We start from the raw sequence: 72,089 nt of genomic DNA, 5'->3' as shown, positions 1-72,089 counted from the left end.
ACCCCGCTTCTACAGTGGATGTATTCTACCCCAGTATACTCATGTATACCCCGCTTCTACAGTGGATGTATTCTACCCCAGTATACTCAAGTATACCCCGCTTCTAAAATGTACATAATTCTACCCCAGTATACTCATATATACTCGATTCTACAGTGGATGTATTCTACCCCAGTATACTCATGTATACCCCGCTTCTACAGTGGACATAATTCTACCCGAGTATACTCATGTAGACCCGGTTCTACAGTGGATGTATTCTACCCCAGTATACTCAAGTATACCCCGCTTCTACAATGTACATAATTCTACCCGAGTATACTCATATATACCCGATTCTACAGTGGATGTATTCTACCCCAGTATACTCATGTATACCCCGCTTCTACAGTGGATGTATTCTACCCCAGTATACTCAAGTATACCCCGCTTCTACAGTGGATGTATTCTACCCCAGTATACTCATGTAGACCCGGTTCTACAGTGGATGTATTCTACCCCAGTATACTCATGTAGACCCGGTTCTACAGTGGACATAATTCTACCCGAGTATACTCATGTAGACCCGGCTCTACAGTGGATGTATTCTACCCCAGTATACTCATGTATACCCCGCTTCTACAGTGGACATAATTCTACCCGAGTATACTCATGTAGACCCAATTCTACTGTGGACATAATTCTACCCCAGTATACTCATGTATACCCCGCTTCTACAGTGGACATAATCCCCCCGAGTATACTCATGTAGACCCGGCTCTACAGTGGATGTATTCTACCCCAGTATATACATGTATACCCGATTCTACAGTGGACATAATTCTACCCGAGTATACTCATGTATACCCGATTCTACAGTGGACATAATTCTACCCCAGTATACCCATGTAAACCCGGTTCTACAGTGGACATAATTCTACCCGAGTAAACTCATGTAGACCCGACTCTACAGTGGATGCATTCTACCCAAGTATAATCATGTATACCTTATTCTACAGTGGACGTATTCTACCCTAGTATATTCATGTATACCCGATTCTACAGTGGATCTATTCTACCCCAGTATACTCATATTTACCCCGTTCTACAATGGATCTATTCGACACCAGTATACTCATATATACCCACTTCTTCAGTGGATCTACTCTACCCCAGTATACTCATATATGCCCGGTTCTACAGTGGATTTATTCTACCTCGGTATACAATGGTTCACAATATACAGCGTGATATCTCCAATATATTTGGCTAAAGGGTTCACTAAATCTCCAACCACCTGTATCAGGAATGTACTGACAACTGGTATGCTTCAGTAGTTGACTTGTGCAATGTTGTTAAACGGAATATGGGATTGTAAGCACCCCGTGTCTTTCCTTTGTTGGGTTTTAAAGAGTTATATGAAAGATCTTTTTGACTATTTAAGTGTGTGTGGGAGGAACGCAGCCTGTCGGAACGCGGAACTTTGCCACGTGTCTGATTAAGTTTAGGTTATGGTTGAAATGTGTTCTATATTATATTTAGAATATTAAATTATGTAGAAAACATAATGTCTTGTCTGAATGATAATAAAATGAAGTGTTGAATATGCAATGAATTTAATGAGACTGCCCAACACATTGTCAGCGGATGCGCAGCTTTGGCACAAACATAATATCTTAAGCGACATGATGGCGTGGCTCGATCATTTTATTAGTACCGTCTTCGCCATGCTTGTGGTTTTGACACAGGTCCATCCATCGTACGACCCAGAATATGTAGGAGGCGTCATGGGAAATGATAAATACAAAATTAACCAGGCCAACAATCCTGATATTTTCCATTTTGATAAATCCAATGAAATCATTTATATCATTGAATTTTCTGACCCTTTTGGGTGGGTTTGACTAGGCAGCGCTTCCTGGGAGAAGTCCCATTCGCTGTCTGGGCTGCGTGAAGAGGGGGCAAGGGCCCTGAACTAATGATGAGCCTAACCAGCCTGACTGTGCCAGGATCACACAAACCCTCTCTGCTGCATGTTATAATTTAATCTGTACATCATCATCATCATCATCATCATCATCATAACTACCCCGGTCAATGGATCAATGTTCTCGATTTTCATTCTCGGCTCCCTTGGGAGTATACAACCCAAGCTGCCTGTGAGGCGCTAGAAGGTTGACATTCACATCAGTGACATTGCCATGTTATCCTACCGGGTATCTAGAAAATGTCTGTCGTAGTACAGTGGAATTTCCATTGCTCGCATCCTACATTTGCATGTAATACCCCTGTGACAAAACTCGGTTGAGGCTCCAGATACGAATATACCCCCGGCAATTGCTGCCGTAGGAACCGACCAAATTAAGGTCTGGATCAGATCGTCACCTTTATTTCCAGGCCCCGCCCACGGATCCATGTAGTCTTTGCGTCGCCATATACAACACCACTCAATCACTGACTCAACGTCAAACCCCCTGATCTGTTTATTCAAATAAAAAATGACTACCGGTATGTTTAGTTATCCCTCATTGAGCTCTTTGCTGTAAGGGGGAACGGGGGCCCTGTGGTCTAAGGTGCTGCAACTGGGATGCTGCCTTTAGCAACCAACATCGTGGGTTCGAATCCAGTATCTGTCTTGATAATGATCCTTGGTTTGGCAGCTCCATGACTATGTGCTTGGGTTTCTCGCACTCGACCTGTTATATTGTAGACTTAAGTCATAACTTGTTAAACTGTATGTACTAGGTTTAGGGTATCCATTCTAAAACTGACTACATTCATCATGTCGACGTGTTTCCGATTTGTATTGTTCCGGAACAATGGAATATCTCTGTTGTAAGAAAAGAACTGTTAGTAATACGTTAATTCATAATCACACCCTTCAGAGCTAAAGGAGTTTATTCACTTTACGACTCCCAACTTCGAGTATTTCCGTCTTTTCCGTAGGCCTCTTCAGAAACCGAAGGCAAACGAAGCCCTGCGTACGAACTACACACGGTGTTTTCACCAATTTGCGCTAAACCTGACATCTCCAGTGTCGTGGTCCCAAAACGCACTTTTCTAAGGCCCGACACATCACCGCCCAAAGCCACCCAGGCGTGTCATCTTCCTTATAAGGCAAACATGCTCACCACAAATGTATAATTTTATTTTTTATGCAGTACACCTACCTTCCCGAGGAATGTGAAACTTGAACTATTTCGCCTTAGATATATGACGCAATTAAATCTGCCTGGGTTATATTTCCCCCATCGCGGACAAAGAACGTGTGTCAACGGTTTCGCTTTCTCGACGGTGATGGTTAAGGCAAATAAATTGATGATTTTCTTGTCGGATTTCTTTTGTCAAAAGTGAGCACCTATCAATCAATGTTAACTGCCTCACAATGACAAATTCGTGATTAAAATGATAAAAGATGTCTACCATCTGGTGTGTGCATCTTGTGTTCGGTTCTCCTTCCCTTCTGAATATTGCACGACTGGGTGTATTTATTAGGCCCTGTGCTTTTCTCCCCGGGTATACTCTCTCAGACAGTTGAATCATAGACCCCTCTCTGGTTACTCACTGTCTGAAGAACTTTCACTTGCAACTATTTCAACAACATCCCATCCCTGCTCCTCATATGTTTGAAGGATATATTCAGGTAAAAAAAGTAAGGGCCACTTGTACTTTCCTGGTGTATGAACAACATAACATTGACCACTAACTTTTGTGTTGGGAAAATAAGTATAATATAGTATACAGTGGTTTAAACTTTACTGTTCGAGATATTTAGAATCCTGTTCGAGATATTTAGAATCCTGTTCGAGATATTTAGAATCCTGTTCGTAGTATGTACTGTCCCCTTTCGTTTTATTTGGGGCGGTGGGGTAGCCTTGTGGTTAAAGCGTTCACTCCTCACGTCGAAGGCCCGGGTTCGATTCCCCACATAGGTACAATTTGTAAACCCCAATTTATGGTGTCCCCTGCCGTGATATGGCTTGAATATTTCTAAAAGCGGCGTAAATCCATACTCACTCACATTCCTGTCCTGTTCTTGATATATATTATTCCGTTCGTGATATATACTGTCCATTTCGAGACATTTAGACTCCTGCTCGGGATATTGAGACTCCTGCTCGGGATATTTAGACTCCTGCTCGGGATATTTAGAATCCTGTTCGTGATATTTAGAATACCGTTCGTGATACTAGTATTTAGAATCCTGTTCGTGATATTTAAAACCCTGTTCGTGATATTTAGAAACCTGTGCGTGATATTAAGAATCCCGGTCGTGATATTTAGAATCCTGTTCGTGATATATGTTCCGTTCATGATATATATTGTCCTGTTCGTGATATATGTTGTCCTGTTCGTGGTATACATGTTCCGTTCGTGATATATATTGTCCCGTTCGTGATATATATTGTCCCGTTTGTGACATATACTGCCCTGTTCCCGGTGGTCGTGGGAGAATGTTTTTTTCCTTGGCTACGAATTCGGTCATTCCTAATTTTTTCTCATTTTAGATTTTAGGCTTCTATCAGAGTTATCATAAGTGTCCTTTCGTGAAGATCCGGGGTAGAATAGGTCTTCAGCAACCCATGCTTGACGTTTAAGGCGACTATGCTTGTCGCAAGAGGCGACTAACGGCATCGGGTGGTCAGGCTCGCTGACTTGGTTGATTCATGTCATCGATCCCAATTGCGTGGATCGATGCTCATGATAAATCACTGGATTGTCTGGTCCAGACTCGATTATTTACAGACCGCCGTCACATAGCTGGAATATTGCTGACTGCGGGGTTAAGCAACAAACAAACAAACATTAGTGGCCTTTACTGTGGGACCGCTATGTTGTATTCGTACACGATAGCCCAGGGATATATATTGAAAACATATGGTCATATTCGTGACAATGTTTGTTAGCTAATTATTCGACTATTTGGGTCTTGTTGATGCATTACTTCAGTTTGAAATATTGTCGGAATTATAATCAAGTGTTCTCGCGACAGGGGACCCCTTCATCCCACCAACAGATGTATGAGATCCCGATGTTCGTAACGAGGTCGGCCCTTGCATGTCACGATCATTTGTGACCGTAAACATTTCAATAAAACTGTCAAATATTTTGAATTTGGAAAGTATAATTGTTTTGGATTGTTATACAAGGGATGCCGTACTCAGTTTCTCACTGAGTGAGTGAGTGATGAGTGAGTGAGTGGTGAGTGAGTGAGTGAGTGAGTGAGTGAGTGGGGTTTAACGCCGCTTTGAACAATATTCCAGTTATATCACAGCCTATAACAGGCATACACGGATTTGATAGTTTTAAATATCAAGGTTCCTTTAGTATAGTCTTCAGGCGGGGCTTTACTGGCGGTCTGTAAATAATCGAGTGTGGACTAGACAATCCAGTGATTAATATCATGAGCATCGATCCAAGCAATTGGGATCGATGACATGTATCAACCAAGTCAGCGAGCCTGACCACCTGATCTCGTTAATCGCCTCTTACGACAAGCATAGTCACCTTTTACGGCAAGAATGGGTTGCTGAAGACCTATTCTACCCCGCATCTTCACAGATCCAGTGGGTAATGAGGGCCCACAGCCACTGACCACCGGCTCATCGCCTCTCCTACTCCTGTCCATCTAACATGGTATATAACAGCTTACCTACTCATCAATCATCGAATCAATATGTTTATAAATTGTAGATCACTATTTTCATAAAGTAAACAAATTGTCACCACTTGGAATAAACAGATATTAAAACGCTGTCAAAGGGAGGCAATCACAATTTAGGCGCTGATTGATCAAATCGTTCACGGGTGTTGAGAGGTGTTTAGAACGGAACATTTTACATATTTTATGACTGCTTCTAATGCTATGGTTACAGTTTCGTTAAGAATGGATTGTTGATGTGGTATGTCTGTATTTACCGCCCTACCTTGCGATCTTGGTAAGAGAATGGTGCTTAAGGCTGCAATGTTCCAACTAAATCACGGCGGTCTGTGATCAAAACTATGTCAGCCAAACCAAACACCGCACTCAGCAATATTCCAATATATGACGGCAGCATGTAAATAATTGTGTCTGGACCAGACAATCCAGTGATTACACACAAGTCACAGTGCCCGGCCCCCTGATCTAAGGTTTGCTTGTTTGTTGGTTTATTGTTTAACGCCGCACTCAGCAATATCCCAGCTATATGACGGCGGTCTGTAAATAATCGAGTCTGGACTAGACAATCCTCTGATTGACATCATGAGCATCGATCTACGCATTTGGATGCGATGATATGTATCAACCAAGTCAGCGAGTCTGACCAAAAGATCCCGTTAGTCGCCTTTTACGACAAGCACAGTCGCCTTTTACGGCAAGCATGGGTTGATGAAAACCTATTCTACCCCGGATCTTCACGGGTGACCTGCATGATCTATTGAGTCCCCCCTTACCACCTACTGGTGACCAACTCTAACCCCGAATCCTACATGATCTATAACCACTAAGCTTCTAGGGGTGGGGAAGGCTCATCGAGCGCCGAGTTGCCATGGTTCATTTCACTTTGATCACCCTGGGGTGTAGAGACAGTGCGTGAGTGAGTGTATTTTGTTTAAACAGTATTTCAGTATATTAAGCTAATCTTGTTGGGGTAGACGTGATACGTTTAGCCTTTGGTGAAACCAACGTCCTGACCAAGTACCATACGGATACCATGCTGAAAGACCAAGGTTAAAATTTAGGTTGAAAACTCAATCATCACATCCGGGAACGACAAAGCAGTGCAACCCGGTATCTTACCAAAACGTAGACTTGCCAAAACGCAGACCCGTTAAAACAACACTCGTTATGGCTGGTTGCATCAGTAATTAGTACCCTGTACCCTTGATTAAGTAAAATGGTATCACCCTGTAACAAGAAAGAAAGCTGGGTATATTTTTTTCAATTTTTCACATTCTTCGTCCTGTTCTTAGTCTGGTAGAACTTGTGGGGCACCTTTCTGGGACAAGACATACTCAACTTTCGTAAGTCCGGCCACAGCTTAATTGGACGAGGTTGAAGCTCATGTTCAAATATATTTATATGTTATACCATACGCAAGAGAAGGAAGTATTAGTGATTGAGAACATTTGGTATATTCTTACACAAATCCCACAACTTGTTTAAAGGTAATGTTTGAATAAGATTTGTGATGTACCGGGAGCAGATTAAAGAAAGGAGGAGGGTTTTTTAAGACAATGTTGTTGTCCACTCTGCTCATTGTCTCAACATATTGATAATTCCTCATAGCAGGGGAGTGAACCAGTCCATTCATTAATTAGGTGTGACCAGCATGGCCCAATTAATTAGTGGGCTAATTTTAACTGCTTTTTGGGAGGTCTGCATTTTGGAGGTCTACGTTATGGGAGGGAACTCGCAACCCAAGATCAGCACAGCGAAGTGCAGCGACTGGGGCACCCGGTTTGGAAACAATATGGAATATACTTGTACCTGCTACCATAACAGCCGGGGCGGTGGGGTAGCCTAGTGGTTGAAGCGTTCGCTCGTCACGCCGGGTCCGATTCCCGACATGGGTACAATATGTGAATCCCAGTTCTGGTGTCCCCCGTGATATTGCCGGAATATTGCTAAAAGCGGCGTAAAACCATACTCACTCACTCATAACACCCGCTGCACATATTCCGTTTAATGAAAAAAACAACTTTTTGTCTAACATTGTCATGTTAAGAATTGTGGGATAGCCTAGTGGTTTTAGTGTTCGCTCGTTATGCGGGATGTCCGGGTTCGATTCCCCACATGCGTACATGTGTTCATTCTTGGTGTCCGCTTACAAGATGTTGCTGGCATGTTTTTAAAGGCGGGGCAAACTCTCGGTTTCCCATTTAGCCGTGGTGTTGGTATGTGTAACACTTGTAGATTATATAGGTCTGAAAAAGGTAGGAATACTCATGTGTGCGTATGTTTGTTATAATAATGGGCATGGTGGGGGTAGATCTAGGTTAAAACAGCCCGTGTATTTTTTTAAAATATCGGAAAAATATGAAATATGGAACGCTGATAGAGAACATGAGTTAAGAATGTTTGATCATTTTGTAAGGGTCGTGTACACGGATAGACTTAAACAGTCTCTATGTTATTATACTATCATGTAAACAATGTGTCTTATACAACCAAACGAACAAAATGATAAAAAAAATACTCACAAAATTAGAAAGAAAACAAATGCATTCATGCATTCGGAACACACCAGCAGGGAGACAGAAATGTGGCTCGGATTATTTAATATTATGTTTGAAATGCATATGTGAAGTAGAGACTGGTACCAGTCTAGTGCGGGGTCTAATGATATCTTGGGAACAGGAGCTATTTGTTGTACAGAAATGCTCTATGGCAATGTTGCAGTGGAAACTGGAGCAACACTATTCTTATAAACTATGTGTAGCCTTAATACATTATAGTTGAAGATGAAGGTTCCTCACATTTGTGTATTTATTTCAAAGTGTCTAGGCGTGGTTGGTAGGTAAAAAAACCAGATAAAAACTTTAGATTTGTTTTTGTTCTTCAAAAGGCTATATGAATATTTCGCCATATGCGCAGTGCTAGTTGAACCTGGCTCGTCAGACTTGAAGATTGACCTACCACATGCACATCCTTTGTGGTAAACACGTGTGTTTGCATATGGCGTTTCAGACTTGATCCTTTTCCATCTTTCACCGTCTTAGGGTGGGTGAATCCATGAAGCAATGAGAACAGCCCCGCCCTGTCCCTTCGGCCAGTGTAAGGGGAGACTGTGATCGTCCATCGGGGTAATGAATACACAATGCCATTTAGAAAGTGGTCATATGTAAAAAATGTTAGATTTGGGATAACCCTATCTAAGTAAATTACAGATTCTTGAACTTTTTTCGAACCGTCACTAAACCTAATCACCAGCTCACAAAGTCAGCAATCTAACCCACTCAGACCACTGGGCCTTCTACAAAAATGAATTCCGACACCTGGAAGTCTTGATAACGATTAGGTGCTTTACTCTTGCAGTGTTGGTTCGAGTCCCAGATAGTACTAGAATTCCGCCCTCACTCTCTCCCTCCCACAACCCACCCCCACCCACTCCCGTACGTACACCAGCACAACCCCTTAATTAGCTTCCCTGTATATTTTGGAGTTGACACCACGACGTAGTAATGTTCATCGTTACAAAATCAATATTTTTTGTGTGCTTAAAAGAGAAGATAATACAAATCTATGCAATAATCACAAATCACACAGTTGCCTCCCTTGAATCACCAGCCGATGTCAGGAAAACTTGCATCTGTCCCCTGCGATATACAAGAAGGTAAATGAACAACTCTATGGTATTAATGAACATGATTTATTTGCAAACAACGTGGCATCAAAACACACCACAGACTCAACAGTCGCTGACATAATCACAAACGGTATGTCAGCAAAGCCTTGTGATTGCCCCCTGGGTACTGCCCCGGGTAAACTGACGCCACACCCACGGTGAAGCTGGGGGAAGGGATTTCACGAAAAAGAATAAACTATCCCACCCTTGAAAAGGAAAGAAAACGCTTCATCCTTGGACGAGACAAAAACAAGGAAAGCCACGTTCAAAAGTTAACTCGTTATAATACTAGCAAGTAATTATTATTTTGACACATAAATCTTGTAAGGTAAAATCAAATTTGGTGTTTACAAACGTCTGTCTGTCGAAGATGTGGGTATTCAGTCCGTGACGTATTACAATTATGACATTACGAAAAAAAATAAAAAAAATAACAGCAATGTTTTAATTCCGTTTTGACGTTCTTTATCCTCGTATCTTTGCCCCAGCAATCATACTTCCGCCTACGAGTGCAGGAAATGACGCGGGTGTACATTATCAAGGCCACAACAAGTTGAACAAATGTTTGTCATAATCGTGTGGTTCATTATAAAAAAATGACGTGTTAACAATTGCGACCAGTTGTTCAAGATTTTTTTTCCAATTCTTTATTCATGTACATGTGTAGGCCAGCGGCCCATGGTATATTTGGTCCATCATTGACAATTATAGGCTTAGTGTTTGCAGTCTAACAGTCATAGCATGGCATATAAAAGTTGAAACATTTCTAATAACAGTTTCATTGTTTACCACCATAAGCGTATTGAATTTAGCAAGAGTAGGATGTACAAAATACTTCTGTGGTAAATACTGAAGACGAAGTTCATCATAAGCGTTCCAAATTTATAAAAAATGATATTCATTCTCGACATATCTTTGGTTGCAACTAAATCTCTGCTCTCGTGGAGTATTAACGTATCTACCAGTCTCAATGTAGAAAGTGTGGGAGCTACAGCGAAACTGGGCTAGTGCAACACGAAATTTGTTGATAGTGATAGCAGACAAATACAACTCTAGACAAAATGAATTTTTGAAAAGTGTATAATGGAACATTTTAGAACTGTTTGCTAAAGACCAATGCCAATCCTGTTCGTAAGCAAATTTAAACCGATCAAGAGATCAAGAGTTGCTGATACTCTTTGTTCCTGCACTGGAGGCCTGGGTACAAATACAGGGGGTAATTATCACAGTGGGCAAGCAAATTGGTGACAAATTTTCATTTGACATTGACGATGTTGATAATCGTATAATAGTGTGGGCTATGTCGGTAGGGTTTGTATCGACTTTAAAGTCTGTCTTCCTATTAACAATGCAATCAGGAAGCAAGAAATCCTGGTGACTTAGTCATTTCGAAACTATTATGAATAATACAAGTAGTTTGTCATGACCTTTTGTACTCGGCTATAGATTGTATTTTAACTAACAGCGTTTCAGTACCGGAAACTCATTCCTCAACAAACTAGAGAATATTAACGAATAATTAATTTTTTTTGAAAGATCATTTCTTCTCGAGAATTTTTTTTGTCTCACATATACAGTAATCAACATTGTAGCGAATGCTTCATGCCGAACCTAGTTTGATGAGTTGTCCTCCACACATATAGATGGCGCTTTAGGCAGAGGCTGTATTTTCTCGGTAATGGATGATGTTTAAAACCGTGCTGACAAGGGTCCTGTCTGTTCGATGGAAGAAAATGGTAGAGGCCCTCTAAAGCCAGATTGTCGTGGAAGCTCTCTGTATAGAACTTAACAAGATAAATACCACTAGCCTGGTTCGGTGAATGGTAGATGTACAATAATAGCGGTAAATTAACCCCGTTAATCCAGACAAAACCATTCCCAGTATATTTGGATTAAAGGATCTTGGGAACGTAACTATCCATTTGTGTCTGTATAAATGTTACCGACACTGGAGGTCAGGCGTAAGGTTGTCCAGATAAACAGAGTCTGGATTAACTGGGTTTCACTATACATGGCTGCTGTCAAAGGCTATTAGTTTAAACGAAGCGAGGATATGGTCTGTACATAATGTTCCCTGCCAGCAGTCATATCCTTTGATGCTGAGAAGTGTCCGTACGACACGTGATGGAATGGCCCACAACATCCTGGTCCTATGAAGAAACTAAAATGGAACGTTGAGCGTCATCGATGTGCAGAGATACTGTTCCCGAATCACAAACAGGTTTGTAAAACCACATTCCTGTCATACATAGAGAATCTCACCCTCATATATTTTGATATCAAATATATCCACACGAGTTGATAAAAGTGGAAAAATTCCGAGGCTTGTGATGTCACAATGGTCTGCAAAGCATTGTGATGTAATTTCATTGCAGCGATATCTACAGTGTAGATATCGCTTGATCTACTCCAAGCGATATCTCCTGTGGGAGCCAGTTTTGGATGATAAAGTAGAATCTCCACCTTGCGCCGGCGGATGGTGGGACTCTAGGTCCGTACGGTCACAGACGTACATAACACAACCATGACATGGTCAACCAGTCAATAAACAAATACATTAACCCTAAGTAGCATGGGGTGATATTGGTGGAACATTTACCAAGAATTTGTAACCGTTACCACATAACATTCACAAACCGTGCAGGCATAATAAATAAAACAAAGCAAGGATATCAGCCTTTGCTACCACCGATTGATATACTCAGTTGTGCCCGGCTATACAACGACTCCCACGGGGACCGAACTTCTTGCTATGTGAAACGGTATGTGAATCAATGTCCGTATAGCCTGCTATGGTCACAGGAAATGCCACTGCGCATGACCCAACACGTCTTCATTGTAGGAATTATGTTTTTTGTTACATAATGGAGAATAGCTGTTGTGTTCAAATGTCAGCACTCGTCATTTAGGTGGAGGAAGAGGCGGCCGCCGACCTTCCTGTTGGTAGCCTGAAGTGCATACAAATATACATTAGACACCCTTAGAGAAATAACATAATGATTGTTTTAGCAAGACATGGCATTTCCCAAAATATATAAATTGTTCCGGAAAATGCTAACAAAAAATGATTAAAGGCTTTACGAAAAAAAGTTGTTCCTTGGACATGCTGGATGTCTCGACAAGAATACATCTTTAAACAGCGAGCGTGACGAGCGAACGCTTTAACCACTGGGCTACCCGACCGCCCTGTGATTAATGAACAACGCAGACCAAACAAATTTCAGTTGGAAAGAGTGAGACAGATTTCAACTGTGGTAATCAGTTGGGACAAGACTGTACAGACGATATATACATACCAGGCCTTGCTTTCAAAGTGGGCATATTTTCCCTTGGAGGAAGAGCGGGTGCTTTAACATTGCTTCTAGGAACTGGAATAGGAGGGCGGTTTTCCATTTTCTTGTTTTGGATGACTGCAGATGGTTGAGAAAGTAATGACCGTCTTGGTGGCACAGGGGGTAACGAAGGGCTGAAAGACGCAGCAATGTCAAAGAAACCGCCTATAACGTCCGACATGTCGTTCCCGCCTGGAATAAAACTGTGGGCGTCGGCAAGACTAAAGTATGGAGGAGCACTAGGTGTCGCTCGGGAGTCGTCAATGAGACGTTGCGGGGGAGGAGGAGGTGGCATCGGAGAACGTGGCCGCGGGGATGGGACAGCGGTTAGCCTTGCTCCTGTTTGGTCAGACATGGATGAGGAGTCATTTGTGCTAAGAGTACGATTGGGAGGTGTGGGTAGGGGTCGCGCTGCTGGTGGTACTGGTGGGGGAGACCTTGAGCTGGTTTCAGACCGCGGGGGTAAGGGTGCTGGTGGCCTGTTACGCAAACTGCCTCGCCTCGCTGTCCTTTTAAACGTGCCCCACAGATCATCAATGATGTGTGGTTCAAACGGGCCGTCTGTGTCATCACAGGTTTTCTGAATCAACGAACTGACGAATTGATAATCCTTTGAGAGATCCTCAGGCCTTGTCTTCCTTGTCTTTTCTTCTTGTTTGTTGACTTCCTTCTGTTGACAAATGGTTTTGAAATGTAAAATCGTTTTGTCGTGTTTTTTATCACTGTGATGATAAACACGTGCACGCCTACCCTTTGCTCAATGTCGTTTCTACCACAAAACCTTATGTTATTTGTACTGAGAATGTGTGGCGTGCAGAGTGTTTACTGGTGAGCGTTTATGTGCTGTATGTCTTTAGACATACCACTCAATATATACTACACAAAAGAAGTTAAGAACACCCGATTTGTTCATATGATTACACTTAATCAGTCATGGCTGGTGGGTATTAACTCACAGCCTTCCAACTGTGGGCGTTCTTTACGTTGGGTAGAGTAGTATACATTGAAGTGAGTAAGTGAATGTTTTCAGCATGAGACAAGTCACAGAGCCTGACGACCTCATCTCCACGTTAGTCGGCTCTGCGCATGAGACATGACTGTGGGCTTGTTCAAATTCGAGTGCCCCTTTATGTGGAGCATTAATGTTCCAGCAGCTCCAGCCCTTGGTGTCTACATCTCACGTGTTTTCAGGTGCACTCGAGCATGCTCTTTCTGAGAAGATTTCAAAGAGCGTCATATGACTATTGCTCAAAAGTTGTTTGATCAAGATTACAGCATTAAGGCCTTGATAAACGTTTCAAAAAGATTTATGGTAGACACGTTGAGGACATTTCCAAATTTGACGCATTAGTGACCCGTGATGCACTGACGTAGTCGGAATCGTACAATAGACTGTTTCAGCAGAACTTTCTGATGATTATGGAAAGGATTTTCTCGCTTTATTCTCAATGTACATATGTGATTCTCTGTTTTCATGTGTACATTTCACGTGTGATATCCTTTTTTCTCTTATTACTTAGTAAGAGTGAGTGAGTAAGTTGGTGTTAACGCCGTCTTGAACAATATTCCAGTTACATCACGGCGTGTCAGCTTGACATGGAAGGAACAGCTGAAGTATTGCATGTCTTAGATGTTTACCCCTTTGGTGAAGCACGGGTTTGGTGCTGACAAACATAGAAACATAACCGGGGCAAACCGGAATTCGAACCCACGATCATAGGTTTCTGGCGTGCCCAAGGGACGCAACTCTGCCTCGTGAGTATGCATTAGTGCACCAGCAACAGTTAGATGACAATAATTCTACGTTTTTTTATCCACTAGTATTGGATATGTGATACAAGAATCACCCACCTCTGCAGCTAGTTTTTCAATAGCTTGTCGATAGATATCAACGATGCTGGCCAACTTGAAATTGCGTTTGAGCGACTCAATCCCTCCTCGTCCAAGATCAGTGTTCTTGCGACAGTCCGGACATTTAACACGCTTATTTCCCCCGCTCTGCAGTAACGCCTTGAGGCAGCCCTTACAGAAGGTGTGCATACACGAGAGTTGCAGGGGGTCCGTGTACAACTCCAGACAAACACCACATGACAGCTCTCTCTCAAGTGTGTCCTCGTCAAACATCACGGCAGGTCACAACGATAGGATGAAGATGCTTACATAGCTGTATAAGGACTCCGCCTGAAACATAGTCATGAGTGAGTGAGTTGGGTTTAACACCGCTTTGAACAGGGTTAAATCCACGGGAATGCGTATAGTGCTGACTTACCTTGAAATATAATCGGTGCGAACCGGGATTCGAACCCACCATCATAGGTTTTTGGCGTGCCGAAGGGACGCAACTCTGAACAGCGAATTGCTGGGCCACCCTCGTGCACCCCATAGATATGGATGCAACCTTTGAATGTTGAATGAGAGTGAAGAGAATGTATGGAGTAGAATCGAGTCTGGGCCAGACAAACCAGTGACTTAAATAATGAGCAACGTTTGGGAGGGTGGGGGTGGGGGTGGGGGGTAAGGCAAATATTAAGATTATATTTTCCCTTTTCATTTATGTATTTCAGTCATGTATATAATAAATCGTCTGATAAGTCTAAATCTACCGTTTCATTATTTTCCTAATAAAGTTTAATTCAAATTATGGAATACATGTGAACATTAAAACTATGTGTCAATAACTCTAAAGATACATAGTATAATTATTAATGAATCTATGTCATATGCTGTTCTTAAAAATCATAATTTGTAATATGTAAAAATAAAGAAATAGCATTCTACATGTGTATTAAATTATGCATCTGTTTTTCTAATTTTTGATATTTCTAAAAGTAGATTGTATTTCGATATATGATCTTTAAACTATTTAGGATGTGCTGTGGATAAACGGTGTCAGAAAATACAAGTTAGACCTAAAACCTTTAAAACTTGTTAAACTGGCCGTCACAATTAAACACAAATTTAACTATCACAAGGAAGTACTGATATGTTTAACTATAAGGTAAAAATACCATTCATTGAGAAAGATTAGATGAGAAACAATGCAAATATTAAATATCAAAAGCTTAATATATGTGTTAAAATCTTAATTACCTTAGGATCATTAATTCATTCAATAATTGTTCAGATAATCTAAAATGTGTTTTATACTTTCATGACACAAACATCCCATATAAAAAAACAACAAAAATACACAAACGGTACTTGCGAACAACGAGTGAAATGGTATTGGCATCACGCCCTTACAGTTCGTATATGATTTCAATCCTAACAGCAACACACCTAATAAATCATGACTGGCCTGGAGGAGAGTGGTCGTGATTATGCTCCAAGTATGTTCTAGCACTATGCCCTCGTATAAACACTTTACCCACGTATAACACTGCCCACGTATAAGCACTATGCCCACGTATAATCACAATGTCTGGGAATGCGGACTTCATCAAAGTGGTCAATGTCTGTAAACTGCGTCATTTTGAACTTTTGATCTCTCACTTTGTGCCAAAATCTCCTCCGGAAGCGGAAATACTTAAACTATCGGCCGTTGTAAACGTGACGTAAGGCATCGACCATTCTATTTTCAGAACTTATATTATATCGTCATATTAATTTTAAATAAAACCAGCGTGCATTTACAACATTACTTTACATAATATAACGCACCACTGACAACGACAAGTGCTAACTGAAGATAAAATAATTTTCTTAATTTTTTTTCCCGCTCCCAATACATCGCCCATTGGTCATCGGTGTCATAATTTACATGCAGAGTTGCGTCCCTCGGTCATGCCAGGATCTGATGATATTCCCTCATTATGATCCTTGGTGTGTCAGCTCTCGGGCTTCATCACTAAAGTGGCAAACGTCTGTGACCTGCATAACTTCAGGCTTTCCTCCCACATTAGTCAGACAACCCGTGATGTTACTGGAATACTGCTCAAAGCGGCGTTAAAACAAATTGACTCATTCTACAGACACGTGGAGGCCGCTCATATTTTCCAACGATTTTCTATGTAGTCACGGAAGTCATGATTTACTTTGCCATATTGCCTCGTCAGTATCTTGGCATAATCCGATTCCTTGTTGAGATAAACGAACCTTTTCTATATGTAGACTGGAATAATAATGAAAGCAGTTATCTTACTTTGTACACACGTTAAATATTTCTTCATATTATTATAAGATTTTATTCCATTATCATGGGAGAATCCATGTTTATGTTTTTCATGGAACTTAAGCAGATTAAACATCTGAAAAATCTGATCATGGGTTTCTTGAAGGCCTAAGCGACACAACTCTCCACAGCGGCGCAATAGATCTAGATGGCTGAGTCACCGTTTCCTCCAAAATGATATTTGGATATTTAATTTGAGCATATTAATTAATATGGATAGTCTCAATGACAGGCTGTAACATCAAATTATGTCAGGATCTGAAACTAGACTGGCACAGTGGAGCTTTTGAAATATTGGGAATAAAGCTTAATTCTAACTTGAATAATTTGTGGGTAGTCAATACGAAAGAGAGAATTGACATTTAATTTTTTTGTTAGAGAATTGGAGGAAAAGAAATTTAACATTGATATGTACAATTACTATTGTCAAATCTTTGGCCCTATCAACCTTAAAGTACTCACGGAAATGAACAAAAACTGTTTTTCTCAATTTCAAAATTTAAAAGTGTTACGTAGCTGTAAATACGAAATAACAAAACAACTGGAAAAGTACTAGTCTGGATTTGCTAGTTTGATCTCAGTGAACAATACAAAATGTACTTTACAGGAGGTAATTTGTCGGCACTTTCAACATTCAAAAATAAAACTAAGTCCAAATTGACATTGCAGAAACAGACTATAGGCATTATGCACCTGTTCTCACCTGTCGTCAAGGTGTCACAGGTCACCTTGATCTACTTGCACCTGGTTATACCCTGTTTCACAATAGTCTGTTTTATTCACATTTTTACACACTTTTACGTGTAAAAAGGCATAAAACATTTGATACGCTGTATTTGTGCCACGGCCGAATTAGTACTAATTAAGTTGTTTGAATATTTACATATTTTGTATATTAACTGCATTTATTTAAGATCTGTTGTCGAAAAAACAGGTTTTTTTCATTTCCGTGAGTACTTTAGTTCATTATATTTTCCAACTGATATGAAGAATATATACTAGCCTACTCAATGATGTATGCTGCTTTGATGTATGAAAGAAGAACGAACCTGGTTGTTGACGTCACTGTACAAGAGTTGTTGCACGAATTGACGTACATTACACCACATCACGGATTTACCAGGCATACATACACAGTTGTACCAAAAGATAACTCTGTACCCCCTGAAACATGTGATAGGAATACTGGGCATTGTTTCTTCGTGACATGGTCCTCGTCGACCCAAAATTTCAAAAATATTCAATGATATTAAAACTTTCTTCCTTCCAACCGAGTCTGTGTCCTAGTTTCCGGAAATGTAAAAATCTACATACGTTTGTTTAGTTCCTTTGATGTAACACGATGCTTTGCGCTGTAAAAACGTCTGTCAGCAACATAGCATACTTCACATTGGCAACGCATTCATTTACAAGTGTGTGACCTGTCAGTGCTGACATATCGAATGCAGGCCCGATAGTGTAAGGGAATTAATGCCTTAAAGTGACATCTAAACCTATTGTTATACTGCTATGTGGCTGTGACAAGCTGTATACAGTCACAGATGTTGTCAGACTTCTCGTAGTTGCGTTAACCAAGCGAGTATTGCACACATTGCAGCGGCATATAACGATTATGTAGATGAGATCCCGACCTGAGACGTACACGTCTTTGAGTCGGATCATGTCAAATACCCTACCTGTATGTCAGATTACGAAATATATTATGTGTTTCAGGTCTGTCATATAACAACCATGTTTATCGATCATGTAGGTTAAAGGTGTTTTAAGTCATGTCATATAACAGGCATGTAGACCGATCATATGGGTTAAAGGCGTTTCAGGTCATTTCATATAACAAGCATTTATACCGATCACATAGGGTAAAGGTGTTTCAGGTCATGTTATATAACCAGGATGTATACCGACCTTATAGGTAAAAGGACTTTCTGATCATGCCATATAACAGGCATGTATACCGATCATATAGGTTAAAGGTGTTTCAGGTCATGCCATATAACAAGCATGTAGACCGATCATATAGGTTAAAGGTGTTTCAGGTCATGCCATATAACAGGCATGTAGACCGATCATATAGGTTAAAGGTGTTTCAGGTCATGCCATATAACAAGCATGTATACCGGTCATATAGGTTAAAGGTGTTTCAGGTCTTGCCATATAACAGGCATGTAGACCGGTCATATAGGTTAAAGGTGTTTCCTGTCATGCCATATAACAAGCACGTATACCGACCATATAGGTTAAAGGTGTTTCCTGTCATGTCATATAACTGGCATGTATACCGATCATGTAGGTTATAGGTGTTTCAGGTCATGTCATATTACAAGCACGTATACCGATGATATAGGTTAAAGGTATTTCAGGTCATGCCATATAACAAGCATGTATACTGATCATGTAGGTTAAAGGTGTTTCATGTCATTTCATATAACAAGCATTTATACCGATCATATAGGTTAAAGGTGTTTCTGGTCATGTCATGTATCAGACATGTATACCGCTCATATAGGTTAAAGTTGTTTCAGGTCATGTCATATTACAAGCATGTATACCGATTATGTAGGTTAAAGGTGTTTCAGGTCATGCCATATAACGGGCATGTATACCGATCATGTAGGTTAAAGGTGTTTCAGGTCATGTCATATTACAGGCATGTATACCGGTCATATAGGTTAAAGGTGTTTCAGGATATGCCATATAACAGGCATGTAGACCGATCATGTAGGTTAAAGGTGTTTCAGGATATGCCATATAACGGGCATGTATACCGATCATGTAGGTTAAAGGTGTTTCAGGTCATGTCATATTACAGGCATGTATACCGGTCATATAGGTTAAAGGTGTTTCAGGATATGCCATATAACAGGCATGTAGACCGATCATGTAGGTTAAAGGTGTTTCAGGTCATGTCATATTACAGGCATGTATACCGCTCATATAGGTTAAAGGTGTTTCAGGTCATGTCATGTAACAGACATGTATACCGCTCATGTAGGTTAAAGGTGTTTCAGGTCATGTCATATTACAAGCACGTATACCGATGATATAGGTTAAAGGTTTTTCAGGATATGCCATATAACAAGCATGTAGACCGATCATATAGGTTAAAGTTGTTTCAGGTCATGTCATATTACAAGCATGTATACCGATTATGTAGGTTAAAGGTGTTTCAGGTCATGTCATGTAACAGACATGTATACCGGTCATATAGGTTAAAGTTGTTCCAGGTCATGTCATATTATAAGCATGTATACCGATTATGTAGGTTAAAGGTGTTTCAGGTCATGTCATATAACAGGCATGTAGACCGATCATATAGGTTAAAAGTATTTCAGATCATGTCATATAACAAGCACGTATACCGATCATGTAGGTTAAAGGTGTTTCTGATCATGACATGTAACAGACATATATACCGCTCATATAGGTTAAAGTTTGTGTCATATTACAAGCATGTATACTGATCGTGTAGGTAAAAGGTGTTTCAGGTCATGTCATATTACAAGCATGTAGACCGGTCATGTAGATTAAAGGTGTTTCAGGTCAAGCCCTATAACAGGCATGTAGACCGATAATTTAGGTTAAAGGTGTTTCATGTCTAAAATATAACAAGCATGTATACCGATCATTTAGGTTTAAGGTGTTTCAGTATGCTGAGAACATGACCTGACCGGTTGTAGGTTTCTAGGTAAGATATGAATTGAGTAGGAATTGAGTATGACTTGAGCTGACCCCCTTATTACGTCATTCTCTGAACGCCTTTATATTCCAATAGCTATGTAAACATCGACTGTATAACACTCCCAGTCACGGAGTAATGGTATGAAGCATGGCTTCATTTATGTATAGGTGAATATAGGTGTATTGCAACGGTGCACATGGCCCTTAGAAATAAACCAGAAGGTTACAAAACGTACAACTTGATGAATAGCAACTTCTAATGTATTGCAAAAAGCGTTATTTGTTATTCTTATTGTACATCTGGCTTCAGTCAGTCATCTGTGTGCTTGTTGTTATCTTTTACCTGTTGTTGTCAATGTTAATCTGCTGATTATCCCAATATATCATGCATATTGACATCTATTCACGTGGTTGTCGTCACTGCAGCTTGATAACAGTGTAAGAATCTACATCGAAACGTCGCTATATGCAATGAATAAGAAGTTGTTATCCATACAGTTGTTCGTTTTGTTATTTACTCACCAACTTCTAGAATGTCAATCAAACAGTAATACTAGAAGGTATGTATATGACGAAACAAACTTTAGCCTCTGTCCTTGGCAAGTGCCGGGTATTGATTCATGAATAAAAGGGTTGTCCTCTAAGCATTTAACACACATTTATTTTCCTTCAGATACTTATTACGATATACATTTATAGCACACTCCACCTCACACATTTACCGCACAGTTTGAGACAGGACCGATATTTTACAATAATCGTTCATATCAAAAACATATTTATTCATGACAAGTGTCATGGCGATATATTCAGTCACAAACATGTAGTGTGTATGATAACCTAGTTAGACGTGTTAGTCGTGGTGTGTCGCTAGTCTTATTTTGTCATGAGGGCTATGGTGTCAAATAAATCGCTCTGAACGTATTCAATGCATGGTGTAACTCATACATTGTTTAACTTACTGCGTGAGTTCGCCCAGCCCGAGGACTCCTGTGCGACCCAGTCCGAGGATTTATCCCTGATACACTTGAATGGCGGATAAATGTACTTCCTGGTACGGACACCGATCAGCACACGCAACACCGCCACACAACACAGCAGTTCCTGCCTAAGTAGTAGATACCTAATTGAGATAGCAGGCTGGGACAGGCATGACAATCACACTTCAGTCAGTCACTGTTACCATGAGGCCGATGCTTATCACTTTCCTCGATCTATTGCAATTGACGGTGCATATAGAGGTTGCGGAAGGTGACTTAACACCAAACTCTGGGTAAAACTGTTGAATACAGGACGGAAACTGTTGTCATTTATCTTTTGTGACCCCGAACTTGTGTTCAGATTATGTTGTCCCACACCTCTACCCCTGTCCTCTCCTTGCAGGTTATATGTTGTGTGGAGCCGTCCTCCCCTATAGACGTTATGTGTTATGTTGTGTGAACCCGTCCTCCCATATAGACGTTATGATGTGTGAGCACGTCCTCCCCAGTAGACGTTATGTTGTGTGAACCCGTCCTCCCCTGTAGATTATATGTTGTATGAACACGTCCTCCCCAGTAGACGTTATGTTGTGTGAACCCGTCCTCCCCTGTAGACGTTATGTTGTGTGAACCCATCCTCCCCTGTAGATGTTATGTTGTGTGAATCCGTTCTCCCCTGTAGGTGTAATGTTGTGTGAACCCGTCCTCCCCTGTAGACGTTATGTTGTGTGAACCCATCCTCCCCTGTAGATGTTATGTTGTGTGAACCCGTCCTCCCCTGTAGACGTTATGTTGTGTGAACACGTCCTCCCCTGTAGACGTTATTTTGTGTGAACACGTCCTCCCCTGTAGACGTTATGTTGTGTGAACACGTCCTCCCCTGTAGGTGTAATGTTGTGTGAACCCGTCCTCCCCTGTAGACGTTATGTTGTGTGAACACGTCCTCCCCTGTAGACGTTATGTTGTGTGAACACGTCCTCCCCTGTAGACGTTATGTTGTGTGAACACGTCCTCCCCTGTAGACGTTATGTTGTGTGAATCCGTTCTCCCCTGTAGGTGTAATGTTGTGTGAACCCGTCCTCCCCAGTAGACGTTATGTTGTGTGAACCCATCCTCCCCTGTAGACATGATGTTGTGTGAACCCGTGCTCCCCTGTAGATTGTATGTTGTGTGAATCCGTCCTTCCCTGTAGGTGTTATGTTGTGTGAACCCATCCTCCCCTACATACGTTATGTTGTGTGAACCCGTCCTCCCCTGTAGACGTTATGTTGTGTGAACCCGTCCTCCCCTGTAGACGTTATGTTGTGTGAACCCGTCCTCCCCTACAGACGTTATGTTGTGTGAACCCGTCCTCCCCAACAGACGTTATGTTGTGTGAACTCGTCCTCCCCTACAGACGTTATGTTGTGTGAACCCGTCCTCCCCAACAGACGTTATGTTGTGTGAACCCGTCCTTCCCTGTAGACGTTATGTTGTGTGAATCCGTCCTCCCCTGTAGATGCTATGTTGTGTGAACCCATCCTCCCCTACAGACGTTATGTTGTGTGAACCCGTCCTCCCCAACAGACGTTATGTTGTGTGAACCCGTCCTCCCATGTGGATGGTATGTTGTGTGAACCCGTCCTCCGCTACAGATGTTATGTTGTGTGAACCCGTCCTCCTATATAGACGTTATGTTGTGTGAACCCGTCTTCCCCTGTAGATATTATGTTGTGTGAACCCGTCCTTCCCTGTAGGTGTTATGTTGTGTGAACCCATCCTCTCCTGTAGACGTTATGTTGTGTGAACCCGTCCTCCCCTGTAGATGCTATGTTGTGTGAACCCATCCTCCCTTATAGATGTTATGTTGTGTGAACTCGTCCTCCCTTGTAGGTGCTATGTTGTGTGAACCTATCCTCCCCAGGGGACATGATGTTGTGTGAACCCGTCTTACCCTGTAGATGTTATGTTGTGTGAACCCGTCCTTTGCGGTAGACGGTTATGATAAATATTATAAGAAATTCATAAATCATTAGTATGTGGCTCCTTATACATATGTTTAATTAAAACACATGTCCGTATGTAGTTTGAAAGAAGTTAATGTCCCTGTGCAATGGAATTAATCTGTTTACAATTCAGCTATCAGCTGCACGACACCACATGATATTCGTCCTGTTGTGCCCTGTCTCCACTGTCTCCAGCTCATCGGGACGTGTGTTACAGTGCTTGCAGAGTTATGTCCCTTGAAACGACTTAGCGCCTGACCAGTCAAACCACACGCACAAGAACACATTAACGCAGTGTAAACATTCGCCTGGTACGTGGACACAATGAGAAATAATTGGGTTGTAATATTTTTACCAAAATAAACATTATAAATTTAAAATAAAAATACAAATGCATATTAAAATAAACAATATCTTTCCGATCCATGTGTTACATATAAGCACTGTTTCTGTAGGTTTGTATGATAACCTAGCACCAGGGAAGGCTGTTGACAGTGGAGATTGGAGATGTTTGGAGACCTTGTGGTTAAAGCGTTCGCCCCTGAATGCACGAAGCCCTTTCTTGGTTTCCCGGGGGCACAGGCGACCCAGTTGTTTATAGATTCTATCTACTTAACCAAATCAGAATCAGTCGTTTAAGAAACATCTGTGATCATTCGTCACCACTCGCCCCTTTCCGTAACCTGCATTCGGCTTGTCCCGGAATAACACGAGTTGGTCACGAATGATCTGTGATATGTTTAACAAATCAGTCCACAGATGATTTACCAAATGCTGACAGTCATCGCATTCTCGTGTTTTGGGCATATTTACCTCGTTTCCAAAGGTCGAGATCGCGAGAATGCGAGATCGCGAGCATGTCCCTTACAGTATTTCATACATTTGAGTGATTATATAAACAATGCAGGGGTGTAAGTTTGAGCAATCTAAAACAATATCAACCACATCATGTCATGAGTGTCAAAACTTTGCTATGATCTGATGATGTCAGCAAAGGAAGGCAAACAACAGATCATTTATGACTCTTAAATATATATGTATTGTTCCTGGTTTGGAGTTTAAAGATTTGTTCATTCTTTAAGTTGAAAATATATTTTAGGGTGATATGATCTATGCAGGCTCAAACCATGTATGTAATTGTCCCATGGCCCCCTTTTTATGAAATATGAATTAACTCCCATGGTCAGTGTATGAAGGTAGAAACTGTTTTATTAATCTAAAAATACATTTTGTAAAACATTGATAAAGTATACCTCATCAAAATCTCACAACTATTTCGGTGCATCAAAACTATGTATTCTAGTGCCATATAGACATGCTGGACAGGAACAAGGACTAAAGTTTAATCCAATTTCCATTTTCTTTTGAGAAGCTACATAATTATACCAAAAAGTAATGTATATATACAATTAGGGCTGGGACGGGTAAATCGGGTACCCGGGTCGGGTGGGTACTGAGAGGACTCGGGTACCGACAAGACTACCCGGACCCGTGCGGTTAGTGACGTGATGTATTGTTTCATGACAAAAAAATTGGGCAAAAAATCACTATAAAACTACACTCTTACTCGATAATTTTAAGTCGCTAATGTTCGCATTTCTTCATGACTATGAACACGTTCCTTCTGACTTAAATATGTTTGAACAAAGCTAAAACTTAAGTCAACTTCAGTGTGACCACATTGTTTTATACGTCTATCTAAAAACATTCTGCCAGAGCTACTGTCAAACTATTACCAATCGGACATTTTGTACCTATCTCTTGACACCAACAGCGGGTACCTGGGTAGGGTCGGGTAATAGGGGTCTGGGTACCCGGGTAGTAAATTTGGACTCGTCCCAGTCCTATATACAACACATAAATCTCAGGTCTGCCTACAATAATTCAGCGCATATTGAATCATCGGGCACCTGTGGTTGGATGATTATGTTTTCGAAATGTACATCCATCCAGTGATTAAAAATGGCCTCGTTTTTCTATAAATAGTGCTGTCTTTTTCAACATTATTACTTATGCTGAATGTGACCATAGATATTTTCAAGCAACTGACATTTGGTGCGGAACTGGGGTTGGTGTGTTTAGCTTTCTGTCCTCGGAAAAGGAGCTGGCTAAGCTAGTCATTTATTTGTTTCTAATGCTGCTCTAAGGTCAAACTGTGCACAAACATTCAGGTAACAGCTGTTGAATACTTAGCTATTTTTAAAACAAATATAACGTTACTATAGAAGTCTATGGGAAAACATTTAGTTGTGTGTAACCAACAGCACCGCGATTCGCAGTGAAGAGTTGCGTCCCTTGAGCTCGCCAGAAACCAATGATCGCGTTTTCGAATCCCGGTTCGCTCCGATTATGTTTCCAGGTTTGTCAGCATCACTTCGGGATTTCCTCCCACATCAAGCTGAAACGCCAAAAATGACAGGAAAACTGTTGAAAGCGGCGTTAAACCAAACTCACTCAATCATTGGCTTGAATAGTGATAGAAGCTAAGTAAAATCTACAATAGTCGCTCATTGACTTGATAAGAATACACGTGGTTCCAATGTAACTGAAATGGGCTTCGTACAGGTATATGTTTGTTTGTTTGTTTGTTTCGTTGTCGTCTCACTCAGCAATATTCCAGCTATATGACGGCGGTCTGTAAATAATCGAGTAACATGCATCAAACAAGACAGCGAGCCTGACTATCCGATCCTGTTATTCGCCTCTTACAACAAGCATGGGTTGCTGACGACGTATTAAAGGTTATAGTAACGATATTGAAATCATGACACAATGTAAACAAATAGCTTGAAGTAATTATGTAATCAATGATACTTGTACCCACTGCTGAAACAAATCACCCCCACCCATGATCCCTTGCGCCTGAGCCACATCTTCCATTCAAGATATTTACACATAAGTAAATAAAAAGCTGTGTTAATGAACGCCCATATCTGTTTGTTATCATGTCGAATGTCGTGAAGCATAACGTGTGTCAATCAATCTTTATCCATGGTACTGATGAGGCCAAAGGCCTAAAGTACATTGTCTGTGGCGTGTTACAAATTCATACATGTTCTTAGTTTCATGGCATGATAAATGAACATTGATAACTTTCCCATCGGTTCTGTACAATCACATGTCATTAATTTGCAAAATGTTTTAACATTTGGGTTGTGGTAGAAATAGTTATTTAAATATTTTACTCTTAATCATTGTACACTGGAAATACACATAAAAAAATCTAAATGATATTACGTAAATTTACACTTTATAGATATGGTTCTTATAGCAGTCTTACATCTGGTGTAGACTTTGCTTTTCTGGAAATGGACAAAGAGCCATGCCATATTTGGATGTACCTATCTTTTAAGGTTTGTTCTAAACGGCTGAAAAAATGCTGCGACATGTCTACATGCAAATAAACCATATGCATTCGTATAACATGTTTTTAACTTTTGATGCTCAGTTTAGTTTCGCGTGGCTGTCCTAGAGAAGCATCATATTACAGCATTTTCTAGGACATCTTGTAGGGGCGTCTGAGCCACATCTTCCATTCAAGATATTTACATAGAAGTAAATACAAAGCTGTGTTAATGAACGCCCATATCTGTTTGTTATCATGCCGAATTTCGTGAAGCATAACGGCTATCATGACCATATGAATAAAATAAAAGCTGCAAAAAAAACAGTTTCATAATCATAATATTAACCAAAAGCGACAAATCCCTTTCTCTTTTTTAGAAATCTTGCTGAAAGAGTCCAATGTACGAGTCTGACTATATTTTGATCCTGTAGTAGTGGTGATGTACATCAAGTAGTGGTGGTATCAGGTGTTAGCGAAAAGGTTGGCGTATCCTGCAACACTGGCGGAACCCGTCAAAAACACATGCAAAGGCTAATCAATTATCATTCTTCACATGAAACAGCATAGGAACAGGTGGTATAAGTCAAGACCGGGAATTACATCGGACATAATTTTGTCGCTACAATCCACATGGTTAACTTAAAATTTCACTTGTCTGAAAATACTTTCTGTGAATATAAAGAAAGTCCTTCCTTGATTGTATTAACAATTGTGGTTAATACTTGAGACATGGATTTTGTGGTACATTTGCTGCATCCAGCAAAAAATCTCTCTTTGTACGGATTTCGATGGAGCTTTGGACCGGAAATCCAGTGCAAAATCTGTAGTGAAGGCAAAGTCCATTGTACGATTCTTACATCAGAAGCATGTGTTAAAGAAACACTATCAAATAGTTATGATAACAGGTGCTCGCGAAACCAAAGGTCCAAACCAACTCAACGTGGAAATGGATTTTGTCGCTTTGATTGAAATATCATGTAGAAAATATATATATATATATATTAGTATATTAGCTTTGTCAGTACATTTGTGTAACTTGGAGAACTTTTGGATATTCTTCCTTCCTTAATTTTTTAAACATATTTTCGTCAGTGATCCTGTACCCAATGCTTTTCAGTTTCTGTGTCAGGCTAATCGCCCATGATTAATATTCTGGTATATAAACTTCCCTCTCATCGGTCTGGCTGATCGTTTTACCTATATTGCCCAGGCGATCTACTGCTACAATAGCATCTGATATTAGTGCTGAGTCTTCTTCCCAAGCTGTGTTAAGTACAATTTTCTCTCCTGACATACCACAGGTGATCGGGTTATTTCTCCTGCCATACTGCTCCTCACTTGTAAGAGAATCAATCTGTTGTATTGTCAGGGTTGTCAGAAACCACAGACCCTCCACAACCACAGATCACAGACCCTCCACAATCAAAGACCAAAGACCCTCCACAATTACAAACCACAGACCCTCCACAATCAGAAACCACAGACCCTCCACAAACAGAGACCACATACCCTCGGCACGCTGACTCTTCAGACTTAATGCATTCCGTGACTACACACCCTCGACAATCAGAAACCAGGCCCTCCACAGTTAGAAAACACAGACCCTTTCCAATCATAGATCACAGATCCTCCACAATCATAGATCACAGATCCTCCACAATCAGAGACCACAGATCCTCCACAATCAGAGACCACATACCCTCAACAATCAGAAACCATAGACACTCCACAATCAGAAACCACAGATCCTCCACAATTAAAAACCACAGACCCTCAACAATCAGAAACCACAGACCCTCCACAATCAGAAACTACAGACCCTCCACAATTAGAAACCACCGACCCTCCAGAATGAGAAACAACAGACCCTCTACAATCAGAAATCACAGACCCTCCACAATCAGAGAGCACAGATCCTCCACAATCAGAGATCACAGATCCTCCACAATCAGAAACCACAGACCCTCCACAGTCAGAAACCACAGAACCTCCACAATCAGAAACCACAGACCCTCTACAACCAAAGCCCACTGACCCTCCACAATCAGAAACCACAGACCCTCCACAATTAGAAACCATAGACCCTCTACAACCGGAAACCACAGACCCTCCACAATCAGAAACCACAGACCCTCCACAATCAGACACCACAGACCCTCCACAAAAAGAAACCACAGACCCTCCACAAACAGAGAGCACAAACCATTCACAGTCGGAAACCACAGACCCTCCACACTCTGACTCTTCAGACTCAATGCATTCCGTGACTATACACCATCCACAATCAAAAACCACATTCCACCCACAAATCGCAATAGACCAACCATAATCAGATGCCATAGGCCCTCCACAATCAGATACTACAGACCGACTGCAGTCAGTCCATAGATCCACCCCAATCAGAGGCCATAACACACTCCACAATCAGAGACCACATACCCTCAACAATCAGAAACCATAGACACTCCACAATCAGAAACCACAGATCCTCCACAATTAAAAACCACAGACCCTCAACAATCAGAAACCACAGACCCTCCACAATCAGAAACTACAGACCCTCTACAATCAGAAATCACAGACCCTCCACAATCAGAGAGCACAGATCCTCCACAATCAGAGATCACAGATCCTCCACAATTAGAAACCACAGACCCTCTACAACCAGAGCCCACTGACCCTCCACAATCAGAAACCACAGACCCTCCACAATTAGAAACCATAGACCCTCTACAACCGGAAACCACAGACCCTCCACAATCAGAAACCACAGACCCTCCACAATCAGACACCACAGACCCTCCACAAAAAGAAACCACAGACCCTCCACAAACAGAGAGCACAAACCATTCACAGTCGGAAACCACAGACCCTCCACACTCTGACTCTTCAGACTCAATGCATTCCGTGACTATACACCATCCACAATCAAAAACCACATACCACCCACAAATCGCAATAGACCAACCATAATCAGATGCCATAGGCCCTCCACAATCAGATACTACAGACCGACTGCAGTCAGTCCATAGATCCACCCCAATCAGAGGCCATAACACACTCCATAATCAGAGACCACAGACCCGGGGAAGAGTAGGTCCAATGTACCTTATGCCTGTCGTACAATCTGACTAAACAAGGTCGGGCCGTCAGGCTATATGTGTGTGTCATCATGCCCCGATATCATGGAGAGATGCTCATGCTTTCAGTCACTGGCTTGTGTGGTCCAGATTTTATACAGGTAGCTAACCACCTGAAATGTTTATGTATATGGCGTTAAACATCATCTACTCATCATCACACTCATATATTTATATTTCACACATTATTATCAATATACGTTTTTATATATACTATTATAATTACTACTACTACTACTACTACTACTACTACTACTACTACTACTACTACTAAGATGGTTCTTGTTGTTACCCTGCCTGTCAGTATGCGTTAAAAGGCTGAAACTGGTCGGCTCGGAGTCAGTATACCCTGCCTCTGTGGAGTATTCATGTTAAACTGCGGCATGCTATCCTAGTGGGCTAACACTATAAATCGGCATTATCCGGACTAGTACAATCAGCCACAGACACTCGCGTGCATGCACGTCGCTATATGAGGGCAATAATCTTGGTAAACCCAATTTCACCTCAACTCACCCAAGTATGTCAGTTTAATCCTGTCGCCGCAGCAACATGCAACGCCTTGGTGAAATAAATATTTCTTTACTCTATAACAGTTATATGTTTCTGCTGTCAAGACAATGAAAATGTCAGGGTGATGTCACCATACACAGAATGCCCTCATTTATCTTAGAGCAAGTCTGTTCTCGCAAGTGGATCAGTGGAGATTCCTGTTTCACCAAAAATAAGTAAGGGGGTTATTCTTTTCCGGCGAAAAATCCTTGATAATATTTTTCATTGTCACAAATCCCTTTCAGTAACTTTAACGAAAATATTAAACGTTACGATCCACTGTTTGAGATTATGAATTTGGTTCGTTGTTGTCCGTTTTTCGTCAGCTCCAACTTATATAAATAAATTGTTTGCGTGACTTTAAACGTTAATGCACAGCTATCGCCAAGATTGTTCTGGCGTTATGTAAACCCTGATTGAGTGGTGATATTCAAACGCAGAGTTTCATTTTCACAGTCTGAATACGATGTTGATACACATCAGGTTTTTCCACCAGGGTGAAGGTATATGTTTGTATCAAGACAAAGCTGATGTTGAATACACCGTGGGTAGTTATATATCATTACACATTCACGAATTTGGACACACCAGCATGACTCCGCTGTGGGGATGTCAAATGTTCGCAACGGTAAGTGGCTCCGGGGTATGACTTCCTGGTTGTGTAGAAAATGACGCACCGAGAACCGAGAGTGTACACGGGGTTTGGTTCTCCCTGATGGCGCACACACTGTTCACAAGGCTCTTTCTCCCTGATGGCGCACACACTGTTCACAAGGCTCTTTCTCTCTGATGGCGCCTGTTTGATTCGCATGACATGATAACCTCGTATGCAGAGTGAATAACACGATCAAAGCTTCTCAACCTCATTTTACTACTTGGATGTCGTTGTCCCTGGTGCACGCCGAATGACGATACATCAGTGCAGATTGTGTTCGCGAAACCTTACACCATTACATCTATACTGAGATTCTGGCAGCCTCTGTCTGCAGGTGCGCTTTTCATTTATGCTGTGAATTCAGTCCCATTCTACTCACCAAGGCCTGGATTACGTTGATGCCATGGCTTATGTTGAAGGCCTTACAATTGTGTGCATATGAATTAGGAAATATCGTCCTCTGAGTCAACAATTCGGCAATAATTTTATTTTGCAATTTCTTTCTTTTACGAAATAACTATGAAATTATATTGCATATTCCGTGCGATACTTATTGCTGTGCATGTTGGAGGAATAGAATGTGTGGAATTCAAGAACAATGGATATGAACTCGTCGTGGCAATACACAGAGACACTCCAGAGAACCTCAACATCATCTCTGAGCTACAGGTAAGGTGTGATCTATCTCTCCATTATGCATTACTACCTATTTACACAATCCATCTCAGAGTCATTTGCATTGGAATCCTGAAGCCCACGTTTCCCAAATGAACTGTTAAGCTTTAAGTCCATCACTTCCATACGCAGCTCAACTTTTCGTAATCACGTCGCTAGTTTGCTATTATTTTCTTATTTTAGCAATATGCTTTTGATGAATATTTTATGTTAGCCGTTACGTTGTGTGCAGTAATACCACGATCTTTCCTGATTCCTAATCTTATCCTTCATGAGCCTTTCCTGTCAAAATATAATTCATGATGTAATTGTAGACCATGTTAACCTCTGCCTCGGACTACCTGTACACTACAACCCGGAAGTACACCTACATAAGACGTGTGACCATCTTAGTACCAGACACGTGGAGGAGACAACAGTCCTGGAAAGACGAAGGGGAGATAACCTTTACTGATGCAGATATCAGAGTTGACTCATCACATCCAGCATGGGTAGGTCAACCTATTGGAATATGTGACAAGTTGTACCCGACTGTCGTTCATTCATATATTGAAACAACGTTAGGTCCTTTGTCCAGGTGACCCACCTCGCACTGACAGAGAGAGCACGACTGTCTCATGCTGGATACAGGTTAACCGAGTTGTTTTGAAGAACATTTGCAAGCGTTGCTCCAATGTTGTTGAGTTGCTATTCCCGCTCACAGTCTCAACCAATGCTCATGAAGCCCACACAGTGTGTTTCGTCGCCCTTAGCTTTAGATTAAATAGAAAACAACAACACCAGCGAATGACCACCGAGTATCCGCCGAAACAGATTCCTTTGGGCGTAACAAGGTGAAATGTTTTTGAAAATTATATGAATGGATCACTAAATGTCAGTGATGACACCAGGTGTTTGCGAAAATTGTAAGTTTGTTCTGCCCTACCGGTAACACCCACCACTCGTACAGTTTGTTTGTTGATTGTCGCCGCAAAGCTGACTCCTGCCACGAATTAATTCGAATTGAACTCGTGATCCTTAATAATTGAGAATGGACCTTCGTGAGAGTCCTGAAAATGTAACCTTGTCGCTAGGACCCCAAAACGTAATATATTGGCAGAAGCCATGTGATTTTAACATATTCACAGAAAATATATTGGTAAGACTTCCGCACGTATCTTCCCCTCAAAATCATATATAGTTGGAAGAAACAGGAGGAGTCTCTCAAGTACATTAAAAAAATGTTAAAGAAGTATAATGTATGTTCTGGATTTTTCGCCTCTCCGCTATGTTCTCCATTAAATTGGTCCCGCTTGTGTCACAGTTTCTCATCTCAGTGAGGTTTCATCGAGAGACTCACTCCTCTTGGCGTGATTAGGTTTTAATGTAGTGTTCGTATTCGTGTCCATGACAACCAGCAACACTTCTATGTATGTTACGTGGTGCAGACATAGAAACTGTGAATGTGACATATAGGTTGCTATCAAGCTGTTTCACTTCACGGTCTGGTGCCCCGACCTAACTCGTATTGTGCTGGTAATACACAGCCTTGCAAGAACATAGTTTTACAACGGAAATTACGGAAAATGAGTTTTAGTTGTACTTTTTATTGTATTTATTCAGTATAATTATTAAAATAAACTTAGACAATTGCAATAATTCTCGCCTGGCCTCGACACAGATCAGTGCGAGATTGACCAGATCACACTATAGCATGACAATCCTGCATAGGTACCGATCCCTAAATCCCTTTGGTTTAGATGCCTAAAGCTTTGATTGTTTTTATGCAACTGGTATTCTTTCATCTATATTTGAAGACATTTATGTGGATCGAAGTGTGAGTGAGTTTGGTTTGATGACAGGAAATTCAGTTATCACAGCGCGTCGGCTGGGTGTGAGAGGAAGACCCGAAGTGACTAATGGGCGGAACTCTACAGTATGGAGGGAATTGCGGTACCTAGGATGACTGATAAAAATGAATAATAAAAAATATTTTTTTAATGAAATAAAATATAAAAGAAATCTAAATCTAAATACGTGGCAAGTCAAAGATGATTTTGAAGAAGGTAATGGAAGCCAATTCTGAGCACTAGTGTCGAAAATTCATCTGTCATCGGACAGGTACATATACCTCAACTTATTCTGAAGTTGCATAACACTTTAAAACTGTTCATCACATTCCATTGTACTGGTATATCAAGTGACTCGGCGCTTTGCCTGGGACGGTTTAGAGATAGCCTTACCCCGACAACAGCGTAGGGTTCACTGAAGCAAACCTGTACACAATGTCACGCTCATGTCGACGAGGGAACATCTCCATTGTATGATAGGTAACGTTTCAAACTGCAGTGACCTGAGACGAGGAGGAGGCGAACTACTGTACTGTAATGTGTCTAAAGGACAGACTTACAGTCTGTATACGAAAAGATTCAACCCTGAGTAGAGTAGCTAGAGTAGCTTAATTGCTTCGTTTCATTTCATAGTGCTTACGGCCATTTGCATAGTTGTGTGTTAAAATGGAACAAAGAAACTGCGGATATCACAAGCAGATTGTCTGAACAGAATAACTAGAAATCTTAACACAGAAAATACACATCTTGTTATGTAAATAAAGACATTTATTTGCCCTAGCAAGTGGAGACTCCATTCTCAGCGTCACTATCATATATAAGCAACATTTATCGTAAACAAAATTGTAGATCTTGAAGCATGTATTAATAACTTGTTTGTTATAACAGACACACAAACAATACGAATACAGTGAACCACGTTTATAACGAACACGTTTATAACGAACTGACGGATATTACGAATTGTTTTTAGTGCCCGTAATTTGCTGAATATATAGTCTATATAATATGCTTATAACAAACTACGGTTATAACGAACTAAAATTAGTGTTCCCATTGAGTTCGGTTTAACCGTAGTTAACTGTAGTTCATAAATATATCGAGAACTATGGACATGTGTAGTAAATATAACATCAGTATCGACACCAGTTTTGGAAAATGGCGGGCGTAAAGGTAGTACATATGCATCACCATGTATCTTTCAGGGCAATACTCCCTACACGTTTCAACCCGGGCAGTGTGGGGAGCCAGGCCGCTATATCCTCCTGACGTCCGAGTACGTGCTGGACAATGGAATCAATCGTGTCTTTAATTATGGAGATGCTGGTAGGTACAGGGGTGCCATATAGAACCAACACCGTCCTTTGTAACGCTTCAATAGTTATCTACCAACACACTGAACATGGAAAATGTGCTAATAGCAGCAAACCACAGTGTTATTGCTTTCAGTACACGATTCACGTTATTTAGATTCTTGGAAACTACAATGGATTGTTCAATGCATATTCTATATTTTTTCAGAGATTTTTTTTATGGGTTTGTTAAACGACGTCCAAATTTGACATGCATGAAACATTCTGGAGATAAGCAAAATACAGTATTCATAATTTTGCATTCTCACATCTTCTCGAAACAAGGCAGTTAACTGACTGTCAAGTCCAATTTCCATCCTTGCCGAACTTGGCTGGAATTTCTGGGCTCGGTCGTAGCGTCACCAGTGACTATTACGAGCTATGTCCCTTCTATGTCCCTACCATTGACCAGTCAGATTTCACTTCTAATATCACCTTTGCTTCAAACAAAATGGCGGCGCCCAGTGAAGACGATCGGATAGATAATCACGGGACTTACTTCGCAAAGTGCATCAAATCACGTGAGCATGAATAGATTTGAAAATAAAATATCTGTTGACGCTAAGTTGACGGTACACATGCCTTGCAAATCCTGCAATCGGCAGAAATCTGCACGGCAATTTTCGAACCGGATGTTGATTTTGATTGTACTGTGCATAAACTCGTTAGTCCATTCAATATATGGCTCAATAATTCCAGCCTAGTTCGGCAAGGGTGGAAACTGGAGGTTTATAGTCAGTTAATTCCCTTGCCTCAAGAAAATGGTATTCCCATAGAAAAATGTGATTTTCTTCACAACCATTGATACATGGGATATTACAATTACTGTTGCACAAATCGCATTTGTTTCAAATGCACTGACAATTACGCGTATGTCATGTATCAATAAAATCCCCATATTGTCCTGTACATTCATAAAATAATCGATAACTGTCGAGAAGGTTAATGTGGACGTGGGTGGAAGTCCGCCATGTGTTCAAATAATGTCCAATTCCCTATTTCAAGGTCGTACATTGGTCCATGAGTTTGCACACCTACGGTTTGGAGTCTTTGACGAATACGGCATTCCTGGCAGCGACGTCCACCCAGTGGGGTACATCGACGACACATCAACAACCCTCCGTCCCACCGCCTGCTCCACTGACATCACAGGGGACTTCGTCGATGTCGTCAAGGACGCCGGCTGTGCACCAGTCAGCACTACCAAGCTGTTGAATGACGATTGTGCATTCCTTCCAAGTTCCTACATGAACAGGGCAACGTCATCCGTGATGTATGCACAGTTTCTAAAGGAGGTAGGGACACTGTTGACTTCTCAGCATTGATAGTGCCTCGCGTGTTCTTGTTAAGAGTGGAAGAGTTTATAAATGTTGAAAGACTCGGAACTAAGAACATTATTTCACTCAGCTCGTTGTTCGGCTGGGAACGCCTAGAAGGGTTATAACCAGTGTTTGCGTCACGAAAATTATATGTTAATTTAGAAATATTTTAACAAGGTAAAGCGTTACACTGTTGTATGCTCTCTGGTTCAAAGCCGTCATGTAATTTGACTGTTATTGATCGTGGCATTAAATAACAAACTTTCTATGTGGTTCAGTGAGGTTTTTGTGGGTTTAACACCACTTCCTTCATACTCAGTTGTACGGCGTGTAAGCTTCTTTTGCTTGGCTGATTACGTGTCATCGTGCTCCGATGGCGTGGATCATTTTCTTGCATTCAGTCACTGGTTTGCATGACACAGGCTCCGTTATTGAAACGTCAAATTAGACCACTTGGCCCCCAGTGACCACACATGCATTAATTCATCGTCTTATATAAATCAGCATGTTTGTCCTGATTCTAGGTGGTTAATTTCTGTGAAAGCAACCCTGAAAGTGGTCGATTGGATTTGAAGCATAATCCAAATGCCCCGAACAGGCATAACAAAATGTGCAATGAAAGAGGAACTTGGGATATCATCCGGGAACATCCAGACATAAAGGGACGTAACCCTGTTGATGTTAGCAACAGAAACCCGCAGTTCAGTGTTGTCTACCGTCAGAAGGAAGCAGTTGGCAACACCACAGTTTGCGGGCGGAGATTTGTATTCGTCTTAGATGTCTCTGGTTCAATGACTGGCGTAAGTAACATCACATCTAACAGTAACTCCATGTAAACGTTGTTTCTTATTTTCATGTTTTAAACAAGTGGTAAATAGAAATTGAAAAAAAATATTTAAAAAAAGTATTGCTAAGTTAACAATCTCCTCATCAGAATAACAGATACTTCAGGCTGCGTCAAATGGCAGACAAGGTCATCCGAGACGTCCTCCCAGAGGGAACCGAAGCTGGAATTGTAGTCTTCTCCTCCAGTGCAACAGTGACGGCCCCAATGAGATTCATCACGTCTCTCTCGGACAGAGAGGCGCTAACTCAGGAGCTGCCCCAACTGCGAAACTTCGGGGGCAGCACAGCCATCGGATTAGGCCTTCTCAAAGCTATAGAGGTACCGATCCGAATGAAAGTCAGGGCTCTGTCATTCAAAGCGGTCGTAGATCTACCTAAACCATGTGTCATACACTTTAATACAGACGAATGTCAGGCATAGAGTTGAGGCCGCTTTGTGAAACGGTGCCCAAGTATATGTAACAAACATATGTGAATAACACAGCCATTTTCATTAAGACTTTGTGGTGGGTGGGTTGTTAGCGACTAACGCAACCGGGTGGTCAGGTTCGCTGACTTGGTTGACACATGTCATCGCATCCCAATTGCGTAGATCGATGCTCATGATGGCAATCACTGGATTATCTGGTCCAGACTCGAATATTTACAGATGGCCGTCATATGGCTGGAATATTGCTGAGTGCGGCGTTAAACAATAAACAAGCAAACTTTGTCCTGTTTGCTGTATGGCTGAAATATTGCAGTGGGAGGTTGAACATTACCTCATAATGGACAGGTGGTCGAGGGTAGGGCTGGGACCCGAGTTACCCGGGTCGGATGGGTACTGAGTAGGACTCGGGTACCCACAGGACTACTCGGACTCGTGGTTAGTCATGTGATATATAGTTTAATGACAAAAACTTTCCAGAACTATATGGTTACACTACAAGTCACTAATGTTCGCATTTCTTTCTGACTATGCACCCATTCCTTCTGACTTTTCATATGATTGAATAAAGATATAACTTAAGTCAACTTCGGTGTATGCATGACCAGATTGTTTAATACATGTATCTAAATACATTTTGCAAGTGCTGTGGTAAAACAAATTCCCAATCGGACATTTGGTATCTCATGAGACCAACAGTAGATACTCGGTTAGGGTCGGGTAATAGGTGGGTGGGTACCCAGGTAGTAAATTTGGACTCGTCCCAGGCCTAGTCGAGGGACATCAAATTGGAATTATCACCCGCTTTTTCCGTCCTGAATTGGTCACATGTTTACGGCTGACATATTTCTGATTGTTATATTTCAGTTACTGGAGTCAAACGCTAAATCAGCAGAGAACGGACGGATATTTCTCATCACTGATGGGAGTGAAAACGTCTATCCTAGAGTACACACCATATGGACTAACATCACAAGAAAGCAGGTTGTGGTGCATACTGTCGCTTACAGTGACGATGCTGCACCAGTACTACGACCTCTCTCTGAAATCACTGGCAAGTAGTAGCAAACAGACATTGACTTGACATGTTCATGGTAGAGGTAAAAATGTACCTGAGTATTAGGTGTATATTATCCACGTTGCCAATGGTCAAGTATTGCTGGGGGCACGGGTGGCCAGTCGTCTGAGGCGCCGCGATTCCCTGTGCAGAGTTGCGTCCCTTGGGCACGCCAGAAACCTGTGATTGTGGCTTCGTATCCCGGTTCGCCCCGATTATGTTTCTAGGTCTGTCAGCACCATACCCGTGCTCGTTGGTTTCACCGAAGTGGTAAACGTCTGAGACCTGCATCACTTCGGGCTTTCCACCCACATTAAGCTGACATGCCGTGGTTAACTGGAATAATGTTAAAAGCGGCGTTAAACCCAACTGACTCACTCAAGTATTGTTGCATTTATATAATTATGTATTCTAATGAAGTGTTATTGTTAGTGAGTATGATATTACGTCACTTTAAGTAATATTCCAACGTATCACGGCTACAATAGCGTCGTGTTGTAGGAGGCCAGTATTCCTTCTTTGACGAGAGTTCCAGTTCGACAGCCCTTGAGGGAGCAGCGGAGAGGCTACTCGAAGATATCAGTGTCTGCGAGCAGGAAGCGGATTCAGCTGTTGAGGTATATGTACTGAACATATGTTTGCGTGCGTGCGTGCGTGCTTGCTCGCGTGCGTGCGTGTGTGTGGCTGCTTGTACTTGTCCGGACTGATGCTGATGTATAGTGCTAGCCCACTGAGATACCATGCCGCAGTTTAAGATGAATACTCCTCTCAGACACAGTATACTGACTCCGAGCTGACCAGTCCTTGTTTTAGCCCCTTAATGCCGAGCGCTAGACAGGATAACAACAAGTACCATCTTTTTACGTCTTTTGGTATGACGAACCCCGGACCTTCCGCTCTCCGGGCGGACGCTCTACAACTAGATCTAATTCAGAAGTTATATTATGAATAAATATGTCTTAAATCATACCTACATTTTTGCCACACGATTTTCATTTGTTTTTATTAATCAGATTGACCGCCATGCCATACATTTGAACTCGGCGTTGTCAACGTACGAACGGACAATCTTGATTGACTCCACCATCGGGAACAACACACTGTTCGTCTTTACTCTTTCAATACAAGCTCAAACAGAGGTAATGTTGTATCAGTTATTTGTTCCATCTGGATAGCGTTGGGGATTGGTGAGGTGAGGTGAAATTGGGTTTAACGTCGCGTCCAAGATTATTGCACTTATATAGCGACGTGCATGCACGTGTGTGTGTGTGTGTGTGTGTGTGTGTGTGTGTGTGTGTGTGTGTGTGTGTGTGTGTGTGTGTGTGTGTGTGTGTGTGCGTGTGTGTGCGTGTGTGTGTGTGGCTGCTCTTACTAGTCCGGACTGATGCCGATTCATAGTGCTAGCTAGGCGGTCTGCGTTGGGGATAATCCACCACATGAAACGTTGACATACACGTTTTTATTGCTTAGTAACATATGCCACAGAAGAATTGAGATATGTCTTAAAGAAATACGTATTTTGTAAAAACTAACACTGCAGATGTTAATGAATATCTTGTCTCTAGTCAGATTTACTTTCTTCAACAAACTTGAATTGTTTTTGAAGGAACGATAATTTTTTCAAATGCGGTGATTTACACTGTAAATGGGTCCAGGCAGGGCAGTAGAGAAGGGGTCGCATTTGCGAGGATCATCTCAAAACCTTTAACAAAAACCCTATTGAAACCGCCATCACGTTCTGATTTGCTGCTGTCAGAATCGACTGACACTGATACTATTGACGCCACAACATCTGGCTTTATCTCATTCACAACCTTCGTCACGCATCTTAGCTACGTGGGGGCACGGGTGGCCCAGTCATCTGAGGCTCCGCGATTCCCTGTGCAGAGTTGTGTCCCTTGGGCACGCCAGAAACCTATGGTTGTGGGTTCGAATCTCGGTTCGCCCCGATTATGTTTCTAGGTTTGTCAGCACCATACCCGTGCTCGTGGGTTTCACCGAAGTGGTAAACGTCTGAGACCTGCATCACTCCGGGCTTTCCTCCCACATTTAGCTAACCGCCGCGATATAACTGGAATAATGTTAAAAGCGACGTTAAACCCAACTCACTCACTTACTCACTCTTAGCTACGTCTCGACCATTACCTGATCAGACAGTTTGAAGGATGAACATTGCTCAAACATTTTGTTCAGCATTTAAGTCGGAATCGTACTTGTTCTTGTTTGTCACTTCAGTAACATCACATTTTACTTTCTATCAGCTCTTTTCTAAAGGATTCACATCACATGGCAAGATTACAAGCTTAAGTGTCTGTGACATTGATTCTTCATGCACCTGTAGCTCATATACCTTCTTGGTGTCATATACCTGTTGTTGGATAGCAATCACGGCAACAAGTTGAGCAAGTTACACTTTGGGTTGGGAATCTTTCCGTGTGGGTAGTGTTCACTGTGATAGGGTCCATTATCCATTACAAGACAGTGTTCCAGGTAAAGAAGGTATCGTTGACCCACTCCAGGAATACAATGCCGTTTATTTTTCGGTGTTATGATTGGCACTGATTCAAAATTTTCACGGGAATCAACTCTCAAAGAAAAAACTGAGAATCATATTGGTCCTTGTGAAAATTCGGTGAGAAACAGTGGGGGACCCCCACTGTTCTTATGGGCCTGTGACAGTCCCTGTTTGTGTTATTCTTCGCCTTTGTTCTAAATGTCACAGCAAACGAAACACAGCTTAGGGTACGATACGTCTCTCACCCGACCCACTTCCAGCTACCATGATGATATGTGGAGAATTTGCAATGTGATTCATATCATAATATTATCATGCCCAACCCAGTTTAATGTAACTGAAACAAACACGGCCGTACGTATATATTCCTTTGCATTTTACAACTTGTTTGGTCATCAATGGCACATCGAAAACCATCACAATCAAATAGACCATATTGCATTCCATGGCGCTTTGTTGCAGGTCAGCATTAAAGATCCCTTGGGGAATGTCCAAAACCAGGATTCACCAACATACAGCAAGGACAAAGCTCTGAACATCATCCGGTTCCTCATTCCTCTGGCCCAGGTATGTACAGCACACTACGGTTAAAACTAACTCAAAGGGAACACTAATTTTAGTGCGTCATAACTGTAGTTCGTTATAAGCATATATGGAGCATTTATACAGCAAATGGCCGGCATCAAAAACATCTCCGTCATTTCGTTATAAGCGTATTCGTTATAAACGTAGTTTACTGTACAAGCATTTTGCGAAATTCCGCAAGATATTGGTAAGTACTTATGGACAGTAGCATGCATGTGTTTGGTCTAATCTAAGCATGAGTGACTTTTTGTGATAATTCAGAAATAGATTGATAAATCTGTAGCTACCACCTATGATAAAGTGTGAATCTGGGAGAAAAACTGGTTTAAATGTAAGTTATTGACTGTCAGCTGTCAATATGTGTGCATTTTTCACTCTCAGGCTGGGAGATGGACATACAGTCTGAAACGTGGGTCAAGCTCCGATGAGTCCGTTGTGGGCGTGGTCAAGTCTCACCCACGTGTCGGAGCCCTTCCCTATGAGGTGGAGACGTGGATTAGCTCAAAGGAGTACAACTATTCAGCAGGCAGGGGCGTTGTTTTGTACACCTACGCCCACCAAGGGTACTCTCCCATCATCAGAGCCAAGGTGGACGTCACGGTATCCCGAGCAGGAGAAGCTCCCTTCAATGTGACCCTGAAGGACAACGGACGAAGTAAGTGCGATGAACCCGAGTAACAGAGTAAGAGCAGTAAACCTCGTTAATCCGGACAGAGCAAGTGTTTTGAAACTCCATTAATCAAAACAGAGTAAGTGCAGTGAACCGCCGTTAATCCGGACAGAGAAAGAGTTTTGAAAACGCGTTAATCTGGACAGAGTAAGAGCAGTAAAACCTCGTTAATCCGGACAGAGTAAGTGCAGTAAAACCTCGTTAATCCGGACAGAGTAAGTTCAGTAAAACCTCGTTAATCCGTAAAGCGTAAGTGCAGTGAAACCTCGTCAATCACGGTTCTCCCCGATTATGTTTCTAGGTTTGTCAGCACCATACCCGTGCTCGTGGGTTTCACCGAAGTGGTAAACGTCTGAGACCTGCATCACTTCGGGCTTTCCTCCCACATTAAGCTGACACGCCGTGATACAACTGGAATAATGTTAAAAGCGGCGCTAAATCCAACTCACTCACTCACGAATAATCGGGATGGTTTCTCTGGTGTTGACGTTTTATATTCGTTTAACATTAATATGGATAACAGATAAGAAAACATGTAGGTAGCAGGTTAGATTTGAACAACAACTACTTCTGCAGCTTGGCTATATACACGCAGGTGTTATGTTGTCCTAATTACGATGACATTAAAATTTCTTTGAACTTAAGTTATTTCATGTGACAATTTCTCTTTCTCGAAGACCCCGACAACACAGCCAACGACGGTGTGTACAGCAACTACCTACTCGGCTTCAAGTCCAACTCCCGTTACTCTATGGAGGTTAGGGTGGAGTCGGTAGAGGGACAGACAGTGATCATCAAAGCTGGAAATGCACTTTCTGGAAGAGCCCTATCAGTTTACCAGAGTAAGAACTTTCATTATTTTTAACAAATTAGAACACATTTATAACAAGTGTTATATTTGGGCTAACACTGCCTCAGTAAAGTACAAATTGTAGTTCTTTTGGGGGGTTGAGTAACATCCGGGATTCGAACCCGCACTTTCAGAATGAGACACCATCCATGTTTAACTGCGGCATCTTTCCACAGTGGGCAGGGGCGGTGGGATAGCTTAGTGGTTAAAGCGTTCGCTCGTCACGACGAATACCCGGGTTCGATTCCTCATATGGGTACATTATGTGAAGCCCATTTCTGGTGTCCCCCGCCGTGATATTGCTGGAATATTGCCAAAGGCGACGTAAAAACATACTCACTCACTTCTCAGTGGACTAGGAGCAAGAAACCGGCAAACGTCGCTATTAATGTGAAATAATCTTAAACGCGTCTTGAGACCACCTTTTTACCCAAACTCACCCTGACATTTGAACTGGTAGTGTTCAACTGATGATCACCTGAATATACCGATGTCTGTTTCCTAGACAACACAGCCCCAGTGGTGTACGAGCCGGTGGACGGCTTCAGCAGAACAACGTCACCTGGCGCAATAGATATCCAAGGTTATGACCCCTTAGTTGATCAACTAGATCCGGGTCGGGTCACTGACCTTGACATCAGCGTAGTGAACAGAAACAGAAGAACCATCGCTATCACCTGGACAGCCACTGGGGATGATCTTAATGTTGGCACCGGTAAGTGAAGGGTGGCTTGAGAATGTAGAGCTGTTTTTAATGTTAGCACAGCTAGGTGATGGGTTGGGTGGGATGGGATGGGATGGGATGGGATGAAATGGAATGGGATGGGATGGGATGGGATGGGATGGGATGGGTTGGATTGGATTGGATGGGATGGGATGGGTGGGATGGTATGGGATGGGATGGGATGGGTTGGATGGGATGGGTGGGATGAGATGGGTTGGATGGGATGGATGGGATGGGATGGGATGGGTGGGTTGGATGGAATGGATGGGATGGGTTGGATGGGATGGGATGGGTGGGATGGGATGGGTTGGATGGGATCGGATGGGATGGGTTGGGTGGAATGGGATGGGATGGGATGGGTTGGATGGGTTGGGATGGGATGGGTTGGATGGGATGGGATGGGTTGGATGGGATGGGATGGGATGGGTGGGATGGGATGGGTTGGATGGGATGGGATGGGTTGGATGGGTTGGGATGGGATGGGATGGGATGGGTGGGATGGGTTGGATGGGATGGGATGGGATGGGTGGGATGGATGGGATGGGTGGGGTGGGGTGGGGTGGGGTGGGTGGGATGGGATTATCCTTTGTTGTCACAGATAAGCGCTGAATTGGGATGTTGTGTTGATGATTATCCCCATATATAGATAACTTCTTAATACTGACCTTTTAGATACCTTTCTACTGACATCACTACCTGGGGTTTGACGCTAGGGACATCAGCGAACGCTAGGTTTCTCCTGGGTTTCTCCCCTGACTATTAATAGTTTCATGACCATCTACAGGTGGCATGACTGATTTCAGGAACACGAGAGTAACCAGAAGACAGACCAATGTGGTGCAGGATTGAACTATTTCCATCAATACTTCCGGGTTAATGTGTGTTAAGCCTACCTGGTCACTGTGTACACGGGTATCTAGAAACACTGCTTATTGATTAGAAGGCGTCCACGAAACAAAAAATTATATCAGTGGAGTTCAGTATGAGGGTCACTGTAGACTAACCTGTTATATCTTACGCTACATAATATAATCACATTGGTTTAATGTTGATAATGAGATAGTAATTTGGTATATTTCAATTTGACAGTTTATGCCCGAGATGATATATGTATATATTTGAAGGTCACGTGCATGTTCTATGTGTGGTGGTCATGCGGGATGGATGGGAAAACTAGCATTTAACGCGTTAGTTTAGTCGTTAGAGTCCCAATATGGGTACAGGGTATTAAAAAAACGCTAAAGCCCGAACACACACTCTACAAACAACTACACGAAGCTCATATCTCGCTAAAACACTCTTTTAGGACCTTTATCATATACTATATTTAGTTAAGTTTACCCGTAATTTAAAAAAAAGTAGAGATGCGGAAGGTATGGAATAAGTGAGTACACATATACAAATTTAATACCATGTAGGTGGTTATCCCAAGAATGATGCATTTAAAGTGTTTTTGATTTGTATTTCAGTTGCAAAATATGACATCAGAGTATCAAGTTCTTTTGATGCACTTCGTCGGAATTTCACGGCCTCCTACGAAATATCGAACAACAACATTTTGAGCGGCAGCCTTACTGCACTTCCGTCAGGCTCGCAGCAAATGGTTCAGGTCGCGTTGCCTAGCGACCAGACAAGTAATTTCCACGTCATTGGTCTGAGAGCTGTGGATGACTCAAATAGAACGTCACTGATATCAAATCTGAGATCTGTAACATTTCAAGCAATCACAATTCCACAACGAACAACGACCACAACCGCCACAACACAAAGGGCAGTCACCACCCCCACATCGCCCACGAGGCGCCCAAGTCTCACATATACACCATCAGATAATAATACATTGCTTTTAGGAATTGCGTTTGGTGTAGGAGCAGCACTCATCATCCTCCTCATCATGGTCATGTTTATTGTGTGTATTATACCTGGCCGTGAGCATGTGTCTACAAATTCTAAGCATGTTTCTCGTGTGGCTCATGTAGCACCGATAACAACATTGTCTAAGGTGCCTCAATATGCTAGGCGGGATTATTATATCCCTTAGACGTGCAGGACCCGCTTATCGTTGGTTCGAATTCAAGATTCGTATGATTTGTTAGTACTATAATACATACTCGTGGATTAGTTGTGATACGACCAAAGCGGTAGACACGCCCCGATGAAGCTTAACTATTGTTGCAAAGAGGAGTTATACGGCGTTATAGCCACGCATACTCCTATAGCTACTGGCGGTTATATTTTATTGCTGCTTGTTTTCACAATTGATTACATACCACGCTGTAAAGTTGATGCACGACAATTAAAAATATATCACACTATGTTAACTACTTAGTATACATAGAAGCAAGAAATGTAATAAAGAAATACTAATGGTATACTGATGAAATCATTAATCCATGCACAGTAAATACACATTCCATATCCTTGTACAGGGGTGCTCAATAAACCAACTGGTGCTGTTAAGTACATCGAATTCAGTATTCAAATTCACTCGAACCTCTCAGGATACTAAAGAGCTGAATTCCGCCCCCTTTCTTTGTGAGGATTCGCTATTCGTGGCTCCGATACCCAAATTCTGTCTCTATTTTGACCCTTGCTTCGTCTGGACCATGCCTTGCAGTAGTGAGTGAGTGAGTTTGGTTTAACGCCGCTTTTAACAGTAATCCAGTTATATCGCGGCGTTTCAGCTTAATGTGGGAGGAAACCCCGGAGTGATGCAGGTCTCAGACTTTTACCACTTCGGTGAAACCCACGAGCACGGGTATGGTGCTGACAAACCTAGAAACATAATAGGAGCGAACCGGGATTCGAACCCACAATCATAGGTTTCTGGCGTGCCCAAGGGACGCAACTCTGCACAGCGAATCGCGGCGCCTTAGACGACTGGGCCACCCGTGCCCCCGCCTTGCAGTAAACGTACACTGCTCAAGCAGACACTTGTCACCACGAATGAAAGGGAGGTTAATGAGGTTGGCAGGACAAACAATGGCAGTGACACAGAATGTGACATGCAGTAGGTCATGAAAATCGAGAACACAACCAACATGTAACAGCGCCACCTGGCTGCAGTATACTAGACAATATAAATTAAGTGAAGACCTGTTTTCCTTTTACAATATTTCTTCTATGAAATATTTTTTTTTGTCTTCAAATGTAGCCGGTTGATGGAGAGATGCCATACATTTTCATTAATAATCTTGCAATGGCATATTTGTGATGAAGCAATTGTCTTGTTTTGTAACTAGTGTGATTATAATCTGTCTGTAAAAATAAGTGAGTTGGGTTTTATGCCGCTTTAAGCAATATTCCAGCAATATTACGTCGGGGGACATCAGGAATGGGCATCCCATGTGGGGAATCGAACAAGGGTCTTCGGCGTGACGAGCGAACGCTTTAACCATTAGGCTACATGCAGCCACTCTGGAATATGAAATAAAGGCAGCATGTGAATATCTCACCTGTGTCATATCCGCATGTCAACAATGTGTGAGAATGATTGAGAAAGGGAGGTAATTCTCCATTGGCCATTGACTTGCTCATACCACTGAATGTTTTTACAAGTAATATTGAGTGAGTGAGTTTGGTTTTACGCCGCTTTTAACAGAATTCCAGTTATATCGCGGCGTGTCAGCTTAATGTGGGAGGAAAGCCCGGAGTGATGCAGGTCTCAGATGTTTACCACTTCGGTGAAACCCACGAGCACGGGTATGGTGCTGCCAAACCTAGAAACATAATCGGGGCGAACCGGGATTCGAACCCACAATCATAGGTTTCTGGCGTGCCCAAGGGACGCAACTCTGCACAGCGAATCGCGGCGCCTTAGACGACTGGGCCACCCGTGCCCCCTGCAAGTAATAAGTGGAAATAGTTGTATACATGCGTGTATGAATTATTGAGTGTGACAACAGTTCGGTAAGAAATAAAGTTTTCCAAGAAACTGATTGTTATTACGGGGAGTAATTCTCCCAAAATTACATGCCACGTGGGAACATATCGGAATAATTGTTTGCAAACTCTTTATGCGTCATCATAATGTAAATCATTAAATCAAAAAACAAATGTAGAGCATTATCCTTGTTTCTTGCCAATTAGAATACTTATCTCAAGGAGTGAATGGGATATAATATTTTCGCATGGTTTGTATAGCAAGAAAAAAAAATGTATTTGCTTGGTTAATGCATGTCATCGTATCCCTATTGCGTGGATCGTGGCTCATGATCTCAATCACTGGATTGTCTTGTCCAGACTCGATTATTTACAGACCGCCGTCATATATCTGGAATATTGCTGACTGCGGCGACAACGAAACAAAAAAAAAAAAAAAAAAAAAAAATGTATTTGCTTGGTTAATGCATGTCATCGTATCCCAATTGCGTGGATCGTGGCTCATGATCTCAATCACTGGATTGTCTTGTCCAGACTCGATTATTTACAGACCGCCGTCATATATCTGGAATATTGCTGACTGCGGCGACAACGAAACAAACAAACAAACAAACAAAGCCTTAGAGTAACCCTCCTCGAGGCATGTTCGAGGGGTTGCTATAACTTCTGAGCCCAACTACCATGGTTGTATCTTGCACCATACCCGTGCTCGTGGGTTTCACCGAAGTGGTAAACATCTGAGACCTGCATCACTTCGGGCTTTCCTCCCACATTAAGCTGACACGCGGTGACATAACTGGAATACTGTTAAAAGCGGCGTTAAACCCAACTCACTCACTCTCTCATGTCAAAGTGACTAGGTCTTCTCTGTTGATGAAAATGGACTACTTTGGCTGCTATAGCCATCCATGGTGTCAACTTTAGTAGTTGATGCTCATTCCTGTGTTAAAAGCTGGACAGCGGGAGCCTCGAAGACTTTCAGCTGCCATCACTAAAATACATGACATGATTATGGATGGTCGACGACTCACCTCACGTCACATAACCAATACAGTAGGCATCTCTCAATGTGAAAAATGGAATTGGTGAGGCAGACTGAGTTTACCGAATGTTCAAAGTGCATTTGAAATGTTATCATGCCTAAAATGTGTACCCGTCAGTGAATTCTGCTGACTATGACTCACTACCGATAGGGGTTATTGCGCGCGAGCGTGCGTGCATGCGTGCATGCGTGCGTGCGTGTGTTTATGTATGTGTATGTGGGTCTGTGCATGTGTGTGTGTGTGTGTGTTTTCAATTGCATGTCACACAAAATTCTTTAAGGTAACGTTTATATTTGAATGAAATGTATGCATATTGTATCATAATATTTTAATTTAAATCAATTCCATTATTACACAATATCGAAAGAAGACAATAATATTTTGGGGAATGTACAAAGTATCTCTTCTGAATCAGACGAGTCGTAATCATAGCGTACATATTATAGGTAACTGTGAGATCGACTTTCAAAACAAAGTACACACCCGCTTTCAAGTCTGTCCTATCAAGTAAGTTACATGGCTGAGGGTACTTTCGGATGGAAGGTCATCTTTTAAACAAAATGGGTAATTGTTCTTTTCTTTCGTGATTCCTCATGCCACTGGTAAAGACTCACTGCCACAAGGTAATCGATGTAATCATGTGTTAAATAAATACAAATGATCAAACCATAGTGTTATCCGCCTTCAATGATGGAAATGATGCTACCCCCATACAATGACCTCTACATGGAGTTTTCACGCCTCCCCACTAGATTCAAGTCACTCATTCAGTGACCCGAGTTCGATAGCATAGCTTCGAACGCCAATGGCGTGGGTCATTGCGCATAATATCAATCACTGGATTGTCTGGTCTAATGTTTACATGCCGCCGTCGTATATGGCAGGAGTACTTAATGTCAATTCGCAACAAACAAACAAATACTTTTGTAATGAAACGTGTGTGGGTGTGGTCGGTGGTACGGGTAAAGCTGGACATGCTCACGGTGTTCGTGGACACCTGTCATCAGAGATCTTCTGTGATCAATTCATATAATTTTTTTATCACTTGTTTGCGTTTCATACCTATTTGAGTCTGTTTCAGAAGATATTGGAGACTGATTTTTCTCTGGCATTGACAATTTCAGCACTTTGTTGAGATTTATTTTCAGCATAATGTCGGAACGTGATCTATATGTATTAACAGACTTATTCATTATGCATATAAAAGTCGCATATATTGATACAAATTGGAGAAATCTGAACAGCACGAAAGGTGTATTAAAAATTTTCAGTTCCAGAAGAAAATGATCAATTGACTTCTGTAAGCGATATTTCCCCGAAATATACACCGATCGATTATCCCAATTTTGCGTCAGAAATCATCACGGAGATCAAACACAGGAAACAAATGAGTCCTTCTGAGTCTGAATCAGCGATGATGTGAGCATCCTATTCGAACAATGTAATGTGTGGTCTTATCTTATTTATGTGAATCCTATTCCTACAAGAAGCAAAGGGTGTGCAGGACATATGGCTTAGGGCTGCCAAATGCAGGTTTCATGAGGAAGGAGCTATCTGAACTGAAAAAGTATTCATATGGGTAGAAGATAGTTCAACATATCAATTTGCAAAGCAATCAAATATGTAGACATAGTATAATTAAATATATATACTGTAAGCTTTCGTGGCACTAATGATGCTTGCTTTGTCTATCTAGATAATTATAGAAACAAATTGAAATGCCTTTTCGAGAATCATCTATCGCGTCACCTGACAAAGGTTAATACCGCTCTGTTCACGGGAACGGTCAATAAGTAAAATATTCCGTCGTAAATAACTGCAACCGGATCCAAATTGGTAGCCCACAACTAGCATTATATTAGCGTTGTCCTCAGAGAAGAAACGTAATTCCAAGAAAGTCCAGACGTTAGTGAGATGTAAGTATTCTGAACCAGAATAGTAGCTTCATGTTTGTTTTTTTGTTTGTTTGTTTGTTTGTAACCGTCAGTGGACTGAATCGGAGCACCTCTGATCAATGGCGTCTGTGTTGACGTCAATACTATGGCGATCAGTCTTGGTAAACATTTTGAGGAATTATTTGTTTGTTGTTTAACGCCGCACTCATCAATATTCCAGCTATATGACTGCGGTCTGTAAATAATCGAGTCTGGACCAGACAATCCAGTTATTGACGCCATGGGCATCGAACCACGTATTTGGGGAACAATGACATGCCTGGACAAAGTCCGCGAGCTTGACCACCTGATCCCGTTAGTCGCCTCTTACGACAAGCATAGCCGCCTTTTATGGCAAGCATGGGATGCTGAGGACCCTATTCTAACCCGAATTACTTCCTGTAAATATCCTGTCAGTAAATGGTTGAACGGTCTTTGAAAAGCAAAGTCTTTTTATCTGTTTAGTCTCCACAGACCTGAACATAGATCATGCTTGAATGCTAGTGTACTATTTTGTAGTATAAACTATAGACGATCGTTCATCGTTGGAAATGCGTTGCACCACATCTCTCTGGGTAGTCCTGATGCAGGTGTTATTCTACGACAGCAGCCTCAGTAGTAGTAGATCCAGCAGGTTCATCATAAGCTCCAGCCAACGTATTGGAATCTGTGAGGTCGACACACACCTGCAGCATGAACACGTGGCCAGTGTTGCTGCCTGTGGCGTCATCTGCATCAGCGACTCTGTTTGTGCGTCCTATTCCTACAGTTGTCTGACCAAACAGTGCCGAATACACGAACGATGGCCGCAGACTGACAGTTCCTGTGTTGGGGGAGAGAGCTTTCTGTACTACAAACGTCGAGGTAGTGTAGTATTAACATATGATAAATCAAAACAACAAAACTATTTCCATAATAAGAATACATTTGTATGATTCTAACCATGTATGTGTTTTCAGTGGTTCATTTACGAACTTTCTACTGCTATTTTGCCCTAGCTTTACGCCAAATGGAATCTGTTTCGGCGGATCTTCAAGATTGGCTATTCTCTGACGTTTTATATAATTTGACATGGTATCAAACAGCGGTGATACCAGGTGTCCGTGATTAGCTGAGATTATCCTGCATCGTCTGTGATAGTGAGAAAAGTGAATATATTGAGGTTATCACGCGAGTGTGTTTGAGGATGGTGTTTCCTGTATTAGGAATAAACATTGTATTTAGCGAGCCTTGGCGAGCATTAATATCTATTACGTCAGTGATGTGTCAGTCGGACAGTGACAGTAGCCAATATAGTTCCAACTGAAATCTGTTCCTTATACAGTGGCGAGGCAACATATACGCAAAACAACAATTGTTTTTATTTGCCTGTCGCGGCAATCGTTCGGTCTGTCCTCTAGAGTAACTGCCCTTTGTCAAAGGGAAGCTACTCTAACCCTAGTCTATGAGACGTCAAGGCCACGTTCAGACGTTGTTGACAGTAGGCCTGTCCTGTCATAACGTTGGAAGCGCAATCGGATGTACACACAGCGACAAAACGTAACAAGGTAACAATTCGAACATATTTCGGCCAAACCCAACTGTTTTAAAAAGGTTCCAAGCCGCAGAGGTCTACAAGAACAGATATATAAAGTGATCCCGCTTGGCTAGTGCCCTCGCTAAATTGTTTCGCCAAAGTTGCCAAAACTTGACAAATGCCTTAGCTACGTCACAGTTAGACACTGATTTTCAGTATATGAGACTATTCTTTTCATAATGATAGCAATTATCGCTGTAGTTTCTCCACATTCCCGAAGGTTAATTCTGACTCGATCGCCGAATGACAAGGGCTACGCCATGTTTATCTATAAACAGTGAAAGTAGTCCCTACTTGACCTTTGATATTTGCATCTCTATTCGCATATTACCCCCAACGGATATCGTTTTTGTCCGTTGGCTTTATTCTGCCGAGAAACCTACCCATTATATGATAAATACGGTTATCTTTTAATGTGAAACATGTTGAAATAGATTTAAACGCACAACGTAATGTGTGTTCTTCATGTTTTCATTATTCTCCAAAGTAAACAAGTTAAACCTGAACAATATCAAACCATCTATTACCTCGTCGTAAGACAATGGGGGTAAAGAATGTCATGTCAATTCAATTCTGACACAGTTTTACAGGACGCAAAAGTAAAATAAAATTATTTTTGTTTTTTTAAATAATGAAAACATTTAGTTCTAACTCTTTAAATCCAGAAACCATGCTTTCTGTACATGGAGGTGTATTGTAATGCATTTGTTGACAAAACAATGCACAAGTGTAAAAAAGAACGTTCATATCAATACTTCTTATGAATTTAATATAGACTTACAGAGGAACAACAACTGATCTCTATATACCCCGTTTACCCAGCGTCCGGATTAACTTCTTATGAATTTAATATCGACTTACAAAGGAACAACAAATGATTCCTATATACCCCGTTAACCCAGCGTCCGGATTAACGGGGTTTCCCTGGTGATATGTACACGAAAACTATCTTGCATCGAACAGGTCAGCATGCTAGCGAAACAATGTATATGGTATTAAACAGGTAATACAACGGCTGGTCAAAAGCTTCTACGTTCTAACTTTCAACTATGGGCAATAAAATGACCTAATTAATGTACAGTAAACTACGGTTATAACGAACTCGAAGGGACTACTAATTTTAGTTCGTAATAACCATAGTTCTTTATAAGCACATATACAGCATTTATACAACACATGGTAGGGAATAAAAATAAGTTCGTTATATCAGTCAGTTCGTTATAAGCGTGTTCGTTATAAACGTAGTAGTAGTTCATAGTAGTAGTTCATAGCAAGTGTATATCTCTGTTGAGGTCGTTTGTGTATTAGTAACAGCCAGTTGTACGTGATACCACTGAAACCATTATTCATGAACATTTTCAGGTGAATAAGATATCTGATCGTTGGATGCTTAAGTTTCTAAATTCTGATCTTAATGAAAAAAAGACCTGACATTGCTTAAGACAATTTAGAGCTTATTGAGGAGGATTTCGTCAAATTCAGAAAGAGATTAGTAACGGGTGATGAAACATGGGTCTAACCCTATGATCCCAAACCAAAGCGTCAATCCATGGAATGGCTCCAAAAAAATTCAAATCTTCAAGAACAGCGTAGAAATTTATGGCCACTGTATTTTGGGATGCAAAGGGTTTGATCCTTGTTGATTACTTAAAATGTCAAAAGACGATTACCGGCGCCTGAGAAATTCTATCAAAGAAAAGCGGCGAGGAATGGTGATTGCTGGAGTTCTACTACTTCATGACAATGCCTCTTCTCACACCCCTCGATTTGCAAAGGTTGCTGTGCGACAATGTGGGGTCGAAGAGCTTACTCACCCTCCATACTCACTAGACCTGGCGACAAGTGATTTCCACCTGGATCCTAAACTGAAAGAACACCTTCACGGTGACGACATGGATGACCTCAAAGCTGCAGTGAATGGGGTTTTCAGGGTGGCTTCAGAAAATGTGAATTGAAAAGCTTCACTATTGATATTGGAGATCGAAAAACAGGGAGATTATGTTGAAAAAAACAAACTTTCTATATTGTTGGTTTTGTTTGTTAGGGTTAGAAGGTTTTGCCCTGCTCTCGTATATGCGGAACTTCTATTATGTAATGATCAATCCATTATACTAACTATATAATTTATATCTATGATGCATTGGACAGGTCATTACTCGGGGTAATACTATATTCTTTTATATTCTTTCCAGATTCGCCACTTATGTCAGGTGAGTGTATTCGTCCTTACATACTGAACAAAAATAGTTCAGGATTAGATAATTTGGGGGATATTTAGTAGGTGAGGTGTGGTGAAATTAGGTTTAACGTCGCGTCCAAGATTATTACACTTATATAGCGACGTGTGTGGGTGTGTGGCTGCTTGTACTAGTTCGGACTGATCCTGATTTATAGTGCTAGCAAACTGAGATACCGTTCCACAGTTTAGCATGAATACCCCACTCTGACACAGTATACTGACTCCGAGCCGACCAGTCCTTGTTTTAGCCCTTTAATGTCGAGCGCTAGACAGGGTAAGAACACGGGGTTCGTGACGTCAGAGACATGATTGTTTTATCTGACTTTGAGGATATTCACAAAGCACAAATGAGTGAAGTGGACGCAAGTTGATTCACTAGAGTGAGTGAGTGAGTGAGTGAGTGAGTGAGTGAGTTAATGTTTAGAGTCACATCGGCTGATTCACTAGATATACACATGACGTCATTTGATCAATGTACGTCAAACGCATTGTTCAATCAGATACATAGGAGTGAGTGAGTGAGTATGGCTTTACGCCGCTTTTAGCAATATTCCAGCAATATCGCGGCGGGGGACTCCAGAAATGGGCTAGATACATAGAAACATCAGTGCGACGTTAACATATGTCTTTATCAGAGGTACGGGTGACGTTGTTTCCAAAGTTTTATCATGAAGTTATGGACATGTATTCACAAGAGACACACATTCGACGTTGTATGTAATATAAAGTCATAGCTAGACGTTACAACATCTGCAACATTTTATCTCAGTGTAGTGCGTGCTGTGAGTGACCAATAGTCCATCTGTATGACGTCGGTTTGTTAATAATCGAGTCTGGACAAGACAATGCAGTGATGACACCATGAGCATCGTCCTACACATTTGGGATACGTTGTTATGCAGGGACCATGTCAGTGAGACCCGTGAAGATTCCGAGGTAGAACAGGTCTTCAGCAACCCATGCTGGTCGTAAAAGGCGACTAACGGGATCGGGTCGTCAGGCTCGCTGACTTGGTTGATACATGTCATCGATTCCAATTGCGTGGATCGATGCTCATGATATCAATCACTGTCTTGTCCAGACTCGATTATTTACAGACCGCCGTCATATAGCTGGAATAGTGCTGAGTGCGGCGTTAAACAGCAAACCAACCAACCATGTCAGTGAGCCTGACCACCCAATCCCGTTTGGCATGGGTGGGATGGATCACAGCGAATTCTGGCGCCTTGAATAGGCCGGTTTGGCTACCCTTGTCCCCCATATTGCCTCTTGGTGGCAATTGCAGTAGTTCCGAAATTGTATGCATTTAAACTTTTTAAACAAAATTTCAAATGTGTAACTCTGATATTAAATGTTGTGCAGTAAACGTTTCATGAAGAAGACGCATATTTCCAGAGTGCCGCCTTCACGCTAACTACACATACAGCCAGGTCGACATTTGCTATAAGCTACACAACACCAAGGTCAATTGGCTTGAAGCACGTGCAAACTGCCTCGCGGAGGGTGGAGAATTGATGAAACTCGACACAGAAATGAAGCGTCAGTTCCTACGAGGCATTATCCAAGAGTTGTCCGGTTTAAGTAAGTGTTATCTTAAGAAACATATACATGTGCAAGTATCCTTTACGGCAAGGAGGGAAACTTGACTTTTGTCAGTTAACCCTCTTGCCTCGGTAAGATGCTTCACACTAGACTAATGAACGCTCTTAGAACAGTGCATACCCAGACTAAAATGATTTCGTAGTGGTGTTTGGTGATTTACAAGAGGTTTATGGATAGCAATTCCTGCCTTTCATTAGGTGATGTAGATATCGCTTTGGAAGCATCTACGATATTAGAACGAAGTGTGTAATTTCTGCATTGTAGACACAGCAGATGGGGATAGAATTTGTGACGAGGAATACTTCGTCGGAGGTCAACGCGTTGATAACACCGACCAATGGATATGGGTGTACGACAACTCCACAGTTGCCAACTTCAGCATGTATGACGAGGAGGCAAACTGCCTTGAAATGGAATGTTTTTGCGACAACAGCATCTTGCCACTAGACGATACCAGCTGCCACACAGAGTATCAGATATATTTCTGTGAGGTCCTTGTTTAGAAGTTTGGATCGTCAAGTATGCCTAGCGTAAGAAAGGAAATAAGAGGGAGTCTTTATTAACACCACTTAAATGAGTATTCAAGTCATACCCTACCAATCAATTGACAGTATGAATAGTGAGGGATCCAACCCGGGTCTTCGAGCGAAGCAGGTATGTCTATTTTATGTAGAAATGAACTTGTAGTACTAATTCTGATAATTAGCTTTTATTGAAAAATACGTGTTTTAATGTTAATTGTTTCTTCTTGATTTAATTCTAAGCATCAAGATACATGTTCACTTTTTATTGTTGTCTGTGTCGTAAAAAAGATTTTCAGTGTTTACATGTTGTTTCCTAAGTGCGTCCCCTTTCCCCGGAATGTGCTTTATAATCCAAAGTATAACGGAAGAGTCGTTTTAAATGCAAGTTCTCTTTTTAACTCTTAAAATGTTTTGAGATTGCCGTTTGGTTGGATACCTTGTTTATACCAGCTTACAAATGCTTCACATCTTTCAATACTTCATTTTAAGGAAGACAGTTTTAAAAATTCCTTATTCCTATCGTTATCTTCCTAAACTAAACAAACATTTGAGATCCCGTCTTTCCAAAATGTATTATCAACATTTGTGAGGGTGACGTCTTTGAAAGTGAAAACTATTTATATCACCATGGGGAAATATGACAAATTTGGCAAGTGCTTACCACACACCTGTTGAGGTCAACGACCTCCTTAACGACTTGATTTTCTCTGTCTTTAAAAATGGCTACTATATCTCATAGTATTATTTGGTGTCCCTGTTCGCTGTTATCGTTCCAGAACACGTTATGTTTAATTTTGTCACGACCACCGAACCATATCAATTAGAAAAAACCATAGGTATGTTAAACTAGTTATTATTTGGCTCAGGGACAAATGGGATATGGCGTTGGATTTATTATTGCTAATCTTCCTCTCCATGTGAACGATCTTCGTTTCCAAGAGAAAGTATCTTACAATTTCTTAAAACGCGACTACTTTGTACCACTTACAAAGTCCTTACCTATAGTAAACTCCACCTAAGTATTTACTGATGATATACAAGTATTACTTCTCAGTTTTCTGAGGTCATAAACAAAACGTGTTCGACGTCAGCGCTTTGTCGGCCCCCATGTGTATAAGTATATAGCTGCGTTGCAGTTTGTACCGCAGCGCCGGTGTAGGAGGCTCAAATGACTCCCCAGGCTCAGATGACCCTAAGTCAAATTTAGGGGGAGTCGTTTGAGCCTACTATACCAGTGCCCCGGCGGAAGTTCAAAAACTAGCTGTGCATGCAGAGGCTGGCAACACAACAGGTGGTTTGATCCGATGTGTAAGACACTTTAGAATGGCGTCGTGGCAGCTTATACCTCCGTTTATTTCAGATCGGGTCAGCTGTGTTTTAGAGCTGACAAGCTACTTTCAGTGGTGCTAATGTATGTTAACCTGTTTAGACGTTCTCACGCTTTGTAATGCTGTGCCTTTGTAATGCTGTGTCTTAAGAATATGGAAAGGGTTTAGTCTGTTTATGTAATAAACGTGGTGACTATAGATATAGTTACGTATCACTCTACAGAGGTTCAGGAATATTTGTCAAACATGGAAGCAAATGCCATCTGAAGTTCACTGAGAAAACAATCTTTGAAATTCAGGACTTTCTCATTGATGGCATCTGTGTAACATTGGGGGTTAGACATTCAGGCAAGCAGTCGACATCCCCACGCCACTAACTGTGCTCTTCGTCATGATGATATTATTAGTTACGGTGTCTTTAGTTGCCGTATGCGGTGTCATATTAGGTTAGCAGAAAGCAATTTGGGTGATGCGTCCACCGAGCCCAAGATTTTTCTGCTAATCTAATATGACACCGTATACGGCAACTAAAAACACCATAACGAATTTATTACGCCGAAAACACTATTTGGTATCCTTGTCGCACATGTCCTGTCAAAACGTAAACTAAAAACTTAACACTTACAACCTAAGACGTTAAGGGTCAAAGGGAGACTGCTCTTCAAACCTCTGAGGCCAAACCTTGTTGATAATTTTAACTTTATATAATCTTTATTGAAGTCTCGAACGTGATCCAAAAATCCACATCAAAATGATAAAACACAAAACAGTGTCGAATAACGAATTTTTGTACCGGAAACTTCATGTGAAATAGGGGCGGTCGGGTAGCCTCGTGGTTAAAGCGTCCGCTCGTCACGCTGAAGACCCGGGTTCGATTCGCGACATCGCTGTGATATATTGCTGAAAGCGGCGTAAAACCATACTCACTCACTATGAGTTAACAAGGCCATGCAGAACATGCATTCACCGAAATCAGTTTGTGATATACTCAAAACATCCATTTTATATAGCCACTTTTGGAAGATTGGAATCTGCTTGGGTTTTGATGGTGCTGTGAACAGAATTTTCTTTTGAGCCGCTTTTCTGTTTCTGTTACTACCTACACAGATGATAACTCATCTTTATCCCACAATCCTGATTGACATTAAAATTTCACTCACTCCAATTGACGAAGAACATAAAATTATTCCTAATCGATGTAGACATATAAGGCCCTACTGACCAGAACCCCATGTCTCCAGCTCACTTAATAACAAAGTTATGAACAGTTTCAGCAGGATGATGTCACTTCCGGTTTTAAAAAGTATTGGAGATGCGTATACTCCTACTAAAGCAGGAAATGTCTCTAGTTCTGAGGGAGACTGTTAATAACAAAGTTATGGAAGCTTCTAATATCATGATGCTATTTTAGGCTTTAATTGTTATGCGAAATGTATGTATGCATGTATAGTTTTACTGATAGGAAGGTCCATTGCCTCCAGCTGACTTTGTATCAAAGTTATGAACACGTCCGTGTGATGCCGACACATTCTGTCAAAAAACCAATTGGGCAAACTGAAGGAATGCATACATAAGTTTTTTAACCAGAAGGTTCCATATACTCAAACAAAGATCGTTTTATTTCATGATCCTTTATAGGAATGGGGTCCGGATTTGATAAGATCTTTGGTTCCTGGGTTAGCTATTGTGGCCCAATTAAAAAGTCATGGCCCCTTCAGTAAATACATCCCTGGGATAAGGATATGCACCACTTCCCATAGTCTTCAAGCACGGACAGTGTGAAGTCAATAGGCCAGTCGTTACGTCTGTCTGCAGAGCTGCCTCAAACTCACCCAGGATAATATAAAATACCGTAAATCGTTCAAAGAAAATGCGGGTTTAATGTCGTGTTCAAGATTGTTATCATTAATGCCGACCACCAACGTGACCAGTTCAACGGTTATGACGAAATATATACACGTCTGCTTCTATGTACCTTAATGGCGTCTTGAACACCTAATCCAACAGCTGTAAAACCAGTATAGTCACTAAAGACTGGTAGCTTCTGGTCCAGTTCCTGCATGTCAGTCATCCAGGATAAGATAAGATAGTTTCAATCCTTAAATCCTCAAAGAAAAAGAGAGAAGTTTAGAGACATGTGCTTCAAAAGGATAGAGAAGGTCGTGATTACAACTCATTTTGGCTCTTAATATATTTCAATGGGTTTGTGGGAAGGGAAAAGTCTTATGGTATTCTTTTGGAAACACCACAAATAAAGAATGGACCAGGTAGAAAAGTACTGTCGGATATGATCGAAAAATGACACTGTGATTAGCCTAAATGACATACCTTAGTTTTAAAATGATACCAAATATTCACATATACATTTTGTCATATTCCTATGCGTTTGAAACGGCATCAAATTCCTGGAATTTCACCGAGGCATACCCCAACTACATTTTGATTCCACGGTACCAAAATAATTCAGTTGAAACGTATCTATACCTGGGAATATTAAACCAAATATTCCGCCATTGAGCATTGAGAATCATTTTAATTTATTATAAACATTAAGTAATTCACTGTAGGTGACAGAGAATTTGTGATAAATATTCAAACACGTGCAGTATACTAAAAAAACATTCTCCAGTTTAGCGGTCGTAGTTGGCGACAGCCGGCTTACATTATTACAATGCCAACCCCAACAAATTGCATAAATTGATTCTTCAACAAGTGAAGATTATTCCACAAACATATTTATGTGAACAAATGTCAATAAACAACAATCAGTATAAAATATATACATTGAAAGGTGTGTAACCCTGACCCCGAAGTGATCAGTGTTTTTAGAGCACGAAGTTACGGAACGATCTTCCAGTTCCTGTTCACAAGTGTATGCAAATCAGGACAACGGTCTGTGCTGGGAAGAAGAGTTTGCAGTAGCGTACGCGTATTCTGAATCGGATGATGTATCTGCGATAGGGCGACGTTTGGAAGGAGTGTGTTCAACGGTAGACTGGACAGACTTGCAAAAAGAGGAAAAGAGGGAGTGTATCTTATCTGCATTTATGCTTGGTGAATTGGATGACAGAACCACGTAACAACAAGTACCATCTGTTAACGTCTTTTGGTATGACGCGGCCAGGGATCGAAAAGTAACGAGAGTGCTTTCACGGACATAGGAGAGAGTGAGTATGGTTTTACGCCGTTTTAGCAATATTTCAGCAATAACGATGGGGGACACCAGAAATGGGCTTCACACATTGTACCCATGTCGAGAATCGAACCCGGGTCTCCGGTGTGACGAGCGAACGCTTTAACCGCTAGGCTACCCGATCGCCCCACACGGACATAGGGCTAGCAACGGGTTCAGTCGGTACATAGGAACTTAACAGAATGTTCGAAATACTTAAAACAATTAAATGTGGAGCTCATATGTTTATATAAGCCTTCAATATTCCAACTTATAATACCACACGAACCGGAACTTCCCTTCCAGTTGTTGTAGATTACGTACTTTTATTCAGGGTGGCTTTCATCTGACACAGCACGTGTATGACTCGGTGGTTAGTGAAAATTGTGTTTATACCCTGACTCAGGTTAATGAGTGTATGCATGTTGTTGATCGGCGAACTTGAACCATCTTCAGCCTAAAACAGTAGACACACCAGTGAGTAACGATCCACGCAATCGTCACCCACTCTGAGTCAGTGAGTTGGGTTTAACAGTATTCCAGTTATATCACGGCGTGCCAGCTTAATGTGGGAGGAAAGCCCAAAGTGATGCAGGTCTTAGACGTTTACCACTTCGGTATGGTGCTGACAAACCTAGAAACATAATCGGGACGAACCGGTATTCGAACCCACAATCATAGGTTTCTGGCGTGTCCAAGGGACGCAACTCCGCACAGCGAACTACGGCGCCTTAGACGTCTGGGCCACCCGTGCCCCCCACCCACTCTGAGGATAATAGGACTGACACGAAACAGTATACCGCCCTCTCGTATTTGATCATCTCTGGACCCAGGTAGAGTGTGTGAATACGTGAATGTTGTGTAACGTCCTTGTCAGCAATATCTAATAATATCTTCAAATAATCGAGTCTGGGCAAAGAAAACCAGTGGTCCATAAGCAGCAATCCACATATTGAAACCACCCAATACACATCATGGATGGATCACCGACACGCAAGGCGGACATGGAATCTGCAATGCCCCAGTATACCAACAAGTATGTGTGTGTGTTTGCTTGTTGTAAAACGCTGCATTCAGCAATACCAGCTATTGTAACCCGGATCTTCACGAGTCTCATTGTATGTGTGAGTAGTAGAGGCGTGTGTACCGTGCTCTGAAATGGGAAAGGCTTATAAATACATGTTGGTACACTCGTTTCCAACACAACGTCCGTATTAAACAATGTTTAAGCAAATTTTGATAAAAACTAGACTTCATAATGGATAACGATTGCATTTAATTCATATAACATACGGACCCGTGAAGATCCGGGGTAGAATAGGCCTTCAGCAACCCATACTTGTCGTAACAGGCGACTATGCTTGTCGTAAGGGGCGAATAATGGGATCGGATGGTCAGGCTCGCTGACTTGGTTGATGCATGTCATCGTATCCCAATTGCATGGATCGATGCTCATGATGTCAATCACTGGATTGTCTGGTCAAAACTCGATTATTTACAGACCGCCATCATATAGCTGGAATATTGCTGAGTGCGACATTAAACAACAAACAAACATTTAACATACGTGTTTTTATGATATAACAATATTTGTACTGTTATGTCATTCTTTGACCTATCTTTGGTACTTGGACAACTATGTTTAGAGATCGGATAAGTCTGTTCACAAAGCAGTAAAGTACATACGTTGTGTCGGGTTAAAACTGTAAGTGTCTGAATTATGCATGCTCGTTAACTGAGATTTGCAAAAAAAGATAACACTTCGCCGCGCGGTAAAATCCACACGCCTATATTCTAGAGCTTTCTGTTTCTTCTAAGAACGCTTTTGAGAACCAGCAGAGTGTTTCAACCTGCTTCTATATTTAACACAAAAGTCCTTGAATACCGAATACATTCACAAAGGATAAACAAGTAAGTAAGCTATTGAAATGAACTACCAAGTGACGTGACACTACCAGGGCAAGACGGTTGAGTGCTGATAACCACGCCTTTCTTGGAACGCATGCTTCACAAGAGGTGCACCAGGAAGTGAGTCAGCGAAAGACGTTCAACCGGACTAGACAACCAATAGCTGGTAGAATGAGCATCGATCCCCACCGTTGGGATGAGTATACTCAAGCTGATAAATTGCGTTTGTCTGCGGCTCCAATACTGTACAATCTCTGCACCCTAAGTGCTTAGGACGTGACAATGTCTACATTACCTGTAAATATTAAATAAACTTTGATATAGCATAGCCATTGAAACATTTATTGGTTTATATGTCATGCATTTTTAACAAGGGAATTTTCAGTATCCCAGCTAGGTATGCTGTAACCGGAGCTTAGAATGTTCAACCAGATCATGTTTACCGATTACACCAGTGACACCAGTGGTAGAGGTTTACTTCTTTGGTTACAACCCAGGCGCCCGAGTATCATTATCTCGGGCTCATTACACCGTGGTGGCTGACAGTGGGAGACAAACACAAAGTGACATCAGTAGTAGAGGTTTGGTTACAACCCAGGTGCCCGAGTATCATTTATCTCGGGCTCATTACACCGTGGTGGCTGACAGTGGGAGACAAACCTCAAGTGACACCAGTAGTAGAGGTTTGGTTACAACCCAGGTGCCCGAGTATCATTTATCTCGGGCTCATTACACCGTGGTGGCTGACAGTGGGAGACAAACCTAAAGTGACACTAGTAGTAGAGGTTTGGTTACAACCCAGGTGCACGAGTATCATTTATCTCGGGCTCATTACACCGTGGTGGCTGACAGTGGGAGACAAACCCAAAGTGACACCAGTAGTAGAGGTTTGGTTACAACCCATGTGCCCGAGTATCACCGTCGAGGCGAATTCGACCTCGATCAGCAGATCCAGGGATGGGAACGAGCCTCGCATCTGCAAGGCAGATTGTGGAGCATCCATCCAAATGGGCCACCTGTGTCCCAAACTCAACACGATGACTAAAATATGTTCTTATCAATTTGAATATTCTCATTTTTGATACCTAATATTTGAAAGCGGAATAAGATCAGATTTGTAAAAAGTAACAAGTTCAGAAATGATCACAATCCTCTTGCATATCAGTCAAACATAAACATATATGAGAGAAACATCCACTTTTCCATTTTGAAAGCTTTTTGAAATATGACACATACCAAGATGACTTCTTCCAAACGAAGGACGCCCCTCAACACACTGCACATAAACTCGATGCAGTGGTCGTTTAGATACACCCATTTCTGTACCGTCCAGAAGTGCAAAGACATCAACAAAATCAACATTGACATTGAGATCATGTCCCATATCCTTGGATCATTTAAGAAAACTTTGGAATGCCTCGTTTTCATCATGAGTCTTGACATGCTTCACAAGAGGATCATCAGACAAATAAATGTGTGCAAAAGTGCACAAAACAATTTTATCATGAAGAGCCCCAACGTTATGATTGGTAGATATAAGCTATTGAGGGAAGAGCGAGGGTGATGGGATCAACTGTCTGACATCATTCTTCGTGTGAGGGCGTCAATACCCTGAATTTCTTGCTTCATCCAATCAACAACACCTAAAGAATATGAAAGGACGGGTACAGGTTTAGTATTTTTATCATGAAGAGCCCCAACGTTACGATTGGTGTATATACGCGATTGAGGGAAGAGCAAGGGTGATGGGATCTATCGTCTGACATCATTGTTCGTGTGAGGAGGTCAATACCTTTGTTTGAATTTCTTGTTTCGTCCAAATCAACAACACCAAAAGAATATGAAAGGACGGGCACGGCTTTAGTATTTGTGGCTTTAACTTCATTGCGAGCGTTCAGCTCTGAACTCCAGATTTTCTTATGTCTGCCCGAAGTTTGCGCATGATATTGGCATTCTGAGGTTTGTTCCTAATCTGCATCCCTAAGTACGTGTAGGCCTAACCTTCCACGAGATGGCCAATAACTCCTCCCCCAAGTAAACTGACTGATCCTCCCTCTTCTACCATGTCACGTTCCAGATGAAGAATGTTGCATAATAATAAAAACAAATATTACAAAATATATTTACACGGAAAAGTATAAGGCCTTAAAAAGGCCTTTGTGTAATATAAACCTGGCTTATAGGATGCGATGAATTACTGGTCATTTGTCGGTCATGACCTAATGATGAAAGTTCATCACCTTGGATAAAAAAAAGCCTTATATGGGATTTCCCTTAGTTTTCATTTTGCGTTTGTAAATGCAGACCACTACGACGACCAATGCAACTGCAACAGCGACGGCCACTCCAAGGCCCACTCCGACCCATATCAAGAAGTTGGTAGCACTACCAGGTGACACAGGGGCAGGCTTACGTTGGGGAATGGTAAGAGACCGCAAAGTGATGGAACGCAGGTTCGACAACTCTGATTGGCGACTGGCTTCGTCGGATGCTTTTAGGCCATAAACATAGAAATCACTTGACCAGTTGCTTGGTAGGCGGATCGTGACCATTTGCTGTGAGCCTGCCGGAAGTGGGTCCATACTTCCAGTAACTAAGTCTTCGTCCTTGACCTTCGAAGCTTGTGTGAAGTTTTCTCTGAGACTTCCAAACGTCACTGCAACCCTCAACTCATATTTTGAAACTGCAATGAACAATTTCAATATGTCATTACGATTTTATAAGATATAGTTAACATATTGTCAATATGATACTAAAAAGAATTTATGAACGAAACATTTGATCCTCACCCTTTCCGACATTCAGGTCATCTCCTGGTGCAGTCCAAGACAAGGTCACGGTCTGACTGAGTTTGTTGTGTATAGCAATGTCAAGGTCAGTGACTCGACCTGGATCCAGCTGGTCAACCGTTTCATCATACCCAGATATATCTATGGCATCTGGAGAAGCTGTTCTGCTGAAAGCTTCTACCCTTTCATACCTCACTGGTTGTGTTGTGTCTGGATGGAACATTCAAAAAGTTCATCAATATCAGAATTGGTTAAAATGACATTGGCAATAGGACATCAATATGGTATGAATATATATTTAGTGAATGAGTTGGTTTTAACCCGCTGTGGACTGATGTATATTATTTTTAGGATATTATGTCTAAAAACCAGAATCTAGGCTACCGTTGTCTTACAGTCAATGATATGTGTTGCAGGTTCATGATAACACTTACACTGGTAGATATTGAGTATTACAGCTTATGTTATTACTCGCCCGTTGTAGATAACCCTGTTTAATAACAAAAAGCTGGTATTACAAGTGTTTATTGCCAACGCGCGTGCTTGTGTACTGCGGGAACTATATATGCAGTTTCACTAGAAAATATTGAAAACTCTCAACATCCCTAGGCAACACAATTTCACAAATTACGTCATAGGGTATTGTGACGTGGCTGTAAACCTCATGGTGCAGGAAAGAGTTTCACAAAGTGATCGGAGGCAATGTCAATCGTAAGTATTCTAACCATAGCGCTACAATGGTTTTATGGAACTGACCCATGAATGTTAAAGGTAGTCCGCTGTATGGTTTTAAATTAATACGCGTCAACTTTTAACGTGTATGACGTATTATTCTGTTAAACTCAATTGGATTATGCTGTGTATTGTGCAGATGTCTGCCTTAATGTCACAAGACTGAATGGTTTGGTATCTGCTCTTTCGATCGTTAGATACCAGAACTATTCACTTGTTTCTTAAAACTGGTATTACATGTGGACTACGGTTATGTTATAGTCAGGGTTATGTGTTCTTCATTAATGAGAAGACTTACTCTGGTAGACAGAAAGTGTTCTGCCAGACAGGGCGGTTCCAGACTTGATGATGACAGTCTGTCCCTCCACCGACTCTACCGTCACCTTCATGGAATAACGAGAGTTGGACTTGAAGCCGAGCAGGTAGTTGCTGTATACACCGTCGTCGGCTGTGTTGTCAGGGACTGTGAAAAAACCGAACCAGCCAGAATAACTCCAACCCAAGAGCAACTGACAACACGTAAACATCCACATCCCTGTATGAACAGATTTGTCATTTTGTGCCCATTAGTTAAGACATATTACATGTGTTTCGAAATAAATAAATCACATATTGTTGTTGTTATTAATAATTATATCATACTGCCGCAACACTCATGAAAATAGGGGCACGGGTGGCCCAGTCGTCTAAGGCGCCGCGATTAGCTGTGCAGAGTTGTGTCCCTTGGGCACGCCAGAAACCTATGATTGTGGGTTCGAATCCCGGTTCGCCCCGATTATGTTTCTAGCTTTGTCAGCTCCCTACCCGTGCTCGTGGGTTTCACCGAAGTGGTAAACATCTAAGAACTGCTTCACTTCGGGCTATCCTCCCACATTAAGCTCACACGCCGCGATATAACTGGAATAATGTTAAAAGCGGCGTAAAACCCAACTAACTCACTCACTCACACTCATGAAAATAATAAATGAGTTAAATACGTAATGCTCACGTATGCCTTTATCCTTGAGAGTAATATTCAATGTTTCATGTGGTCTGGATACCTCGACCTCCACATAGGCATTGATGATTGGAGCATACCCCTGGTGCACATAGGTGTAAACGACGACTCCATTACCATCTCCGGAGAAGTTGAACGTCTTTGAGCTGGTCCACGTCTCCACCTCGAAGGGTGGGGAGCCAACCCGTGGGTGCGACGTCACCACGGCCGTTATGTTCTCGATCAGGTTAGAGATGCGTTTCAAAGTATACTTCCACGTCCCCGTCTGAGAGTGAATGAAAATCTTACGATTTCACATCAGAGGCGGATTTTGGCTTTTGACAATGGTGTGTGTGTGTGATTTCAAAGAGGGGGTGAATGGGTTGAAGATGTGGTTGTGCGGGAAACAAATCACATGATTGACTGACACAGACTGTTATTTGAAATCCTTAGTCGTTTTTTCTAGTCAGAGTTAAGTTGTTTACCCTCACGTGTTATCATTGGAAGTATGACAATGCTACATATTACTTTTTTTCATCTACAATTTATCTCTATTTTCTTTCTGTATCAATCAGAGTGGTTCTTGTAGGATTCTAAATTAGTGTTTTTTTGCACAACGTACAATCAACATTAACCCCACAACTTAATAGTACCCGAAACATTGCATTTCAGTTTTCAGATTAACCTTCATTTTACTTTATATCCTATTCGGACAAAACCACAGTTCAGTCCGGAAATATTTTTTTCAATCTTGCATTAATGAATGTATGCATCACTGGGAAGCCATTAACATACAATACTGCTGGCATCTGTAAAGGATTTGCAGTTACAAAAAAACAAGGTCAGATAAACATATATGCATTTTCGTCTTTCCTGGATAGGTCATACAATCATATTTTTTTAATGTGAAGTTAAAACGATGTACGGCTTTTCCATTGGACGATATGACTGCGGAATTGACGTTCACAATTTTTTTCAAAGATAGTATTCTTGAAATAACGGACTACTTCCACATATCTGGGCGAACCCATAGGAATTTCTTAGCACGAATACATACAGAAGCGTTCTTTCTGATCATTTTGGCCCCTTTCGCGGAGTGTTTGAATGCACGACCGTTCACGAATATCCTCGCTTCGACCCATGCTAGTGAACAAAACGAAGAAAAGCACTATTATCTTTGTATCGACTCGATCCGTGTCTAGACTTAGTGAGAGTGACGTCTATGAATTTACCTTAAGTATCTATTTGACATTTCTCTCTAATCACCTTTCAATGGTCGGTCAATTGATCAATGATGACCAACACATGTAACCCCACAGGATCATTAACATTTTCGGAAATCTCTCCCGTCATGTTTATCGTATCGTATTACTACGCCATTCGGACTGACTTACTGACCAAGTTCTTAACACACCTTTCTAATTACATTTGTTGTGAACATACTGCGGCAGATTTTTCTGTAGATCATGTTAGAGCGTACATACGACTCACATCCTCTCTCTTTTTGAGGAACTATTTTATTCCGCGACAGAGCTGATTGTTGTATGTCTGTCAGTGTAAACATGATGTCACACTAGATACTAAATTACAATTGTGTGTAAATCTAGGCCTACATCCTTCGAAGGAAAAAATAGTAACATAAAATATAAATAAATAATAAGCCCCGACGTTCATACAGTGTTGCCCTCACTCAGGTTAATGTTCCAATGAACTCACACAGAGTGAGTAAGTGAGTTTGGTTTAACGCCGCTTTTAACATTATTCCAGTTATATCGCGGCGTATTACTTTAAATTTGGGAGGAAGGCCCGAAGTGATGCAGGTCTCAGACGTTTACCACTTCGGTGAAACCCACGAGCACGGGTATGGTGCTGACAAACCTAGAAACATAATCGGGGCGAAGCAGAATTCGAACCCACAATCATAGGTTTCTGGCGTGCCCAAGGGACGCAACTCTGCACAGCGAATCGCAGCGCCTTAGACGTCTGGGCCACCCATGCCCCCCACACAGAGTGACAATTCTTAAACATCATAATTTGTAAAAAACTTTCAAGATGGCTTTGAGTAGATTTTATATCCCATAGCAATTATGAAAAATAAGCAGGGTCAATGTTCAGATTGTATTACATACATTTGTGCAATACATATGGCTATACCTATATGTACTCTTACCTTGGTTGATGGGAAAAGGAATCGCCTAATGTTTAGTGCCTCATCCTTGTTGTATTCAGATGAATCCGAATTGTAAACGGCCTCATCTGGATCTTCAATGCTGATCTATGGTGACATTAGATTTTTGGTGAATAACAAATCCACATCAAATATGCACTGAGTGGGCCTTCGCACGGAATAACGAGCAGGCGAGGTTTAAAAAACAGGTCAACTCTATGTCCTCGGAAATATCAAAACAAATATCAAGTCAACCATAGGTCGAGACAAGCAGAGTGCCCACATTAGGACAAAGTATCAGTGGGATTCTGTCTGAAACCATAAGCTGTTAAGGTCGGTTAAAACGTTTCGTCGAGTTGATGGACTTTGAGTTCATGAAGTTTAACTGTAAGTACTATGAACACACAACATTACAACTGGCTTAAGAGCAAGAACAAAAGAAAGAATTTGGGTTTAGCAGCACTGAATTATCAAGAAGGTATTTTGGCATTTCATTGATAGGTTTGGCTTGCTTGGATAACATGACAATCATTTGCTATGCTACACGGTTGTGTGTAAGACAGTCACGTTTGATGTATAAGTACCTCTGTTCCCGCGCCATGCGACAACGTAAAGATGAAACGTGTGTTGTTACCGACGGTGGAGTCAATCAGAACCTCTCTGCTGAATGTCGTCTGTGTTGACGTCAGTTCTATCGCACGGCGATCAATCTGGGTACAAGATTTCGAGGAATTAGGAAACTTAAAGTATGGAATACCAGTGAATGTTCTTTAACGCCAAAGTCAGCAATTTACTAGCAACATAATATCGGAATGTGGGCAAACCAGTGACAGCACACACAACAATCCACGCCATCGGGCAATAATGCCATAATCAACCAGGTCAGATATTGCAGCCTACCCTCCATCATTAATCGGCACTTATCACAAGCATCAAATATCAGGATTTTTTTCTGCCAGAATCGCAAAGGGCATGGTCTACTTAAATGGACACACATTTGAGGAAAACACCTAAGCGGAACAAATGTAAGGAACTAGACTATTTAAATAAAGTATTGGGTAATTGAAGTACCTCTATGTCGTCGTCGTCCTCTTCACAGAGACTGACGTCTTTCAGCAGCCTCTCCGCTGCTCCCGCAAGGGCTGTCGAAGTGGAACTCTCGTCAAAGAAGGAATACTGGCCTCCTGTCGCATACAAAAATTGCACTGTAACCCTTATGTCAAGATTATCCAGAATCCTAACAAAGAAGAAATACTGACCTCCTGCCGCATACAAAAAGGGCACTGTAACCCTAATATCAAGATTGTCCAGAATCCTAACAAAGAAGGAATACTGGTCTCCTGTCGCATACAAAAAGGGCACTGAAACCCTAATATCAAGATTGTCCAGAATCCTAACAAAGAAGGAATACTGGTCTCCTGTCGCATACAAAAATGGCACTGTAACACGTATCTCAAGATTGTCAATGATCCTAACAAAGAAGGAATACTGGCAGTATTTTGGGAATACAACAATGACACTGTAACCATTATTTTCAGGTAGCAAAGAGGGAACACTAACTAACCACATACTACAGAATGTGACACTGTAACCATTCCAGTCAAGTTAATATCCCTGCTTACCTGTCGTTGTTGATAGAGGCTGTAGGACTTTGGCGGCAGCATCACTATAGGCCAGTGTATGAATCACAACCTTCGAGCTCACAATTTCGGAAAAAATTGTATTCACTTTCGGGCTTATATTTTCCTCTCCGTCACTGATGAGGAATATTCGTCCATTCTCTGCCGATTTTCCATTTTCTTTTAGCAACTAGATAACAAAACAACCATAACTTATAACCCTTGCTTGTCTGTTGTTAATGCTGCAAACTGCAATGTCCCTGTAATGACTCAACATCCTGTAAATATTGACTGAGATTGATATGAAGAACACCAAAAGCGTCAGGGTACGATGACATGCAAACAATCAAGTCATATTTTCGGCTTTAAGTTTCATGCCAGATGTAAGTATGCATGTATAAGTATACTAATAGAAAGGTCTATTCTCTCAAGACACAGATCGCCTCCGTGGTCTAGTGGTAGAGCCTCCGCCCGGAGAGTGGAAGGTCAAGGGTTCGATCATCGTCCGTGTCATACCAAAAGACGTTAAAAGATGGTACTCGTTATCCTGTCTGGCTCGGCATTAAGGGGATAAAACAAGGAATTGTCGGCCCGGAGTCAGT

The 72,089-nt window shown here is 41.5% G+C and overlaps 3 protein-coding genes across 5 annotated transcripts in view; 1 reads left to right on the top strand and 2 right to left on the bottom strand.

Moving 5' to 3' along the window:
• Window positions 1-11,654: 11,654 nt before the first annotated feature.
• On the bottom strand, window positions 11,655-21,595 carry LOC139462468 (WAS/WASL-interacting protein family member 3-like). 3 transcript variants are annotated; one of them, XM_071244232.1, is made up of 5 exons: window positions 21,452-21,595; window positions 17,861-17,975; window positions 14,492-14,821; window positions 12,605-13,310; window positions 11,655-12,256 (listed from the first exon to the last, which is right to left on the bottom strand). In XM_071244232.1, the coding sequence occupies exons 3-5, from the start codon at window positions 14,762-14,764 to the stop codon at window positions 12,210-12,212; spliced, it is 1,026 nt and encodes a 341-aa protein (XP_071100333.1). In that variant the 5' UTR covers window positions 14,765-14,821; window positions 17,861-17,975; window positions 21,452-21,595; the 3' UTR covers window positions 11,655-12,209. The 3 variants fall into 3 exon arrangements, with proteins under 3 accessions (XP_071100333.1, XP_071100325.1, XP_071100341.1); XM_071244224.1 differs by lacking the exon at window positions 17,861-17,975; XM_071244240.1 differs by lacking the exons at window positions 17,861-17,975; window positions 21,452-21,595 and adding an exon at window positions 18,126-18,142.
• Window positions 21,596-31,027: 9,432 nt separating this feature from the next.
• LOC139462461 (calcium-activated chloride channel regulator 1-like) lies at window positions 31,028-46,578 on the top strand. The gene is made up of 14 exons (XM_071244211.1): window positions 31,028-31,816; window positions 32,137-32,313; window positions 34,857-34,977; window positions 36,009-36,298; window positions 36,847-37,122; window positions 37,257-37,487; window positions 38,463-38,649; window positions 39,154-39,269; window positions 39,666-39,791; window positions 41,630-41,734; window positions 42,134-42,407; window positions 43,100-43,264; window positions 43,778-43,987; window positions 45,466-46,578. The coding sequence occupies exons 1-14, from the start codon at window positions 31,667-31,669 to the stop codon at window positions 46,035-46,037; spliced, it is 3,000 nt and encodes a 999-aa protein (XP_071100312.1). The 5' UTR covers window positions 31,028-31,666; the 3' UTR covers window positions 46,038-46,578.
• A 16,892-nt stretch (window positions 46,579-63,470) lies between these two features.
• The window catches only part of LOC139475142 (calcium-activated chloride channel regulator 1-like), a 21,852-nt gene continuing 13,233 nt past the window's right edge, over window positions 63,471-72,089 (bottom strand). The window contains exons 7-14 of the mRNA XM_071258402.1: window positions 71,491-71,677; window positions 70,940-71,052; window positions 70,453-70,578; window positions 69,872-69,976; window positions 67,714-67,987; window positions 67,024-67,188; window positions 65,994-66,203; window positions 63,471-65,887 (exon numbers count right to left, since the gene is read on the bottom strand). Coding sequence (XP_071114503.1) covers window positions 65,463-65,887; window positions 65,994-66,203; window positions 67,024-67,188; window positions 67,714-67,987; window positions 69,872-69,976; window positions 70,453-70,578; window positions 70,940-71,052; window positions 71,491-71,677 — 1,605 coding nt within the window. The 3' untranslated portion in view covers window positions 63,471-65,462. The remainder of the gene's footprint in view (window positions 65,888-65,993; window positions 66,204-67,023; window positions 67,189-67,713; window positions 67,988-69,871; window positions 69,977-70,452; window positions 70,579-70,939; window positions 71,053-71,490; window positions 71,678-72,089) is intronic.

Source organism: Haliotis cracherodii, unplaced genomic scaffold (genome assembly GCF_022045235.1).
Source record: "Haliotis cracherodii isolate W230 unplaced genomic scaffold, xgHalCrac1.p SCAF_1, whole genome shotgun sequence".
NCBI lineage: Eukaryota > Metazoa > Mollusca > Gastropoda > Lepetellida > Haliotidae > Haliotis > Haliotis cracherodii.
Note: the sequence above shows the minus strand (reverse complement) of the source record. Positions and strands in the feature narration are given on the sequence as shown.

Bases quoted from the DNA above. Each gene is read 5' to 3' on its own strand.
- LOC139462468 (XM_071244232.1), bottom strand. From the start codon at position 14,764: ATGTTTGACGAGGACACACTTGAGAGAGAGCTGTCATGTGGTGTTTGT. The intron at 13,311-14,491 runs GTGGGTGATTCT...ATTTGTCAACAG, and splicing joins TTGAAAAACTAGCTGCAGAG to AAGGAAGTCAACAAACAAGA. The intron at 12,257-12,604 runs GTATGTATATAT...TATGCACTTCAG, and splicing joins CACTTTGAAAGCAAGGCCTG to GCTACCAACAGGAAGGTCGG.
- LOC139462461 (XM_071244211.1), top strand. From the start codon at position 31,667: ATGAAATTATATTGCATATTCCGTGCGATACTTATTGCTGTGCATGTT. The intron at 38,650-39,153 runs GCAAGTAGTAGC...GTCGTGTTGTAG, and splicing joins ACCTCTCTCTGAAATCACTG to GAGGCCAGTATTCCTTCTTT. The intron at 43,988-45,465 runs GTAAGTGAAGGG...TTTGTATTTCAG, and splicing joins TGATCTTAATGTTGGCACCG to TTGCAAAATATGACATCAGA.